Raw genomic sequence first — 72,089 nt, forward strand, 5'->3', positions numbered from 1 at the left:
TATTCATGGAGATCGGCCTCGAGTTAGTGTCACTGAGCTCGGTAAAAGGAGATTCTCAACTAAGTACGACGATCGGTCGAGTATAAAGGCATGGGGATTTCACGACAAGAAGAATGTATGGTCGGTCAAAAGAAACAGTGGCAATATGGAGTACTACGAGCATCAAAATGACTTTAGTTCTTGGACTAAGGTTGATCTTACAAAATTAGCTAGTGATCCCTTCCACAACCCATCGAATGACCCTTGTGGAACTGAATTCAAGCTCTTCTTGGAGAATCAAGTAAAGAGAAAGTTTGATGGGATGAAGACTGCAGATTCTTTCGTGAAGATAGTCAAAGGTGTATTTGATCCCAACACCAACCGAACCGTGAAGAATGTGATGTGGCCTCCCACCAAGCAGATGAAGCAAATTCCTATTATTCAGCAATCACCTTACGCCTCTCTACGTGATATGGAATATTGGGTTTTTTATGAGGCCACAACCATTTCCGTTATCAAGCTTCTGATGGGTGTTATTCATCTTCTTGATGCGAAGGATCTCTTACAGTTCGGTGAGCGTGATATCCGTACCCTGGCAGAGCATCAGATCGTGGTCAAAGATGATATTTTGGAGGTTGCTGCCAAAGAATTCACCGGTATGGTTGCTAAAATTATCAACAACAGGATGTGGACAGGTGCTATGGGGGGCTTAGATGTGTTGATTGTCGACAAGCCTTGAGATCAAGCAATCATCAAACCAAGGGGGAGATTTTTAGGACGTATTTTGTTGGTTTTTGCTAGGCATATATATTTTGTAGGCTTTATTATTCTTTGTTAGGGTTTATTTTGTGTTTTCGGTTGGTTGGACCGAAATCAACCTAGATTTCGGTCCTTTGGTGTTTTCGGTTTTGGGTTGGCTTGTACTAGACGATTTCTTTAATATACAATCGTGTGCATTGGATTGATTTTGCTTCTTCTTCTTGATTTGCTTTACATTGATTCCGCCTTTGTTTAGCTTCTTCGATTGATCACTAGTTGGTTCACGTTGTGGGACTTACAAAATTAATTCTAAATTAATTCTTGACCAATATTAATTAAATAATATGATTTCTCTTTTAATATATTAGTCCAATAATATATTAATAAATCATAATTAACCTCTTTCTCCATAATTCATCCAGTCAAGTTGCTATGGTGAAGGCAACCTAAAAGGAACATGCTACTATCGGTTCAAGTGTATACCAAATATAGTTATGGGATTAGACACCTAATCTAATAGTCTCCCACTTGGATAAGTCTAATAACTATAAATGCAACTACGACTTCAAAAGTTGTTGTCAAACTCTAACATGACATGTAGATAAGGGATCATGTAGTCCTTCGTTCTCAAGATATCATGCAGACAAATACATGGAACATAGTCATACTTATTGTCCAACAATCTGTTTCCCAATTTATGATTTGTCTGACATAGAACTTAATTGAACACAGCAACTTAGTCCTGACCGGACCCGGCACATAAGTCAACACAAAATCATTGAGGGACCCAAGATATCATTTTTAACCTCTTAGGATAAAAGGAACAAATAAAATTTGAGTTATATGCTTGTACTATTTACTCATTGAATCATACACAACAATACGTTTTATAACATCAAGTTACTGATGCGTTTACGTATTATCAATGGACAACCAACTTTTAAACAACAACTCATATATCTCGGTTTAAAGACTATATGATATTATCGTATCACAATCACTCGTGATGAATTCCATGAAGTGATTCATGTGAGCGCATGTTTAAATCAATACTCAAATCTTATTTCAGTGGCACTCATGAACTTTGCAGCAAACCTTTGTTATGTCTAAACGCTTAGACAATCTACAAGCCAACTCATGATAGTCTTGCCTTAATACCTACTTCCAATGTACGATCGACTGTGGATAGTTTGAATAATCTTCTTATTCTGGAAGTCAAAACATGCAAAATAAAACAATAGTAAACAATTTACACATGACAGTATTGTTACTCATAAATAAAACTCATTTATTTAATCATCAAATGTCAGTTACATTTTATCTATTACAAGTTTCTAAAAACTATCTAATCACTAAAACTAATATCGTCATTCAACCCAATACTCATACCATGTTGCAATTGTTTAACCCTACTCAGTCCCTTCGTAAGGGGATCTGTTGGGTTCTCCTCTGACGATACCCTCTTCATTACGAGGAGACCCTCTTCTACTCGATGTCTAATGAAGTGGTATTTTCTGTTGATATGCCTGGATCTGCCATGATCCCTCGGTTCCTATGTTAAGGCGACCGCACCTTTCTTATCACAAAAAATCTCCATAGGCTCCTTTATGATAGGTACAACTCCAAGGTCTCCAATGAAGTTTTTTTGCGATATCGCCTCCTTAGACGTTTCGCTTGTTGTTATGTACTTTGATTCGCATGCTGAATCAGCTATGGTCTCTGGCTTAGCAACCCTCTTATCTTTAAGGTTTATAACATTTTCATGTTATCAAAAATCGGGATCCTACCCCAATAATTACTTAAGGTTTATAACATTTTCATGTTATCAAAAATCGGGATGTTGCCCCAGTAAATACTTAAGTTTTATAACATTTTCATGTTATCAAATATTGGGATCTTGCCCCAGAAATTACATAAGATCTCAAACATCTTCATGTTATCACACGCTGGGAGTTTTCCCTATAAAATACAATCGAATTATAACATTTTCATGTTATTATAAGTAAGGATCTCTCCCATGAGTTATATCACAAATTGGGATCCTTCCCATAATATAACATTAACATGTTATCTATTGAATCTATGTTGTTACACAAGAATTTCGTCAAAGTCCATAACCTAAACAGGTTATCCTAAGGAGAAACTTTCCACATGCGACCTGGGATCCTTATCTTTAAGAATCTCTAAGGATCCTTACCCTCAAGGATCCTCGTTGGCCTTCATTGGTAAAAAGCCTCATTATCGGTAGTGAACCAAAGTTCACTCCTAAACTGAGATTTATCCTTCGCAAATTTCAAAGCTTAAGAAAAAACTTGAAGACAATCATGTTCCATCTTTCCGTGTTCTTAACTTTGAAATTTTAAGTAAAATCAAGGATCCTAAATCAATCACTTACATATGAACTTTCATCTTTTAAATTGATATCTTTAAAGAAGTTTTAAAGATTACGAGTTAATCATCAAACTTCTGAAGAAACTTTCAAACTACTTAAAAAGTCAGTTGTTATCAAACCGTTTTGTCTTAAAAATTATCCACTACTTTTAGGATCCTAATTATGCAAAGATCTTAGTATTCTATTATGCAGGAAACGAAGAAAGAAAAAAGAAAGATTAGCCATTATATTCAAAATAAAAGGCTTACATCCCTACAGGATTAGAATGATTACATCAAAAAAACTACCCGAGTCACCTAAAAAAGGCCTAGACCTTAGCCTGGTCATCATCGGCCTTCTTCTCCCCTCCCTCAGTAAGCTACAGTACAGGATCCTGGTTGGTAGTAGCAGGCTTGCCATTCATCTTGGACATTGCCTCACGCTAACCGTCCGCATCCCAGGAACCTACATTTTTAAGATCCTCCATAAGACGGATCTTGGCCTCCTAAACAGCCACTGCAGCGCTGAATTTTCACGTCGGATATCACCTCCTCAATCTCGTGTACGTGCTCCTCCTCTCTTTCGACCTTCTCCTTGCTGAGCATCTCCACCCTCCTCAGAAGATCCTCGTTGGTCACCTTCCACATCTTCTCCTGGCCCTGGAGGGCTTGTTCAGCCACTCTGCCATAATCCTTAGGTCGGCGGAAACATGATCAAAGACCTATGATAGAGATGTAGTGAATTAGCAAAAAAAACAAAATTAAAATGAAGCGAAAGTAAAATCAAGACTTATAGCTTGGGAGAAAGAGACTAACTTTTGGAGCGCTTCCTCATATCTAAGGCTCTCCAAAGATAAACCTGTGGATTTAGCAGTTTTCCTTTTTGAGGATCCCGGAGTCTTCACTGTCAAGTCCACGGTTGATCATCTAGGAGGAAGAGAGGACAAACTCTTCTCCTTCTTCACCACCAGTCGATCCCCTGACATGGTTGTATCAAGATCAGTAAGAGTGAAGCAAGCACTGGAGCGAGTGACTTTGGATCCTGTACATAGCAAACGATTATTAAGGATCCTCACCACAAACAGGAAAAAATTAAGGATCCTTACCTGTCAACATAAGGTCAGTAGCAGAGGAGCTTTCCTATAGGATGGCTTGATCAAATCGGAAGGATCTCTCGGCTTCAGACAAGGCCAAGAACGTCTCAATCTTCTGTTCAAAATCCTCAGCGACAGGAACAAGTTCCTTGAATTTGAAGGCTACAAAGAAACAGACAAAATAAGAATAAGATTCCAGGATCATAAGGAAAAGCATTGAAATCCTACCCTTCTTAACCCAATCTGTGGGTAAGAGATGCCTATTGGGAATAGAGTCACGTCTCACAAAGAGGTATCTCTCTTCTCAAGATCCATCATTGTGCTTGGTTTTCAAGACTAGAGAAGATCTAAGGGTTTTAACCTTGAGGAGGAAACGAGAATTCCCAAAGGTTGTGAGATTGTATACACAGGCCAATTCAGAAACGCCTATGTTCAGACCTTTTGATTGATTTATCTGGTTGACCCAATAGAGGGTCCTCCAGAAAATTGGCATGGCCTAGATATACGAAATCCCAGTCGCCTTGAAAAATTAGAAGACAATACCGGGGAAAGGATATCTCAAGCCCAAGGAGAAAGCGTACTCAGGAAAGCACACCCAAGTGGGAGAAACGAAATCATGTTGAATTAGAGGATTGAAGGGCCTGAAAACAACTTCGGGAGGAAAGGCTCCATTGATACTCAATGTCATCATCACCAAAAGAACATGTCTCCTCATAAGAGAGGATCCCTTGGTCGGCAAAATCATCGTCAGGAAGGGCCAAAATGCTTTTACAAGAGATAGCCATTTTTCGACCCATGGTAGAAAGAATAAAAGCCTAGAAGAAAAAATTACCTTCTGATCGCAAGATAGCACGAGAAAGCAATGAATAACTGATAGAAGATTATGGAACTAATCGCTCATATTTATACTGGACCGATGAATATGATTTGGCTGTTAACGGCTAGTAAACTATCCGTTGGATTTCAAATAACCTAGTCGTTAAGGGTTAAAACTAAAAATTAATATTCTCTCTCCTTTTATCTATTTACTTTAAGATATTCCTGTAATATTTATGAAACTAACTCCTATATTTTCAGGAATAACTTTGGGGCAATTTTTAGGGCCAGGATCCTTACAATATCCAAGATCCTCGACTACCTCAGGATCCCGGCTAATTACCGTTAATATTTTTGTTAATATTTATACGGTCATATTTTGTCTATAACTATCACGTGTGCAGAAGTAGTCAAGGGAAGATCAATTCTCAATGAAGAATCATCTCAATTATGCTAAAGACCCAGAATACTTGGTCAAATAACGTTCGTGAAGCTGGTCATAGAGGATCCCAGATATATCAGACATCTTGTTAGCTAGCTTAGACTATAAATTTACACTTGTATTCTGCACACAACACACAGTTCTAAAACCTAAGCTTACCGTGTGAAATTTCTTACTTATTTTTACTAAGAACTCCTTGTAATCACCATTTTTATATTGATAAAATCATCTAGGCATGTGATCGTTATCACCTCCCAAAGTTTTGTGTCGTAGATCCTAGCAAGGATCAAGAGATTTCCTTGTAAAACATTGTGTCACTTTCCCTTATCATTTGCAATTACATATTCTAAACATCACAGCCTCTCATTCAATTCACTTAGGCAGTTTTTGACCAAAACACCAGCTTTCAAGAGAGTTCATCCACCACCTTCCCAATGTCTAGTGGTAAGGATCCTTTGTCTGTTTATTATACTTTCAGGGTCTTGAACTTAGGAGGATCCCTAGTAATTTTCAGGATCCAAGGTCACACATTCTAACACTCTTTTCTCCCTCCCTAACCTTGAAGATGCAATGCCCAATGGTCAGCTTGTGGTAAAAAAAAAAAGACTTACTCTTCCCTTCCTCCAAAGAGATATCTGATCAATTTAACTATCAAGACTTCTTGGTCTAGGAAGAGAAAACCATCTGAGATCTTAGATCTTAGCCTTGAAGGCTTAGGAGCGAATGAGGATATGAAGAAGCTTATCTCCTTCTCACAAACCGTAAGCATTCTTGCGTTTTCTCTTGTTTGACTTCATTGTACTAATTATGATCTTTCTTAGGTTTTTGAACATGTTTTCCTATCTACTGAGGGTATAAGGCTCAGGACTGAAGAGGCAGATTGAACCTTGAAGGAGAAGGAGACGGTTTGGAAGATTGGGGAAAATCTTAACTTAGATCATACAAAGGAGGATCCCAACTTAGAATATTAGAGAGGATCCCAAATTAGAATACAAGGGAAAAACCCAATTTATAATACTAGGTAAAATCCTAACTTAGAATAGTGGGGTAAATCCCGACTTAGAATACTAGGGAAAATCCTGACTTAGAATAATGGGGAAAATCTCAAATAGTAAGATAACATGATTATGTTATAAACTATATATTAACACTTAGGATCAAAACATATGTTCAGAGATAAGAGGGTTGTCTAGTCACTAAGGCATGAAATGATCCCATTATCAACATTCCATAGTTAGCTATCGTGCGTCCAAGATGGGTGTGGAAACCCAAACATGGATAAAAGAGGTCATTAAATCTCTAACCCCTAAAGGGGATTAAGTATCCTTGATAGGAGGAGAGATGATCAATCTTTATTCATGGTTTCCAAGATCCTTTACTCTCTACATGTTGAAAACGTTAGCTTGTGGTGGACGTCAGTTTGGCTAACGCCCCTCTGATGCTGAATTCAGTAATGATCTTGAGATAAAAGTGATCAAAGGAAAAAAGTGAAGGTAAGGAGTAGGTGTGTACCTTGAATTTTTGATGAATTTGACATACAAGAAGTATGCTTTGAGGTGTATAAAATTCAATGATCATGCAAGAGGTTTCTTTTTAGAGTAGCCTGCCAATATACCCCCTTTCTTACTTCTGAATCAATTAGATAAGGTCCTTCCCATTAAGGTGGCAGTTTACCATCTCTAGGATCCTTGGTATTTTGAAACGCCTCTCTGAGGACCAATTCACCTACTTGGAATCTTTAGACCTTGATATTTTTATTCTAAGCTTTAGCTATCCTTTATTGGTGGGATGCAATGCGGATCTTGGTAAGAACCCTTAGTTCATCAATCGTGTCAAGATCTTGGGCCAGGATCCTATTGTTGTCATCTTGAGTCTGGATTTGGTATCTTTCCATTGGAATCACCACTTCAGTTGGGATCATGGATTCTGCACCAAATACTAGGGAGTATGGGGTTTGACATGTTGTTGTGTTTGTTGTAGTTCTATCTGCCCATAGAACTAAAGGAAGCCCTTCTTCTCATTTCCACTTCTTTTCATCTAGTCTTCTCTTTAGGTTTTTTATTATGATCTTTTTGTTGGATTTTGAATGTTTGGACCAGGATCTTGAACATTAGGATCCTTGTGAGGGGATCAGAGAATTGGATCTTGTATTGCTACGATGTTAGCTGCTCAATCATGATCATCGATCGTAAGATCTACTGGCATCGTGGTTAGATATTCTATTGTTAGGATCGTAAGAGAATTGGGATAGAGCCAATACTCCAACACCACCTCCACCACCTCCTCCAATTATGGATGTCGCTATGTTCCAAACTACTGTAACCGCAGCGATGGCTCAAATGAGCAACAACGGGTCAGGAGGAGGAACAAACAACTTTACAAATGGCCAAGGTCAAGGCCGTTCAGGGGTATGCACTTACAAAGATTTCACCAACGGAAAACCTATTCCCTTTTATGGGACTGGGGGAGTATTGGCTCTATCCCAATGGATAGAGAAAACGGAAGCTGTATTCGAAATTTGCGCATGCCCTGAAGAAAGCAAAGTAAAATTTGCTGCTTCTACTTTCTCTGAACGCGCCCTGACATGGTGGAACGGCCATGTCAAGACACTAACCTTAGTGGTGGCAAACTCCATGGGTTGGGAAAACCTGAAATGAATGCTCCTTCGAGAGTACTGCCCAAGAGGCGAGATTCAGAAGCTCGAACAGGAATTGTGGGGCCTTTCGATGGCAGGCTCGGACATCGCAGGCTACACCAACAGATTCAGTGATTTGATAACACTTTGCCCAGGGATGTTGATCCTGGAAAGCCAAAAGGTCGAGAGATACATCTGGGGACTATCACCCCAACTTCCAGGAAGTGTGTTAGCTTCCAAACCCATGACCTTCGACAGCGCCAAGGAACTAGCGCAATCTCTCGTTGATCATGGTGTCTGTCAAGGAGTCACGGCTATCATGGCTGAACAAACCAAAGGGAACAACAACAACGATATCAATGCCAACAACAATAGCAAGAAGAAATTCTGGAACAAGAGAAAGGGGCAAACTTCGCAAGAACCTTCAAAGAAACAAATTGTTGTGGTTCATGCTGCTACTGCTCCCACCACAACTCCTGCTACCCCTGCTCCAACAAAACAATATGCGGGGAACCTGCCAAAGTGCAGCAAATGCAACTACCATCACCACAGTAATTGCCGCGAGATGCACTATAAGAACTACGACAGGAAAGGGCACACAACCCGTTTCTGTAAGGCACCAGCGAGACCAGTCACTCAAGTTCCTGGTACTGGGATAAGCCAGACATGTTATGGGTGTGGAGAAACTGGGCACTTCAAGAGGGACTGCCCCAAGACAAGGAACGTTGGCGGTGTTGGGAGAGTGCTGATAATAGGTCAAAATGAAGCAATAGCCGACCCAACGGTGGTTACGGGTACGTTTCTCCTTGACAACATTTATGCATGCATACTCTTTGACTGCGGGGCGGAGAGAAGTTTTGTGAGTCATAAATTCAAACACTTACTTAATCAAAGACCCCAACCACTCAATAAAATATTCACTGTAGAAATGGATAACGGTAAAACGGAAAGCATAAGCGATATGTACGTAGGGTGCACATTAAATTTAAACGAACACTTATTTCAAATCGACCTTATGCCCATTTCGATAAGAAGTTTCGATGTAATCATTGGTATGGACTGGCTAAGTCTTCACCATGTCGATATTCTTTGTCACGAAAAGGCCGTTCGTCTCAACCTGCCCAACGGCGAAACTCTTGACATATATGGAGACAAACCTAGTTCAAATTTACAAATCATCTCCTGTGTTAAAGCACAAAAATATCTTCGCAAGGAATACCATGCCTTTCTAGCCCACGTAGTAGACCAGAAACAAGAACCAAAGAACATTAAAGACATTCCGGAAGTCTGCAACTTCCCAGATATTTTCCCAGAAGATCTTCCAGGAATTCCACCAGAGCGCCAAGTTGAGTTCATAATCGACTTAATCCCCGGAGCTACTCCAGTAGCAAAGTCACCTTACCGTTTAGCCCCAGCCGAGATGCAGGAACTGTCTAGTCAATTAAACGAGCTACTGAGCAAGGGCTTCATTAGACCGAGTTTCTCACCATGGGGAGCACCGGTCCTATTCGTGAAAAAGAATGACAGATCCTTTCGCATGTGCATCGATTATCGGGAGCTGAACAAACTCACGATCAAGAACCGATATCCCCTACCGCGCATAGACGATCTGTTCGACTAACTGCAGGGAGCAAGCTACTTCTCAAAGATCGACCTAAGATCTGGTTATCACCAACTGCGTGTGCTGGAAAGAGACATCCCCAAAACGGCCTTCTAAACACGCTATGGTCACTACGAGTTTGTAGTGATGCCCTTCGGGTTGACAAATGCTCCAGCAGTGTTCATGGACTTGATGAACCGAGTATGCCGTCCCTTCCTGGATAAATTCGTGATCGTGTTCATAGATGATATACTCATCTATTCAAGAAGCCAGGAAGAGCACAACCAACACCTCCGCCAAGTTTTGGAAACATTGAGGGAAGAGAAGCTTTACGCAAAATTTTCAAAGTGCGAATTTTGGATCCGGGAAGTGGATTTCCTAGGACATGTAGTAAGAAAGGAGGGGATACACGTGGATCCTTCTAAGATCAAGGCAATAGAGAGTTGGACGACTCCAAGAACCCCTACAGAAATCTGGCAACTTTTGGGACTCGCCGGGTATTACCGAAGGTTCATACAAAATTTCTCCAAGATTGCCAAGCCACTCACCACCCTAACTCAGAAGAGTGTGACCTTCGACTGGGGAGAAAAACAAGACACCGTGTTTCAAACGCTAAAGCGAGCCTTATGTAGTACGCCCATCCTAACCTTTCCAGAAGGAACGGAGGACTTCGTGGTCTATTGCGATGCATCAAACCAAGGACTCGGGTGTGTCCTGATGCAACGAGGGAAGGTCATCGCCTATGCCTCAAGGCAACTAAAGACGCACGAAGTGAACTACACAACGCACGATCTTGAGCTAGGAGTAGTCGTCTTCGCTCTAAAGATATGGAGGCACTATCTCTATGGCACGAAATGTACGATCTTCACCGACCATAAAAGCCTCCAACATATCCTCAACCAGAAGGAACTCAACATGAGACAAAGACGGTGGGTAGAACTACTAAATGATTATGAATGCGAGATTCGATATCATCCCGCAAAAGGCTAACGTGGTGGCCGATGCACTTAGCAGGAAGGAATACTCAGGCCGCAGAGTGAAGTCTTTAACCATGACAATCCATTCCCACCTGTCCACGCAAATCAAGGAAGCCCAAATAGAAGCCTTAACATCTGAAAATGTGGCAGGGGAAGCCTTAAGGGGAATGGATAAGAAGTTTGAGGTCAAGAATGATGGAGTTCATTACTTCATGGATCGGATCTGGACGCCGAAGTTTGGCGGATTCAGAGATGTCGTCATGAACGAAGCCCATAAAACACGATACTCCATACACCCCGGCTCCGATAAGATGTATTTCGACCTCAAGAAATTGTACTGGTGGCCGAACATGAAAACCAAAATTGCTACCTATGTGAGTAAATGTCTGACGTGCGCCAAGGTCAAGGTAGAATACCAAAAGCCCTCAGGATTGTTGCAACAACCAGAAATACCCGAATAGAAGTGGGAACGTATAACCATGGATTTCATAACCAAACTACCCAGAACGGCAAGCGGACTCGACACTATCTGGGTGATCATCGATACGTTAACTAAATCAGCGCACTTCCTACCGATCAAAGAGACGGATAAATTGGAGAAGCTAACTAGGACATACCTCAGAGAAATTATACGACTACATGATGTGCCCATATCCATTATCTCGGACCGAGATAGTAGATTCACCTCAAGGTTCTGACAGTCACTACAAAAATCTCTAGGAATAAGACTGGACATGAGTACTGCTTATCACCCACAAACTGACGGCCAGAGTGAGAGAACCATACAAACCCTAGAAGATATGCTGAGATCTTGCGTAATCGATTTTGGCAAAGCATGGGATACCCATCTACCCTTGGTCGAGTTCTCGTACAACAATAGCTACCACACTAGTATCAAGGCTGCCCCGTTCGAAGCCCTCTAAGGTCGAAAATGCAGGTCACCTCTATGCTGGGCCGAAGTGGGGGACACTCAACTAGCAAAAGGACAAGCAACAGACAACACACTCACTGGACCAGAAATCATAAGGGAAACTACGGAGAAAATTGTCCGGATCCGGGAACGTCTGAAAGCGTCAAGGGACAGACAAAAGAGTTACGCAGATAAAAGACGGAAACCCTTGGAATTCCAGGTGGGAGATCGAGTCCTACTAAAAGTCTCGCCCTGGAAGGGGTTGATACGTTTCGGAAAGCATGGGAAACTGAACCCAAGATACATCGGACCATTCGAGATCCTTGCCAGGATCGGTCCAGTGGCTTACAAACTTAGATTACCTCAGGAGCTCCACAACGTACACCCTACCTTCCACGTATCAAGCCTAAAGAAGTGCTTGTCCGATGAGACCCTTGTCATCCCTCTAGACGAAATTGCAATAAATGAGAATCTCCAATTCATAGAGGAAACAGTAGAGATCATGGATCGGGAAATAAAAAGGACTAAACAAAGCCGCATACCTATTGTAAAGGTCCGCTGGAACGCCAAGCGAGGACCTAAATACACCTGGGAACGCGAGGATCAGATGAAACAAAGTACCCGCATCTTTTTCCTAACCTGTAAACTCTATCTTAGATTAAATTTCGGGACGAAATTCCCCTAACGGAGGGATGATGTGACAACCCCATATTTTCCAAAAGCGATGTAACACTCAAAAGTCAAATACAACGAAAACTATTTGGAATCAACGAAATTAACCTCAAAAATAAAGTGTTCAAATATCTAAATTGGGATGCATCAAATATTAGATATCGTGCCAAGGTTTCCAAAAACATAAAGAACATTTGAAACCGATTTATATTGTAGAAATTATAACCAGGCGAATATTTACGGCACACCGTTAAAACATTATTTAACGTAAAAAGTGAAATTACAATAAAATGCATTTTAGCCTTAAGTATCTAAACAAAAGTTGTAGAGTTCGTTAAACTGTAAACGTACATAAAAAGATCGCCCAAATTGGACCTCGTATGAAGAAGTTACGAATTTTCTAAGTTTCGTAACAGTAGTAGAGGGCTAAAAACTCGAATTGAAGATCAAGCGTTATTTAGCTATCGCAACCTAAACGAAAGTTTAAGACCTCCACAATAGGAGTAAAGTGATAAAAAGACAAACGAAAACCGACGTCGAATAAAGAAGCTATGAATTTTTAACGAACTTTAGCAGTCCCGGCCTATTAAAAACATATCATTAAAAATAAAGTCAAAACTAGCCGACGGAGTCTAAATGAAAGTTGTAGAGCATAATCTCACCTACGCGTGGATATAAAGAGCGTGAAAAACGGAGCTCGTACGCGAAAGTTACGGAATTTAGAAGACGGAAGCCGGGATTACGCCCAGCGTAATATAGGAGTACGCCCAGCGTACTTAGGATCAGGGTCGAGTCCCATCGGCTGCAGCTCTACGCCTAGCTAGACTCGAGTCGTAAGCCATGACACAAAGTTACGCCCAGCGTACTCTGGTGGTACGCCCAACGTACTCGACTTTCCAACACTATAAATAGAAGGCATGAGCTACGGGTTTTAGCACACCTTCTCTAAACTCTCAATCACCCTCTCATACTTTCAAGCTCCAGAAGCTGTCCCGACGCCCTCAGTTTCCGCACCCGAGCCCCCGACGAAGATTCTACGCTACCGAGATCCCCAAAGAGCTCGAAGATGCAGCTTTCCGCGGTTGAAGTTCTGCTCGACTCTAGCCCCACTCTCTTCAAACCAAACAAGCGGGTTCATACCCCTACCTTTCAAGTCTTTTCATGTTTTAGGGGGGAAATACAAGTACAATACAAGCAAAAGTATCGTTTTATAAACATAAATGTAACATCTATCTTATTGATTATTGATACCAACATCTTTACGTATAAAGGGCTAGTATATTATCAAGTTATTTTCTCTAAATGGAACATACCTTCTGAAAAACTATAATGGGTATAGTTAGCAAGTCATTCGTACATTTTTACATATACATCTTGAAAAACGAAATACTTTCAAATAAAGTAAAGTCTTTCTTATCGTAAATCTATTTATACTAAGCAATGTGAGATATTCAAACTTCAACGTACTCTTATGTATGCATTTCAAGTCCTGTATTATATACCATAATCTCTTGGAGGGAGAGCGTGATACTTGTGTATAGATCTATACGGGATTGACAACCCCGCACATAAACTGTTAGCTACAGTTAGACCGGTAGGTCTGGGATGACAAATGTCATAACACTACAACACCTGAAGAATGTTGCTACAGGCAGTCAATGTCATTAGTATGGTTATAAAACTCACATGAAAGTATAAAAACAAGTTTGATTTACGAGATTCATACATGCATTCAGTATTTACATTATTTTGGAACACAAAGTTTATCTTTATCATTCAAGTACAAAAAATACTAACGCACTCCAAATTTTGGGAACTTTTCAAACTATATATAGAAAATATTGGATTTTCTGAAAACCACGTTCATCGATTTTCTACCAAAAGGACATACTTTTCAATACAAAACACTTATGAACTCACCAACTTAATTGTTGACACTTTTTCGAAACCACTTGTATTTCTCAGGAAATCAGTAATACAGGTAACCACCAGCTTTTGAAGAAGGAACGCTAAGGACGTTTATCATTAAACATTTATATCATCAGATTGTAATATTCTTTTGCAAATATGTATAACGCAACAATATACGTTTTTATTATATATATGATGGTTGTGTTACTTTCTTTACAATATTCAATTGTTGTGATACTACGTGAAGTCATCCACCCCCGAATGTTTCCGTCATTCTGGTTTGGGGGTGTGACATTTCCTTTGCTTAGGAGATAGCTAATTTCCTTATGCGCACCACTTAGATCTATATTCCTTGATTTTTCTCCTTTCTTTGCCACCTTTCTTTTTCGCCAAGATCGTACATAGCAAAGATCAAACCTGAAACATCCATAGAAAAACAATAGTCAGAGATCATGGGGAATTCATGTTCACCCCATTCACTATCAGGGGCATTAAATCTATGATGATCACGTTTGGAGTATGGTGTTGGTTTAAAGGATCTTTAGGCCGAGGACTTGACCTTCCTATTAGGATTTTCATATGAATTTAGGGTGCTAGTCTTTTTCTGAATTTCCTTGTCTTCTTCTAGTCTAATGAATCTCAGCGCTTTACTTCTGACTTCGTCCATTATCTTGCATGGGGTCATTATAAGATCTTCATAAAAATTATCCTTTCTTTAGACCCATCTTAAAATATTCTACGGCAGTGGCCATGTCGATATTAGGAATGTTTAATGCTTCCCTACCAAACCTGATTACAAAATCTCTAAGAGATTCCTTAGGATCCTATACTACTCGATAAAGATCACTAGTGATCCTTTCGAATGTTATAACATCCTAGAAATGAGTTATTTCCAAAATAAACTCTTAAGTATGAATGTTTATGATGTTTATCCCCTTGAATGAGTTTTGTTGGCAAATTGGTCCCATAATGGCATTTTCGTAAATCCAGGGCAAGGCTTAGTATGTTAAGCATACATATGTGGGCATTAGTACATTGGGCATACACCGAATACGTCGGGAATACGTGAAGGTTCCTTAAACCCTAATTTTTAGGGTTTGGTCCATATATAATCATCATTAACTCCTCATTTCTCATTTCCTCTTCAGCCTCCATTTTCCATTTCGTCCATCTAGAACCCTAATCCACATTAAGAGTGTTCTTTAGCTTTTGTGGGTACTTTTGATGATTAAGAAAGAAGGAGAAAAAGAGAGGACCACCTTGGAAGAGTGAAGCACCTTAGATCCAGAATCTCATCACCATTTGGCATCATCTTAAGGTGAAAAAACTTTGAACTTGATGATGATTTGTTTAAGATCTTGTTAGCCTTGAAGTTGTGAACATTTTGGTCCCATTAGCTTGGCACTTTGAGTATAGGTTACTCTAAGTCATTTGATCCGTACTTTTAGAAATTTTAGAGTATTGTTGTGCATGAAAATACGATCTTGAGTGTTGTATGAAACTCGTGCATGTCTTAGATGGTCTGTTTGGGTTAAGAACATAAGGTTTTGGACATTAAGCACTTTATAGCAATGCAATGTCATAAAGTTGGAAACTTTATGACTTAGGACATCATTTGGTACTTGGATCTGAGTTTTGGACGGAATGGCTTAATGGAATAAGCTCTTAATGAGGTTTTGGGACTGGGCAGTGTACGTTGGGTGCACCTGGAGGTACGCTACGTGTATGCGGTCAACGCCCCACTTTTAGTCAACATCAGAGTACATTGTGTGTATTCTCTTGGTACGCATGGCGTACTCCGCTGGGAACGGATATTGACTTTTGGACCTTGACCGTTGACTTTGACTTTGACCAAGGTCGACCAAGTTTGAGTTAAGCGGTATTTTGGGTATTTTGAGCTATAGTTAAGCCTAGGTCTCTATCTGTTGAATAGGTGATCTGTAGAGCCGGTATTCAGAGCAATGTATTATTCAGCTATTCGTCAGACTGTGAGGTGAGTTTCTTTTCACTGTACCGTGGGTCGAAGGCACCAATGTCGGCCCACTAGATTATTTATCCTTGTTAGGATAGTATTATGCTAGTTTGTAGTTGATTAGTAGATCTGCATGATTATCTGTATTTGTTGGTTTTGTGTTTATGTTTATCTATAACATATGTCGACATATTGTGTTGGGTTAAGGTTGTACTGTTTGGTGTTGTAGCCAACAAACCCGGGAGCATTCCGGATATGAGCTGAGGGCCCGATTGGCATGTCAGACTCATACTGAGGGCTCGGGAACATTGCATATATGAGCTAAGGGCCCGATTGGCATGCCAGACTCATAATGTGGGCACGGGGGTAATCCAGTCTTTCTAGTTGTGGACCCAAAATATGTTGTTATATGTATGTGTGCTGGTACTTTGAGGGAACTCACTAAGCTTTGGCTTATAGTTTTTAGTTTATCGTTTCAGGTACTTCATAGGATCGTAGAAGGGCTAAGGCGTGATCGTACACAACTTCCTGTTTTATGTCACTGGGTCTTGGGAAAACTATGATTTGAAATAATGCTTTTGAAACAATGACTATTTTTTTAAACAATGTTGGTTGATGGTTGATTTTGAAAATTTTAAATTTATTGTGATTTTTGAGTGTTACAAATGTGTTGCTACAAGAGAACTGATTATTAAAAAGGTTAACTAAATGAGCAAAAGAAGTAATGGAGTAAGAGGAACATTCAGAAGCCAATTCAAGGCTGATCCTGTAAGGGTTGAACCAAAACCCTTACATAAACAAGCCTCACTTAAGTGTGATGGAATGGGAATGATTTCCATTCTTTCTCTATATTGTGCTATGTGCTCCTCAAGATCTATAGTTCTATCATAGGGTTTCATGTTGGGAGTTTGGAAGCGTTTTGGAACTTCAGTGTTAGGCATTGATGGAGCAAGACTCGAGATCATGTGGCTAGTGGGGATATTTCAGGTATAGGTTGAACTTCAGTGTTAGGCATTGATGGTATGCTCGAGATCATCTGCCTTAGTCATTGAAGTTCTTTGTCCATGACTGGACTTATCGCTGCATCCAGATCCACAGAATTAGTATTAAAGGTTTTAATTTTGAAGAAGTTACCAGTATCTTTGTTCTTAGGAATAATGAAGGTTTCATCAAGATCACGAATCACAGGAGTTTTGTTGTTTCAGATTACACCCCCAGTTCAAATAGCAACAGATGTTGGGGCTCCAGCTTCTCAACGATTACATGAGGATCTTGCGCTGTCAAAGTTTAGCCTCAGGGGTTTTGCGGATCTCTTCCCTTATTCTTTCCATCTCTTTGAGCAGTATCTTTTTGTCCTCCTGTTATTGACTCACTTTCTACCTCAACATCTTCACCATGGAGAAGAGTTCATTATTGGAGATTAAAACGGGAGGATCCTAGAAACCCTCGGATCCAAGATTTCCATAGCTAGTGACCAGATAGGTGTTCTTCTTAGATGTATCAGAAGTTTTCTTCTGATTTGGAGGTCCACTTGGAGGTGGTGTAAGATTTTAAGAAGAAATGAGAGGAATAGAGGAAGAAGATAAAATTGGTTGTGTAGCCATGGTTTTCTAAGAACTATTAACACCACGGCCCCAATGTGGACGCCAAATTGTTTTGGCCGAAAAATGATCAAGGAAATATCAACCAAATTGTATGAGAGGTTGCAGTATTGCAATTGATGTAAATGTGTAAATGAAGTGAAAGTTACACAAGTGATCTTTACAATGAAAGCCCTTGATCCTTGCTAAGATCTCTGAAACAAAACCTCGGGAGGTGATAATGATCATCTGCCTTTTTTAATCTTATTAATTGCAATCCAATTACAGAAATGTGTTTCAAAATATGAGTACAAGTGATTTAGTTGCTCTAGGTGTCCGTTGTGTGATTTATACATGTGTATTTATAGCCTAGGTTCACTAACTAGATCTCTGATATTCTCAGGATCCTCTTGAACAAGCCCTTGCCCATTTCTTTTACTTGGTGATTCGGATTTTAAGCTTTGATTGGAGCGATTCTTTAGTGTAGATGCGACTTGTGTTGACTATTTCTACACATGAGAATAATAAACAAGAAATATATTCGGTAATATTGTTAGTAAATAATATTTTTAATATTCGGAATCTTGAATTGTTACAACATGTGTTTTAGGATCCTCATTCTATTTTAAGATTCAAGATCTCATATATTTTTCTGGATTTTGACCCCAAACAGTCACCTTGACCTAACCACATTAAATATTGTGATCATTTTGATTTCAGTTTTTCATAAGTTTTATTTATGTAAGGTTCACTGAAGTTTGTTTGATGTTTGTCTGAAGTGTTTAACTTGTTTTGTTGTCATCCCAACTAGAGCTGGAAATGGAGGTAGGATATATAGAGGACCCCAATTCCCATCTCCATCCCCAAATTCTTATTCAAATCCCCATCCCCATCGGATAATATAAATAAAACCCCATCCCCACCCCCCACCCCAACAGAATATAAATAAACCCCCATATTGGGATTTGGGATGGCAAAAAACCCCATATCATCATTGCCTGGAAGTTGGTAAAGAGCTATCTAACATGTATAAGAAACCTTCAGCAAATAATAAGGTTCAACTGATTTGACAATTGGTAAATCTGAAGATGAAGGAGGGTGATTCAGTGACTGATCATGTTAATGAATTTAATTCAATCATGTCAAGGTTAATGTCGGTTGAGATTAAATTTAAAGATAAAGTCCAAGCATTACTATGATTATCATCATTGCCCGGAAGTTGGTCTGGAATAATGACAGAAGTTAGCAGCTCAGCTGGAGGTGCTAAGTTAACATTAAAATGCATATGCGGTATAATCCTTGAGGAGGACGTTCCCAAACGAAGTGTTATAGAATCATCTAGTAGTCTTCTTAAGGAAAGAGGAAGGAAGTCCAATAGATGGAGTGGGGGTAGAGGAAGATCAAAGTCGAGGAAAATAGGTGTATCAAAGAACAAGAAGAACATCACCTATTGGAACTGCAAAGAAAATGGTCATTTCAAGAATCAATGTCTGAAGCCTCTTTGAAACATTCCAAAGATATGGTTCAAAATTTTCATTTTAAATCATTAATAGAACCACAGTTAACAATTCATCACATAAAAATCATAAGTCATGTATCTCAAAATATCAAAACATCTATCAAAACATATCAGAGTATAAACATCTCGGGATAAACCATGTTGTGTGCATTATAGTCATCCCGAGCTCTTCCCCTTGCTACCGGAAGTACCTGAAACCAAAACTGAAAAGTGTAAGCACGAAGCTTAGTGAGTCTCCCCAAGCTACCATATACCATACACATAATTACATAGACTGGGCCCCCGCCCGGCATCGGACACCGTCCAACATTAAGCCCCGCCTAGCATCAGGGATCGCCTGGCATCGTTCCCCGCTCGGTATACAGATTTGTTTCTACCAAGCCCCGCTTGTCTCTGGGCCCCACCCGCTATACACATACATACAACAAAATATAATCATACTAGCACATAAAGAATCATACACGGTACTATATATTCTCATCCTAAGGCCTCGCCTATCATGGGCCTCGCCCTTACTCTGCTAATAATAATATATGGAACCACGTCCACACTCAACTAGTGATGAGATACGGGACCCCGCCCACACTCACCTCCCTACCAGGCACATACAAGTATCAAAAAGACAACAAGTATAACTAAACATGCATTCCTTCATTAGGTACCACCCGACATCAAACCATAGTTCGGAAACATACATATAAACATTCCTCGGGCCCTGCCTGACATGGGACCGAAATCCAAAATCATATAAACATTCCTCGGGATTACCCCGATATCGAACCGAAGTCCAGAAACATACTAACATCCATAAACGGGCCGGAAATGGTGCCTTCGACCCACTCCTATAGGAGAAAACATACCTCGCAAAGCTGACTGCAAAATCCTACGAATAAACCTCTAGCTGCTAGCTAGCAGATCCCCGAACTACTGATCTCTTAACTCCCCGAGCTACTGATCATCATACAAATTAGTCCAAACCAATAATTCTCCTTAGGGTAAAATGACCATTTTACACCTAGTCTAACTTGGTCCATACCTAAGGCCCAAAACCATAATATGAAAGGCCCAACAGTAGGTAGGCTTCCTAAGCCCACTAGTGGCCCACAAATGGCCCAATTTGCTAAATTGGGCCCAAAACCTTTAATGGGCCTTGCCCTAAAGCCCAAACACATCCTTGGCCCAAAATATCTGACTTCTGGTGGCCCACTAAGATCCTAAGAAACAAAGTCCAATGTATGGCCAAACCCAAGGCCCAAGACACGTAAAGCCCACATCTGATGAGTACGCAGGGCGTACTCCTCTGTACGCTAAGCGTACAGGCTGTATGGCTTGTACGTTAGGCGTACATGCATGTACGCCCAACGTACTACTCTGTTAAGCCACTTCTCCCATTAAGCACTTAATTCTCTATTCCAAAGGCTATAATCACAGATCCAAGTCCTCTTCAACGTCTTAATCAATAACGTCAATGACTTGGTGACTTTACATGACCCAAATAAGCCCAAACTCCATAAATAGTAGGAATAATGTCATAAAAAGCCTTAAGTTTGACAGAAAATATCGTTTTACCCTTCGACAGATTTTTGGTTTGTTTATGCCGCAAACTTGTCATTTTTTGTCGGTTTTGCCCTTTTTACCTATAATAGCAGGTTTCTAGGTTATCATAAATTATTTTTTGTGAAAAACCCTTAAGTTTATAAATATTATGCAAAAAAAAAACCTTAAGATTATAAAAGTATAAAATATAAATATATATTCAAAATTTGATAAAACTAAATGGTTTTTAAAAATTTAATTGTCAAAAGTTTATATCAAACTAATATAAGTTTTATTGTACTTATATTATAAAACCAAAACTGAAAATATTTTTAGCTTTACGTACATTAAATTTTATATTAGTTCGATATAAACATTTTATATTTAAATTTTAAAAAAGTGACCTAGTTTTATCAAAATTTGAATATATTCCTTAATTTAAAACTTAAATTTCTCAAAAGTAAATTAAAAAACGTCTATTAGCTAATAAGTAACTATGATAAAATCGTTAAACATATGAATAATATGATAATTAAATTCAATTAATTTTTTAAAAGGAAAATAAAAATATTTCTATGTTTCAAAGGTTTGTATTGCAGAAATAATAATGTATCATATTTTTTGGATTCGTTGTATATACCCATGGCTCGTAAAGCAATTTTGGAGGTGATCATAGTCACTATATGGTGACATTATTTCCATGCAATTATTTTTTTTAAAGAATAGTGAAAGTATTGTATATGTTTAAAAGTTTTGTATTTCATAAATAAAAATATTAAAATATTATTTTTTATAAAAATAAGTATAGTTGTATAAGTTATTATTTCTAAAACACAAACATAAACATTTTAAACATATAAAATATAAATATATCTATCTAATTTATTATATAAATATATTTTGTTTTTATGAAAAATATGATACACTATTAATTCTGATATACAAACATTTTAAACATATAAAATATTTTTATTTTCCTTTTAAAAAAATTAATTGACTTTAATTAATTTCAGATTATTCATATGTTTAGCTATTTTAGCATAGTTAATTATTAGCTAACAAACATTTTTTAATTTTGCTTTGAAATGTTAAGTATTAATTAAGGAATATATTCAAATTTTGATAAAACTAGGTAATTTTTTTTTAAATTTAAATATAAAATGTTTATATTGAACCAATATAAAATTTAATGTACGTAAAGCTAAAAATATTTTCAGTTTTGGTTTCATAATATAAGTACACTAAAACTTATATTAGTTTGATATAAACTTTTGACAATTAAATTTTTTAAAACCATTTAGTTGTATCAAATTTTGAATATATATTTATATTTTACACTTTTATAATCTTAAGGGTTTTTTTGCAAATTATTTGTAAACTTAAGGGTTTTTTCACAAAAAACAATTTATGGTAACCTGGAAACCTATTACAGGTAAAAAGGGCAAAACCGACAAAAAATGACAAGTTTGCGGCATAAACGACCCAAAAATCTGTCGAAGGGTAAAATCGACATTTTCTGCCAAACTTAAGACTTTTTATGAATTTATCCCTAAATAGTCTTCTACTTCCATGAAAGTGATATTAATTCATGCATGAACGCATTAAGACATTCAAGAGGGCAACTTTCTGCCTTAGGGACTCATTTAGCACTGAGAGTGGCAACTCTAAGCCTTGGAATTGGATTTGAACCATAAAACTCCATCCTTGGGACCAAAAAGTCCAAAAACTCAACATAATAGATCTAAGCATTCAAGAGGCAAGTTTAACACTTTATACCTCAATATGATCTGAAATGAAACAACAATCTCGGATCTACAACTTTCCCTTTGAACCACCACCTTACTTTGCTCTTTACTTGCTTGGAAAATGGATCCACAACACCAAAATGCTCTCTAATAGCCTTCTAAGCTCCAAGAACACTCAAATAAGGATTAGAGTTTAGTGGTGGCTGTCTAAGGGTGAAATGGAGGTTGACCATTGAGACATATTATTCCTTTTATAGTGGCATACCTTAAAATTTAGGGTTTTAGTTTGAATGGAGTACGGCATGCGTACCTCTATGTGCGCCCAACGTACTCACAAACCACCCGTGTCTATTTTACTCCTCTATGTTGCACGTACTTTTGCACCTATCACCTTGCATGCATGGTACCTTATTGCCACTTTTCTCCATTAGGGACCAATATTGCCAATAACTTCAAAAGTGCTATAACTTCTTCGTTTTAAGTCCATTTCCAACAAACTTTATATCCACGAAAAGGTGGCGAGAAGCCCTACGCTTCTAACAACTCCTTGTTACCTAAAAACTTCCCGAACAAGAACCCAAACTCCCTAAAAGACCGAGATGTCAAATTACGTGTATGCCCTTGGCCTCCGAAGACACAATCGTATACTTTCAAAACCGGGTGTTACACTCTTGAAGACAAAGGGAAGAATAAGATTAACATTGCATCAAATTATGAAGAAGGTTCTCTTCTTTGTTTAGTTGAAAGCCCTGGTTGGGATGTAGCTTTTGGTCAAATCTTTTTCAATATCTTGGTAGACTAGATATCCCAAGTAATTGGCAAGCCAAGCTTTTTGGGAAGACAGTAGTGCTTTTAAATTGGGCTAGTCGTGTGGCCATGGTTGATATGTTATTTTGACCACAATCTTTAAGTAGTTGAATGTATGTGTTACTTGTAAGGATAATTATTTCATATTAGACTAATCGAGTAGTCTTGATCAATATGTTTCCTTTGACCAATATTTTTAGTAATTAGCTGCCCAAATTACTTTTAAGAATAAATGTTGCATATTTGGCTAACCGGGTAGCCATTATGGATATTGTTTCTTTGGCCAAGATTTTTTAGTAGTCGGCTGACCAAGCTATTTTCAAGGGTGATTGTTGCATATTTGGCTAATTAGGTAGCCATATTCGATATGTTGCCTCGGCCAAGATTTTTAGTAGTCGAATGACCATGCTACAATCAAGAATAATTGTAGCATATTTTGCTAATCGGGAGCCATGAGCTATATGTTGCCTCGACCAAAATTGTTAGTAGTCAGCTAACCGAGCTACTATCAAAAATAATTTTTGCATATTTGACTAATCGGGTAGCCATAATCAATATGTTGCCTCGACCAAAAAATTTAGTAGTCTGCTAATCGAGCTACTTTTAAGGATAGTTGTTTGTACACGTCATTTAACTTTCATTGCATTGATTATGGATATAGTCACTTGTGTCTCAATTATACATGCTTGCACAAGTAATATTTGTGACTCTACTTTTGACTAAGTGTGCTTGCCTTAACAAACTGCATATAATGGAGAGTTGTTGCCCTTAGACCGCCTTGCTTTACTTCCTGATCCCGTGTATTCACATCTGCCTCGACCCCTCAAACCTATCAGTACGCCTCTTCTTCTTTCCCCATGAGACGAGAACAACTAGGTTGGTGCTTCCTAGTTTCTACTTTGCACGTGTGGTGTCTTGTTTTGTGTTTTGCTTAACTTTTCTTTTGTAAAAATAAATCCCAAGCTTTTTGTTGTCGGCTTGTGTTCCGTTGGTTTCTCCTGACCTTAGTTGACACCGTATTTTCATGCTTTGTTATCAGTGTGGTGGCTTGTCCCACTTCTTTTTCATCAATGGTGGTTCGCAACGCTCCACCTTTGGTTCAAATGCATGCTATCCCCAAATGCTTTAATTTTAATGTTTTTTAAGCTTTGTTCTTGTTGTTGGTGCTTATTTTCATTGCCTACATAAACTCTCCTATGGTGACCGATACTTCCTGCTCTTGAATCAGGAAAGGCATTGTTTTTTTCCAACATTTCAATTGCTTCCAGTAGGTTACTGTTTTTGTATGGTCTTGTTGCTTCGCTTTCCAATTGCAAAGCATCTCGTGTCAGAAATATGAACTTTGGTAAGAAAGTCAATAAAGTATTGATTTTTAGAAGTCCAACTGATTTCTGGATTCATGTCACGGCTAGTGGGAGCATAAATGTTATGCAAGTAACAAAATAGTTGTTATGCTAGTGGGAGCATAATTATTATGGTAAGTGTTGCAAGTTAGAAATATTAATTATAGAAAACAAAGTTTTCAATTCGCAAAGTTACAGGGTTGAAAAGTTGTTTTGCTATAATTAAGGGAGAGGAACTTATACTTCATTTTAATTCTAAAAGTTTAGATTGAGATTTTAATCAAATTTATTCAAGGATTTATATGAATACCATGTTGAAATGCTTCAACATTGGAAATTCTATATATGGAAATATTATAGCAAAAGACTGGTCAAGTATCATGTCTTTATGTAAGACATTATGAATCGTATCCCATATGCTTAGGGTATAGGATCGATTACATATGTTATAATATTCATGTGTTCTAATTTTCCAAATGTCTAGGGCATTAAGAGGGAAAAATGACTAGAAGTGGATATGACTAAAGTTATTAAACAACTGCTAAGAACAATCCAAGGTTCGCCAATGATTCGTTGCTTATGGATAGTTGGAAGTATAGTAATGGATGGACCATATTGACATTATTATGAATAGACATGATTCTATTAACAATGAGTTGTCATATGGAAAATATGGAAATGTTTCCATAATGGGAGTTGGATATCAAGAATCTATGAGAAAGTTAGAAACTTTTATTCAAGAAGGATGTTCAAAGGAATGTGTTTTGAATATGAGACTTCGGATCTATGGAATTGTCTTGCAACAATATCCAATGGAAAGTTTTGTAATTGACAAAGTCTCTGTGACTTGTGTACATAGTCATTACAAAAGGATCACTGCATATAAGTTTAGAATCTAACAAATTACAGTAAGTGTCAAGAACTTGGTATTCTTACACTTATGATAAGGATTTGTAATTGTAAAATGAGTATCTTTGGAAATTTTTACAATTGATCTATTTCACAAATTAAGGATCGTAGGTAAACATAGTGTGCATGCTTGGAACATGGGATAGCTATTTTCTTAATTCAAGTATTAGTTGATAAATCAAAACAATATACAATGAATAATATGTAATCAATATGGTGATTAAATAAAAGGTGTTTTATTTACACTCAAAAGTTTTGGGGCCATATAGGATTAATATTATTCTTGTGTTTCACTTTGCATGTTTTGACTTTCCGAATACTAAGATTATTCAAACTATCCACAGTCGATCATACGTTGGAAGTAAGTATGAAAGAAGATTTTCATGAGTTGGCTTGTACATTGTCTAAGGTGTTAGACATGGCAACAGTTTGCTACACCATTCATGAGTGCTCCTGAAATAAGATTTGAGTATTGGATTCAACCCGTGCTCCCCTGAATTACTTCATGGAATTTATCACGAGTAATTATGAGACAATAATATCATAATCTTCAAACTAAGATATATGAGTTGTTGACTACAATTTGGTTATGCATTGATGATACGAAAACACATCAGTAACTTGATGTTATAAAACTTATCGTTGTGCATGACTTAATGAGTAGTTAGTACAAGCATATAATGTCGAAGTTTATATGTTCCTTTTATCCTAATAGGATTAAAAGCAATATCTTGGGCCCCTTGATGATTCTGTTTTGACTATGTGTTGGGCCCAGTCATAACTAAATTGATGTGGTCAGTTATGTTCTATGTCAGACGAATCGGAAATCGGGAAACAAATTGCAGGAAAATAAGTATGATTATGTTGCATGTGTTTGACCACATAGATATCTTAAGAACGGAGGAATATATGATCCCTTATCTGAAGGACGCGTCACTAAAGTCACATTGTCAGTTATAGTTATTAAACTTATCCGAGTGGGAGATTGTTGGATTTGGTGTCTAAGCCATAACTATAACTGGGATGTACTTGACCCGATTGTAGCATGGTCCTTTTGGGTTGACTTCACTAGTGCCATTTGATAGGATGGACTTTTGAGAATAAGGTTATTTATGATTTATTATATATTACAAGTACAATATATTAATATGAAATCATATTATTTAATTACTATTGATCAAGAGTTAATTTGGAACTAATTTTGTGGTCAAAAGAGACTAATTAAATATATAGGGATTAATTATGTAAATCGATGATTCTTATAGTGTGGGCCAATGATCCATGATTATTTAGATGGGCTAAAACCAATTAGATAATACATGGATAGTCCATGGAGGTTAAACCCATGGAGCATAAGAATGTGGAAGGTCATGGAGCATTAGGGTTTACAAAGTGTGACCCTAGCATTTGCTACACTATAAATAAACCCCCTAGTGCCAAAATCGTTACTCTATTTATTATAAGAGAGTGAAGTTGATTTTTTTTCTAAGTAACCTATTCTCTCAAGCCTCCTCTTGCATATTTGTGTTTGTGAACCATTAGAGGCATCACACTTGAGGTGCTCAAGCTTTCAAAGGTCAACAACTACAATTCCTTCTAAAAGGTAAGTCATCTAACTAGTTGTATTGTTTATTTGACAATTTGTATGCTAGTTAGGAAAATGCTTTGGAAAATTGTAAATATGCATGTATAATTATAGAAAACATAGATCCAAAGCATTTGGGGTTGCATGTGCACCATAAGAGTGTTATAGTGCTCAAAACCCAACAATTATGTCCCCGGTTGACGCAATGGGGTTGAGACTTGCGTTGGGAGTCACCACTGATCTCATTTGAAGAATTTAACAGTGATGAATGGTTGGTTATGTTATCATTGGTTGGATTAGGAGGGATGTTAGAGCCATTATGACATGCAAGCTAGGGAAACTCTTTCCAGATAGACACTCATTCAGGAGTCATGTGGTGCAACCGTGTGAGGTTATCAGCCTCATCAACCAGTTGGAAATCCAGGATATATGTTATTTGGTAGGTAAGTACGAGACCAGGGAGGGCTCGGTTGCATCAGAATTATAAATATGGGACAACAATATGAGCCCCAGATGATACTAGCATTGGGGACTCATATAAGGAGTCGTCTAGTTATCGAGCAAAGGTTTTGGCAGTAATGAAATTGTGGGTCAACAAGATAATCCAAGGTTTTAAGGGTTTATGCTCAGTTTGGATTGTGAAGTGGAGTCGAATTGGAAGTGATTCAGAATGGTCTGTCTGTCAAGGAGTCAGACAAGGTCTTAGGATTTAGGATTTCGGGCAAAGTGATGATGCTTAGTTATTCTTTAGTAGTTCACACATGTGGGGAAAGGATTTATTCATCATAATCATTTGAGAGCCCTGCTAAGGTTGGGTTTGGTGATAATCTTAGAATACTGTTGTATGTGTAAGTCGACTCCTCAGTTCATATCGGGGTTGTGGGAGTGTGCCCAGGATGTCTGGAATTTATGGATGGTAGGAAGGAGTGATTTCGAGGACGAAATATAATTTAAGTGGGGGAGAGTTGTAACACCCATTTTCCAGGATGAATTGATTTAGGGTTTCGAGGAATCAAAAGGTTGGATTTTTGGAAGAAAAAAAGCCTCACGACCTAAGATGGGTTGCATGAAAACTTTTGTTCGAGACTGATCTCACGACGTAAGACATGGAGCTCACGCTGTGAGAGCTAATGCAGCCCAAGCCCATGATCATTTTAGGGTTTCCTTCGTATTTAAGCATCTCTAAACTCATTTTAGGGTTTCTTATCAGCCCCAAACCCTCTTTCACCTCAGAAAAAACCTTAGTCTTCATCCTTGCTTGATCTTGGTCATTTTGGAGCTTCTCTTGACTTAGGAGAAGGAGAAAAGAAGAAGAAGAAAAAGAAGGTGATCTTGAGTTAAGGCTTGCATGGAATATTCATCATCGCCATCTCACATTATTTTCGGGTCATTGTAAGTATCAAAGATTCATCCTTTATTGTCACGACGTGAGGATGGATGGTTGAAATTTTAGGCTTTTTGTTGGGCCTTAATGGAATTGGGCCAATATTGGGCCTTGGGTGTCTTTTGGATTAGGGTCAGTTATTGGGCTTTTAGTGCCATTGAGTTTAGGCCTTGGTCTTTGGGCCAGTTGAGGGGAAGGGTAAAACAGTATTTTACCCTAGGATTCAGGATTAGTAAATTAAGTCTTGATTATGGTTATGACATGATTATTGATCATGATTATATTTGATTGGTTAGTGCAGAGATTCTCTAGTCCAGTAGCTCAAGTATCTGTTGGATTTTCAACAGACTGAGGTGAGTTTCCTTCGCTATATATGTAGGTCGAATGCACCAATGTCGGCTCACTAGATTATGTTTGTAAAATGATGATTGTCTTCGTGACAATTACCTATTATGCCTGTATATGCCTGATGTCTCTATAACTCTTACTGTTATGATTATATGCTAGTTGTAGGGGTGAAATAAACCTGATACCGGTTGAAAGAGACCGAGGGGGTTAAAATATACCTAGTACCGGTTGAAAGAGACCGAAGGGATTGAAATAGACATAGTACCTGTTGAAAGAGACCAAATGGGTTGAACTACACCCAGTTATGCTTTCACTATTATATATATATATATATATATATATATATATATATATATATATATATATATATATATATGGTATGGGGTATTTTGGGGGAGCCCACTAAACTTTGTGCTTACGGTTTTCAGTTTATGTTTCAGGTTCTTTCAACTCAAAAGGTAAGGGCCCGACTTGATCGTACCGTCTCCGCCCATGTTTTCCACATTATGTGATTTTGGGATTTTGTACTCTGGTAATTGTTTTACCTTGATATACTTTTGAATGATTGAAATGATTAAATGGTGTTTATGGTTGAACTAAAAATGAAAATTTTACATTATAATTTTTGGGACATTACAATAGTCATATTTAGTATAAGTTTACTAGTTTATAATTGACGTTGTTTAGTATTAGATAAATTATTTGTTTCACCATATAAATAAGCCTTAAGACTCAACTATTGTTTTAGACTTAGGACCCAACTTTGTTTTTCACAGCTCAAATTGTTGGCAAATAAACCCTTCAATGGACTGTACAAGAAGAAATCGCACCCGTACGTCCTTGAATTTTCATTAAGGATAACATTATCGTCATCGGTCTCCCAAATTGATAGTAGGATCTCTTTAGGTCTGCTTGACAAATATATTTCATTGTCAATTAGGTTGTAAAGCATATCAAATAAAAAAAATTGAACTCTAAGTTTAAGGATTTAGCAAGATATGTGAAGATTTTCAACAAAATTTATCATAATATCATCAATGAACTGTTGAGTGAAGATGAATATGATATTTTGAAAGCGACTATGGGCAATACAAATGTAAAATGATAGGACTAGCAATACAAAATGCAAAATGATAGGACTTACTTTGCACACGAAGATGCTTTGAATATTTTTCTAAGATCTCCTATCTCTAATTTTTATATGTTTCTTTGCTAGTTGTCCAATGTAATTAGAAGTAATTATAATAATTGTTTGCTTATCTAATTATGTATATATGGTTTTAGTAGTAGTCTTTTAATTATGTGTTTCTATAATCCTGTTGGTGTTTAATTTAATTTCTCTTATTCTTATCAGTGTTTGAAATATTTATATTAATGTTTTATTTATATATCTTTGTTATATTATTTTTTTAATAGAAATATAATTGGAAAAAATATCCAGTAGAATCTAATAAAACTCATACTAATTTAGGAAAAATATATAATTTGAAAAAATATCGAGAAATCTCCAGAAAAATCCCAAAGTTTTGGACCAATTTATAATATAGTCTTAAACTAAATTTCATTAACGAAAAGGACAAATTTGGATCAATTTATAATATAGTCTTAAACTAAATTTCATTAACAAAAAGGACAGGAAATCGGGTAATGTAATCACTTTAACCATTTTTACCTTTTCAGCAGGTTACCCCTTTAACCCTTTTTCTTCCCTCAGGTTACCTTTTCACATGGAAGTAAGATCAGAGCAAGAATTTTTTGCTTCCTGTGGTAATCTCCTATTCCCTCTTCTACAAACACATATATTCAATACATCTCTTATCTCTATCTTTATTGATAATATATGTGTTAAATATGTAGGAAACAACAGGAGAGAAAACATGCTCTTAAAAAGACTCATGGAGCAAACATTACAGCGATAGGTCGATCCATGACTCAAATTGCAGCTTCTGTAAAAAGATGCTCAACAATCAAAGAAATTATTAGGTCAATCACAGGTCTATTCAAGAACCCACAAATTGAAAATGAAAGTGATCAAACGGTGGATTCTTTAGAGAAATTGTTGGTGATTTATAAAAGTATGATTGTAGGTGGATGAGATTGGAGCGTGTCTTTATCCCCCTCAAGAAGTTTCTACCATTAGAGGTGCTTCTGAGAAAATGATGAGATTTGTTGGTGAACTTTAAGTTGTACCTACATCTGTTGTAACTGAAGGGCCATTGGAACCAGGTTTGACCAACTCCCAGTGAATAAATGTACCTGAGGATTCTTCAATTCCATTCCGACTTAACACAACTCAACACCAATTCCATAACATCTGTGACAACCCTTCCCCCATCCTAATGTCATTCTGACTTCACCTTCACATTGACCATTGATGAGACAATCTTCTTCATCTCTCCTTGTTTCCACCCTTCAACCACGCATCGATGTACAAAGAAACGTTGGAATCCTATTGCTTCAACTCTTTTCCACTTCCCACTCCACCGCCATCACTAACTCCGACTTCCAATTCCCCCCCCCCCCCCCCCATTTTATGGGCCATTGACTGGGGAAAAAGTTCGACCAAATGAGTGTTGAGAAGCTTGTAGAACACCACAATGGAGGGGTTTTTACAGAGGATTAGATGACGGGGAAGGTTAATAGAGGGTAACCTAAACTCCTAATTTTGAATCAGAATTTATTAAATTAAAAAAAAAAAAAAGGAAATTAGACATTAGGAAGATGATGGATTGTTTTGAAGACGAAGAGGATTGAGTGTATGTATGGGTTGATTTCAATCACCCAATCGGCACATTTGAGCAGATCAGTGTTGAGAAGCTTGTAGAACACCATCTCCATATCTCTTCCCGTACAACACCACCATCTCACATGTTACCGACCTGCAAATCAAATGAGAGGAACTCCACGTGGCCTTCGTGAACAAACGAGAAAAATAGAGGTGTATTCTTGTTCATCTTCACAATTTCGGTTAACCACCGGCAAATAAAACAAGAGAAAGAGAGGAGGGAGAAGGAGAAACGCATAAGAGATATTTTAAAGCTTGGGTAACTGACTAATCAAAAGTTTACCGGTTCAAAGGATTAAAGTGAGTGTAATAGCCGGTAACATGTCCTTTTTCATTAACGAAATTTAATTTATGACTAAATCATAAACTGAGATAAAAGTTTGAGATTTTTCCGTAGATTTTCCAAAAATATCAAAAAACATTGATAGTTTGATTTTATGATTAGTTAAACATATATGAAAATCATAGGCAAAGTAACAAGAGATATATCAAAAAAAAAATCACATGTGGCTCTTCGCCGTATTGTGATTAATAAAATAAATAAAAAAAATTAAAAAAAGAAACATATCTTAACTTTTTATATCTACAAGCAATTGTGTTGGATGTGAACCGAAAATGGATCCAATTCTTTGGTGAGAATGATTTCAAAGCTAGTCAAATCCACCTATAAAAATGCTGGCTATTTTAAGAAAATCTTATTTTTTATTATTTTTTTGCTAAATCATTAAGAATTTTGTCTATTTGTAATTTACTCCTTAATTTATGCAACAAAGTAACCAATCACCAATCAATGCAATCATGTTTATTTTGTTACCAACTTTTATTAATTTATGCATCAAACTAAATTTCTTATCCATGTATACAAGAAAAATCAACTTCGATACATGTTCTAACAAATACATATAACTTAGCTGCGTAAGTGAATAATTAAACCCTTATCTATAACATTTTATATACAATAATAACCTTTATAAGTTTTCTTTATACACCCAATACGCATTCAAAAACACAAAAATATAACTTACTTTTGTAACAAAATATTCCTTGAAACATAGTCATAGAATTAAAATAGGCATCCAAATTTTTTTGGGTCAACGTCCTTAACAACAAGTCTTTGTGGTACATACTTTAACATAACCTATAAGAAACGATCAACTAAAAACTAATCTCAACATCAAGAAAGCACTTAAGATATTGCAAGTTGTTGAGGCTCAAAGATCGGTTTTCTGACTTGAAGAAATACCAAGAAGCTCAGCTAGTTCTCCACTTTCATAAGCTTCAATAGTATCTGTAGTAACCAAAATGACAAACATTTATTAGACCACATTCTATAGGGGCATTACAGACATTTCCATTTTCCACCAACAGGTCCCACAGCCAACATGAGAAGTATATATATATATATATATATATATATATATATATATATATATATATATATATTGTTCTATAGATATGTAAATGTTTTTTAAAATTTCAAATATAATATTAATTAATATGAATTTACCATCTGAACCTCCAAGATGTTTCCCGTTAATGAACACTTGTGGAACAGTACGCCTCCCAACAAGCTCACCCAGAGCATTCTGAATTTTCCCTCCATCCTCTGCAAAACAAGAAAGGATCTTGTTGAAAAAGTTCTATAAATCGCATAAAGTTTCTCATGTTTGATTTGGTATAATAGTTTAAACAGAAAAAATATATGAACTTGTAGACCAAATCAATGTCTGCATGTAACTTGCAAAGATAATAACAGGAAAAAAGGGTAACTTTTCAACTTGGAAGTTGGAAGTTTTTCAAGAAACATAAATGTTGCAAAGAATGTAAAAGATTAAAGAGCACAAACAGTTGCCATAATTATAAGATTCATGATGATGGTCTAATTTGTAGGTTAAAGAAGTCAATCTATGGGATTAAACAAATTTAATAGTTAGTGGTTTGGTAAGGTTACAATTGTCAAATATATTAGCCTAGCCTATTAGTTGATTGGATTTTCTTTTACTATTAATGTCTAATAAAGATTGATTTGCTGCATGAAATCTGAGAATCTAATAAGCTGATAAGTGATAATCACTTGGACAACAATACCATTTTGATTTTTGACATATTACCTACCCATTTCAAGACTCAAGTATTATGCAAACTGGCATTATTTAAAGTTTTGAAATGTAGAATCATATGAAATACAGACCTCTTTCATCCAGCTCAATGACATAAGGTTTCTTATTCAACTCCTTGAATACACCTTTAGCCCTTTTACAGTATCTGTTGAAAACAAGAAATAGCAAATGGTTAGTAGAAATGGATAAATGGAAATGGTTTTGTTTTAATACATCAACTATGTACAGTGAAGAGTTCATATTATGTTCACAAGAAGATGAAGATATCTAGCTATTGAAACACCTGCAATCACCTAAATTCCCACAAGATCGTGAAATTCTATCAATTAAAAGTGGTATGTATGCCAAATGATAAAATAATGACACAAAATTAGTTGATACGAGCAATGAGGATGTTATAACATGTTCGTATAAGAAATTTATAGCCAAACAATTTCGATGAAAGTAAGTTCAACTACAGAGAATAATCTCGATGAAAGTGGTTGGTTAAAGTACGCTATGAACCTCAAACTACCAAACAGTTTATACAAATTATCGACAGAATAGGGGGTTCGATGTTTTCAAAATAAAGTTGCTAGTTGAGAGATTAACAGTGGATTTCCGAAACTCAGGAATAGAAATACGAAGATTCAGGTAAAAGATCGAGGTACATGAAATATACATACGGGCAGTACGATTTGGAGAAGATGACTATGGGGTGAGAAGAGACGGTCTTCTTGACGAAATCGACGGATGATTCTTCTGCATTACACATATAGAAGGCGGTGATCGTTAACAGGATTATGCAAATGAAAGGTATGGTGGCGGATCTGGCCATTTTCGGCACCGGTTTTGCAGCGATTCCGATTGTTTGTTGAACTTCGGCCGTCAAATCGAGATCTGTTTGAATTTGGGCAAGAAAAAATGGACCGACTATTTTAGGATTTCTATCTTTGTGTTTATTTTATGATAAAAGCCATTATATTTTAATTATATATTTTAACCATTATATTTTATTTCAGTCAATTAAAATCGTCTAATTTTGATAAGAAATTTTCAATAGTGAAGCTATTGTAATCCTTTATTTACGACTTAGCTCATACGATTAAACATTGGCATAGTTTATCGATTAAAATGGTTATTAGTTAATGCCTTGAGAAGGGAATGTTTGATGTTTTGGTTCGTACTATTTGGTTGGCAGAATTTGAATTTTTAAAATGTTTGAATTTCTAAAAGTGTCTGAATTTTTAAAATCTGAATTTTAAACATTTTATTTTGTTAGATCTTCTAAATTGTTGTATTGAATTATAAAAATGATTATTTTACACTTTTGTTTTAACTTTTACTAAATAATTATAAAAACCATACAAAATCCAAATTAACATACATCAAAATTTATCTTCAACGATTTATAATGATTTTTTGACATATATTTATAAAAATAACATCGTTTTTTATATCCTGAGGATTTCAAAGTTAAAAAATAACATATTTGACATTGAATGTTGAGACATAAATGACAACGAACTTACAACGAACTGACCATTTGATGATAAATAACATATTTGACATTGAATGTTGAGACATAAATGACAACGAACTGACCATTTGATGATAGATTTGTACTCCTTTCCTTCCCCCTCGTTACATCAAACATGAAAGCCCCTTAAAATTTTCTTTCAAACAATTCAACCTGTAAATCCAAATTCAACAAAGAAACAAATAAGCTTAATGGAAAGTTATATAATCATTAACGTAAAGTTGAATGAATGATCTTTACATTAGTAGGCTTGGGTTGAAATTCAAGCTTTTCCAAAAATCACTCCAATTGTTATAACTTGTATAAACTATTTTCAGTTTACACAGAGTTCATGCATAATTGCTAAGTTCATGCATAATTGCTAAATAATGATGCACCATCACTTATGAATCAAACTCCATATGATATGAATAATTATCCTTAGCTCAAAGATTGAAAAAATCCCTTAAATAACAACATTTTTTTCAAAATCGGTTTTTTAAAGTTCAGAGTTCCTATATATAGTTTCATTCACCAAACATTTGTATATGTGTGGTTTATTTCAGATCCACCTAACAATTGGTTGTTTTATCATCTTCTATATTAAGATTTCAATCAATATTCATATTTTTGTAGAACCTTGATACTATTAATTACAGGTTCTATCAAAATTTATCATCTTTTATCTTAATATAAACAATTTGAGACACAAATGCATGTATCATATAACGACTCCGTACAGGATCGGGCATGAAAATACAAAGAAAATCAAAATCGAGGACTGATAATCGAGTTCTAGGGCCAAAAAAAAGAAAAAGAAGAAATCCATGTATTTCTAAAAATTAGTTTTTAGGGGTAAAAAATAAGAACAAGCGATCTATTTACAGAGAATCTATTTTCAGGAGAAAAAACTTACCTGCAACATGAGGTCTTCGATTTTACGGTGCTAGTGGAGGCTAGCGGAGGCGGCAAAGCTTTTGGTGGCGAAGTCAATTCCGAAGGGAGTAGACGACTGCAGATAAGAGAGGTGGGGAAAATGGTGTGGTAGAGGAGAAGGGGTAATGTTGTCGGAGCCTAGCGTTGGAAGTCGCGGTGGGAGTCGATTTCAGGGAGGTCGACGACGAGAGGTGGTGATTGGCGCTCGGCATGGTCAGAGGTGGGAAGAGACGGAAGTGATGATCTCAAGGTGGGTGTGTTGTTTTGGAGGCAGGCATATCAGCAACGCATGAGGGTAAAAGAGGGAAGGACGGGTGATTTTTATTTTTTAGATACAAGCTCAAGTCTGAAACTTTAAGAGGCTCTTACAAAATTAAGAGGCTTTTATTCCTATGCTACCAAACACTCTTAATCTGAAAAATTAAGAGTTTGCCTCTTAATTTGCCAATTAAGAGACTACCAATCAGCCCCTAGGATTAGTTTGATTCCTTTAGATGTTTAGTTGGACACGCCTTCGGTCAAGGCATCGTAATAAATGTTTTAAAAACTTGTTCGAACCAGTTAGACCGAAAACTAGGGATGAGAGCGGTTCAACAACAACCGATTTTACGTCAATTTCTAAACTAGATCGAACCAGACGGTTTCTTCAAACTTGGATTGAACCTATGTGTGAAAGGACCGATAAAAAATCATTTGAACCAGTTTATTGAACTTATATAGTTGAATTTCCTTAGACTGTTAAAAAAACATCGCATTTCCAAAGAAAATTGAATATTTTCGAAGTGTACATGACTCGAAGGTCGACGCACGCCACCGCCAGACTTGGGAAAATCCTTGGTTGAACATGCGATGGAACCGGTTGAACCAGACATCGGTCACAAGACCAGTTCAACTAAAAAACTGGTTTTTGAAACATTGCATCGTATCATTCTTGTTCTTCATCTAATTTCCTTACGAGCTTTAGTTGATTTAATATCTTCATCCTTAATTGGTTGTGTTTCTGTTGTTCGTATGAATAGTCAAACATCCTAATTGACATGTATAAACATCCATAACCTCATTAGTTTTCCAACATTTTTTTTTTTGACATCTTAAGAATTGGTATTGGTGACACATTGTTTGGCTGATAGTGGGCCAAGAAATATTGAATGGTGATGTGGGCGCGGGCTTCCAAAGAATACAAATAACCTTTGGATTTTTTTCAGATTTGGTGAGCATCTGGAATAACTAGCAAATTACATCTCTATTGTACCGCAATTGGTGGATTGGCCTTTGCGACGTTAATGCTTTTTGCTGGTTGGTTTCGTTATCATAAAGCTGCTCCAAAATTGGCTTGGTTTCAAGATGAAGAATCTATGTTGAATCACCATTTAACGGGGCTACTAGAACTTGTGTCTTTCTCTTGGGCGGGGCATTAAGTACATGTATCTTTACCGATTAACCAATTTCTAAATGCTGGAGTAGATCTTAAAGAAATACCACTTCCTCATGAATTTATCTTGAATTGGGATCTTTTGGCTCAACTTTATCCCAAATTTGTTGTAGGAGCAACCCTATTTTCACCTTGAATTGGTGAAAATATGCGGACTTTCTTATTTTTCGTGGAGGATTAGACCTAACAATTGGAGGTCTATGGTTAACTGATACGGCACACCATCGTTTAGCTATTACAATTCTTTGTCTGATAGCGGGTCACATGTACAGGACCAACAGAGGCATTGGTCATGATCTAAAAGATATTTTAGAAGCTCATAAATGTTCATTTACAGGTTAGGGTCATAAAGGCCTATATGGATCCTAACAACGTTCTTTTATAAGAATTTGTTTTTGAACCAATTTGTTAACATTGTTAATCCATATATTTATCTTTAAAATATAATTTGTCAAGAATTGTATCATTTTGTAAAGTCCAAATCTTACAAATCTAAAATTCCAACTTTGATATTGTTGTTTTTATGAGTTTTATTAAGTGATATTCAAAACATTATAATTGTTTGAACGTGTGTAGTTGATCAACCATCTCTAGTACCAATTAGTATTGAGACTATGATAATGAATCATGTGATTGTAAAACCTCTCAGTTTCAGCTTTAAACTTTTGTTTTTTTAACTTCCAAGACATTTTTTTTATGAAATATCTAAAAGTCCCCAGGTTGCACATATATATGTTCCTAAATTTTTTATAAATACATGTTATTGAAAAATAGTATGACATTAACATCAATTATAAAATAATAATTTTTATACTAAACTGATACCTAAAATTATAAATTTGTACTATATTATGAAATAAACATCTATTATATTCATAAAACTCAATAACTTCTATTCATGAGTTACGAATAAATAAAACTATATATAACTTTTAATTTAGTTTTACATTTTAGCTGTTCTTAATTTCTTATGATTAAATAACTTAAAATTTATTTATTTGATCATTTCTGAATCAAATTACTCATCACCAATTAATGTGCACTTGAAAGAATATCGAAATCAACTTTATAGCAATCAATGAAAAAAATCTAATATTGAAGACTAATTTTTTTTTATTAAGTTATCAATCAACCATAAAAAAAAAATTATCCTGGTCACCGTCATCTTCAACGTCAATATGAATTATTCATACCTTCAACTTCGTCAACTAAGATAAACACACAACCGTAACTGATGACATATGTTAACCGAAAACTACATAATATGAACAATTTCAAGAAAAAAAAAAAAAAAAAAAAAAAAACTTACTGTAATGTTAATGATTAAGATGAACGTGATTTTGTGTCCAAAAAAATAATTATGGTAAAAAAAAAAAAAAAAAAAAAAAAGTAAAAATATGATTAAAAAAACCCTTTGATTTGGTTGTTTTTGACTTGTGTACGCTCCATTATATTCATAAAAAATGGACGTGATTCATACCTGAAAAATACTCTCTTTCGTCAAATCCAATTAAAGCACACGGGTTTATCACGCAATCTTCCGTTCGTTTCCCGTGCTCTAACCCAAACCCCCAAATTTGAAGAACGCCCACCCGCCTTCTTCCTTCCTGAAGCTGCACTACCGCCTGAAGCCTAATCAATTCAAGATTTTTCACCATTAATCACCAATTTCAATGGCCTATGTAGATCATGCCTTTTCTATATCAGATGAAGACATCATGATGGACTCTGATTCTGCTTACACCGTACACAACCGACCTCCTGTCAAGGAGATCGCTCTCGCCATCTCGCTTCTTGTCTTCGGCATCGTCGGCATCATCTCCGGCATCTTCATGGCTATCAATCATGTTGGCGGCGACACGGGCCACGGTAACTCTCACTACCCATAAATGTTTTTTATTTTGTTAATTGTTTGTGATTTCATCTTAAAAAAGTGTGTATGTGCTACGATTAGGGCTGTTTTTTGCGATATTGGGGGCGGTGTTGTTCATACCTGGGTTCTACTACACACGGATTGCTTACTACGCTTACAAGGGTTACAAAGGTTTTTCTTTTTCCAATATACCTCCTGTTTAGATCTTAATCATATTGTACCTCTTTCAAATTTCAGTATGTAAATTTCGTGTTCTCTCTTGTTTTTACACTTATTTGATGTTCTTTTTTTGTATGAAATAAGAACATGGTTGTAATGGAAGCTATAGAGTTCTTTAATAGGAATGGTAAGTTTGATACTTGTGTATGTATTATCAGCTGCCATATCTGTGAAACTGGTCCTAAACTTATAAAAGATTGTGTCTTGCATAGTATTTTGTATGCATTGAAGGTTTTCATTTTTTTTCCTGTGGCTCTTGCTGGTGGAAGATTCATCATTTTGATGTATAACAGGTGATTATGCAATAACATTTGTCCTGGTAGGTAGTTATTCAGTTTTTATGTGGTTTACTCAACTGGGATTCTTATTTTACCCTTTTGTCTAAGACTCTAAGTTTACTGAAAATAATTCAAGATCTCAAAGCAATATCCTTAAAACCTGATGCTTTTAAGGATATTGATTGATTTGCCTACTTGCTTTTATGAGGCATAGGAGTATGTAACATGATTTATATTTGGTTTGATTCTGAATTATAGTTTATTAAATATAACACTTGCTATTTGTTTCCATCTTTTAGCTGTATCTCAATACTTCCAGTTGAGTTTAAATATTGATGCATTTTATCGTGTGATCTTATTTGTTTCTTTATTTTGCTTTTAGTTGTCTTGATATTTGATTTTAAGGTTAATGTCAAAAACGAGTAACGAACAATTATGTAAACGAAAAGTTTCAGTTGATTATCTTCTTCTAATTTGTTTTCTAAAATAACAAATAGTTGGTTACCTATATGTGACATTAACCCTTGATTTTACCTTGACACAAGTGGCTTAGAAAATATATGCATAGAATCCTATCCTTAGAGTAAAAGATTATGTATTAAATTTCATTTACTTGGTTTGGAAAAGTAAAATTAACATAAGATTGAAAAGGGAAGTGAATAAAAACTTATCATAATTCAAACATGACAAGTCATCTGAATGATCCATTCCAGTTTTGTTTGTTTTGTCTGATTGAATACAACAGATAATTTTTGTAATCTCTTCTCTCTCTTTACAATAAATATTTCCAAAGTATCCTACTAAAGAGCTAAAAGTACAATCTGAAGTAGAATGCTAAGTTGCTAACTGTGGACATATGACAAACTGCAACCAAAGGCTCGGTGGCCTATCTGTTATCAAGTGTGTTAGAATTTAGAAATGTGTTTCCTAACCAATTGGTTATGTATACACTCAGTCATTTATGTTTTTTTTGTACATATATTACATATGACTATAAATCTTAATGGTCATATGTGTATAAAAACCAATAACTCATGTGTATAAAAAATATATTAGTAGTCATATCATAACTTGTATGGGTATAAAAAAAAAACTTAAATGACTAAATATGTACATGAGATAAAGTTTATTATTCTTATAAACCATTAACCCGTTTTAAAGTGTGTATTCACAAAATCGGTGGATATTTGTTGACCAAATTTTGGTGAGTTTGTGTCTAGGAGTGCAAAAGAGTTGTGCTGAGCTCGAGCCTGACCAAGCTCGTCTCAAGTTCGTTTAAGTTAAAAGGGGTTTGAGCTTGAGCTCGGCTCGAGCTGATGAAAAACTATACAAGTTCGGCTCGTTTTTTGTCTGCCGAGCCTAAATAAGCTTAAGCTTGGTCCGAGCTCGTTAAAAAACTCAATTACTAATACCCTAAATCCCTAATTCTTTAGATATGTTTTTTTATTTTAACATATAAAAATAATAATAATTTATATTATATATAGGCTTGTTTAAACTTGCGAGCCTAATCGAGCTTACTGACACAAGCTCGAGCTCGTTTAGTAAACGAGCCTAATATTAGGCTTGAGCTCGGATCAAACTCATTTAAAATCAGTCTAGAGTTGAGCTTTTAACGAGTCGATTTCGAATATCTCACGAATAGTTTGGCTCGTCTGCATTCTTACTTGTGTCCATGCAACTTGGTACATTTTTCTCACTTATGTAAAATTGTGTCTTTAAAGGTGTATAAAAATAATTTGAAAGATGGTGATTTATTCAACCTTAGATAGCATATATTCATATAAAAAGCATGAGTATGTTATCTTTTTAAAATATGAAATTGGTTATTTGGCAAATTTAAAACATTATAAAAAGTTAGTTTTATATATAAAAAAAATAGTAATAACAGAATAGATACTCATATACTATTCCTAAATTGAACAAATTACACGAATGGTCCTTTAGCTTCACAGTTTTTCCCTGAGTTGGTCCTTACGAAACTTTTTTCCCTGAAATGGTCCTCAAGGAGCAAACCTTGAACACGAAAGGCCCCTATGACTAACTATGTTAACAGATTCAGTTAAGTTTTGTTAAATGACACAAATACCCTTTATTTTATGCACACAAATGGTCCTTACGACTCTCTCTCTCTCTCTCCATGATTCATCACACACACACTTAGACATAAACTAGATGAAGATTTTGGGATGAACTAAATGACGATCTTGGGTTCCGATTCAACACAAAAGAACACCTCTCTCTCTCTCTCTTGTACGTCTCTTTCCCCCTCTTCCTGATGGTGAAGATCTAGGTTCAAATTCAACACATATGAACCAACACACACACTCTATAATCGACAGGACACACAAAATCCAGAGATCAAGGGGAAAAGTCCCTCTTGTGTTCAACAACTATTCTTCTTCAGGCATAAGATTGAACTGCATTGCAATTGCGAAAAATTGAAAGCCATAAAGTGCCAATTGCTGCACCTGCGAATGAAGAGTAGATTGAGTACCTGATTTGTGGACAGATTAATACAACTAGAAGCCATAAAAGGCCTACTGCAAACCTGTTGTTGTTAGCAAAGAATTGGTGTCATTCATATGTGACATCTGTGAGGTCTAGAAGATCTTAAGTGGGTTATATCATTGGTGTTATTTGCAAGAATTAAATGAATCATGAAGAGAGAGAAAGAGACGTATACGAGATGTACAAGAGAGAGGGAGAGAGGGGTGTCTTTGTTCTTTAATTCCTTATGTGGAGGATGGTTTGGATCCCTCCAAGCAACGATGATGATAACTTATAGAAACAAACACAACATAGTCCAGAGCTTATCGAAGAAATTGATCCCTACCTACTTCCCTTTGCTTGTTGTTACGAAGAAATTGCTCTCAATGTCTATAGGCCACTTTAATTTCTCGAAGCACCTTCTCCTCCAGAAGTAATCGTTGATATCATCGTAATTCTGCAAATTTGAATATGGTGATGTTCCGTTCTTAATGTTCACTACCTCGGCCTTGACAGTATCGTAAATTGGTTTAAAAACGTGATTCAAAAAATCATTTTCCCCAAAATTGCAGCGGCGGTGGTTGTTGGTTGTTGCAACGGTGGTGGTCGTTGGTGATTGCAGTGGCAGAGTACTGGAACTAGATGGCAGCGACGACTTCCTTGGCCGATTCCAACAATGGGTGTGGTCGTCTGTTGAAGGAGATTTAAGGGAAGAGAAACATTTGTGGATCCAATTTTGACTTTATCAGTCAAACATTGTTCATTTATCCATACATGTGAGAGAGAGAGAGAGAAAGAGAGAGAGAGTTGTAAGGATCATTTTGTGTGCATAAAATTAAGGGTATTTTTGTCATTTAATAAAACTTAACTGAATCTGTTAACAGAGTTAGTCATAGGGGCCTTTCGTGTGCAAGGTTTGCTCCTTGAGGACTATCTCAGGGAAAAAACTTTCGTAAGGACCAACTCAGGAAAAAACTGTAAAGCTAAAGGACCATTCGTGTAATTTGTTCTTCTAAATTTCATCAATATCCCAATTTATTTTCTTGATTAGATGTGAGACCCATGTATCACATGAGTTTATTTAAAAAAAAATCAAATATGAAATTTTAACAATTTGAAATTTTTGAATTTATAAGAAAAATGAGAAAAATTTTGAATTATTAAAATTAATGAGGCTTTAATGTATTGAATACATTACATATATAAACTCTTTCTAATAAATACCTTACATATATATTATTTTACATATTAAATGTGAAATTTTAATTTAATAAAATAAAAAATACAATTAAATAACAAGTGGAAAATAAAAAATTTAAAAATTCTAAAAAATGTCATGTGTCCAAATGAAGGAGAAGAGAACATTTGGCAAAAAGATTTTTATTTATTAAGAAAGATTATCCCGTTACATTCTAAATTTCATCTATATCCCAATTTATTTTCTTGATTATCCCGTTACAAAGTACTAATAGTGTAATTTAATCAAATCATAAAATATAATATTTTTAATAGATGTTCATGAATTACTCTTAAATTTCATCTATTCTATATATGCCTAATATATCTCACAATATGTTAGGCATAAGGCCTATTGGTGTATGCTACAAGCTAAATGAAAATGAAAATAATAATAATAACTAGAAGCTTTCCCGTGCGTTGCGCGGTACGGAAGGTGTCGGTTTTCTGTTATAACATTATACTTTCGATGTACATTGCTATAATTAGGATAACTTTTGGTTATTTCAAAAATTATTTCATATTTACAAAATCTTGAAATGGCCTGCTTTAAAAAAAAAAAAACATCAGAAATGATTCCTCCCTAAAAAATACATAAATGACAACAATTTCAAAAAATTGCATAATTAAGATTAGTCTTATCTATTTCGAAACTTAATTGTACATAAATCAACAATATTTATATTTAAACCAATCTGATGTATGGTGATTCCAACTCCAAAAGTAATAGTACAACAAAAAAACATATGTGCCCATTCTTGCATTATAATTTTTTAAAATTTGAATTTCTTCTGGTTTCCATCTTATTGAAATAAGGGAGTGAGCTTGATATCGAATTGTGAAATGCAAAAGCCAAGTAACAAATTTGAATGTATCAATATCAATAAATGTCAACAAAAAATGGCAAATTTTGTTGGTTGTTAAACCAACAGTGAGCATGAAAAGACTAAAATTACTCATAACAGTAAAAATTATATATTTGGTCAATGCATTTACATGTTTGGTGCATTTAAATAGTAATGATATTTTTGATCAATGTTTTTGGTACATTTAAATCATCTACACTTGATGTATGTATCTGATAACAACCACCAACACTGCATTTAAAAAAGCTTGATGATTGGCGGTTCCATGAAATTGTAAATGAAGCATGTTAAAAAATAGCACTATGTATTTTGTGTTACCTAGTATGTTGGTGTTGATGAAAAAGACAACATAATGTTATTTTTGTCATTTGGTACAGTGAAAGGACAATGGACTTTCATTTTGATAACCATAAACGGTAGGAAGATGATTCACTATGACAAAACCTTCGAAAAAAAGCATGGATTTGTCTATTTTTTTAGAATAAGCTTCAATAAACAAAAAAAGAAGGATCCAAGTAAAATTCAATATATTTATTTGTAACGACAATGGGTGAATAGGTAAGCTTAACACAAAAATGAAACATCCGTGCATGAATATTAGAATGTTAGTGAGAGGTAAGAATGATTTTTAACATATGAAGGAATATTTTGCATAAATCGAAAGTGGCTTTCATAGTGATCATGAAAAATTACCCTCTCTGGGCATGCGTAAGTTTTACGGAAAATTTTTTCAATAAAAACAGGAATTTTTTTGTAAATTGAAAGAACAAAGCTATTTACTACATTTATAAGCTAAAAAAAATGGAAAAGTAAACAAATTGGAATGTAAAAAATAGGAAAAAAAATAGTTACAACTTCAAAGTACATTGTTATTTTGGGCATTTTAGTATAAAAAATAGAAAATGCACCTAATGGCAATAGTACTTTATGAATCGGAACTCAATTCTAACATACCTTAAGAGCATTCAAAGTAATTTTGATTTTGCATTCTATGTTTGACTTTGATAGAAACTCAAAGCTGTCAAAATGAACTAATTTGGCCTTTCACTTAATTCTTCATAGGTTATAAACATTTTCCAACTATTATTTTTTTTAAACCAAAATTCATTCATTAATGTCATATTTTTCATTCAAGACTTGAACTTAATTTCAGAAATTACATTTTTTTTTGTCATGGAAGAGGATTGGAAATTACTATTTCTTTCCTTTGGGATACTCGTCCTGTGGCTCCTGGGTTTTCGAATATGTTTGTTCTTGGTTTTTTTAAAGATGTTGGCGACCAACGAGTTCTTTTTCTGCAAATTGTACTAAAATTGATAAAGAAGTCAAACAATTTTGAAGTTGAAAACTCAAAATGAGCACCTCTAGTCATGGACCAAGCTCATAATTCCCACAGTAAAGATGATACCTGAATAAAGTAGATAGTCAACATACAAAGTAGATAAAGAAACAGGAAATTGAGTCTTCAATAAGAATCCTTCAAGAAAAAAAATCCCGGATTCCCAGACGTCGCTATCACCTGCTTCAGAGACGCCACCCCATAAAAAACAAACGAACGTAGCTTTGGTGGTGTAGGCAACATGCGACGGAGATGAAAGAGGATTAAAGGGTCTTCTGTAATCTGCAAAAAGAACCTCACATTAGGTTTATTTCATATATTTACACAATTAAAATTAAAAATACATTCTTAAATAGCTTCATTGTTTGAATTCCTCAACAATAGTTTGAAAGACGTCCAACTGCAGCATCAGTCGATCTATTTTTCAAATCAATTGAACTTTCCACAATGATTTATCTGTCAATTCACTAACGAATTTCAAAAAAAGAAATAAAAAACAATGCCTTTAAACATTTAAAATTACAAAACAAAGCACAAAAGAAAACTCACACGAAGCAAGTGATTGTTTCTTTAACCAACGAAATCCCGGGAGCATACAAATCCATCATTTCTTGTGGGTGGACCATCTTTCATACTTTAACTGCCTCTAGGTAATCCAACAACCCCATAGTTTTGTCAAGCTCCTAAGACCTGTTGCTGCTGTGATGCCAAATAAAACTGATTTTGGTTTTGCATGTTGGGCCTTTATACCTGCAAACCCATAGTAGGGCATAAAATGCCAATTCCCTGAAAACCAGGTTGATACCAATTGTCAAATTGACCTTTCAAACTAAATAATAACATAAATGCAAGAAAGAAAAAGGCATGATAACTTACAGAGGCCAACCCTTTAATGGAAGACAAGTAACACGTTCATTCAACCTTGAATGGATGGAAATGGAATATAAATGAAAATTCACCCAATATAAATAAGTAAAATCAAAGAAATATGTCTTACCCACACCACCTAGTCTACACCTTGACTATAAAATTATATGTCCATGAATTGATGAATGATCTGTAGGAAAGGATTTTTGTGTATTACCCAAGTAAACTTCTTGTTTGATTTCCTAGTATTTGTAGAAACTTATGAGCCAAACATGGAAGAGAGAGAATACGAAAAAAAATAAAAAAGGTGATTTTATAGAATGTTAGGAATATCCTGTATTCAATTGACGTCTTCCTTCAATTTGCTACAAAGTGGAAGATACATTTGGAGAATTGCAAGGTATTAACAGGTTGAATCAACATAAAGACAAAACATAAAGACCCGTCCAATCTATGGAGAAAGAAAAAAAGAACATCTTTATTGATGAAAATATTGATTTACCATTGATGACTTGTGGATGATTTCATAAGGTTCATCCCGTTGGCATCAAGAAGAGCTGGAGAAGTTTCTGAAACCATAGAATGAGAATGTTTCACGGGTTCCTCTTGAAACTTCACACCAAGCGAAACCTACAGAGAAGAGACATATATATATGATGCAGCATCCTCAAAATATTTCTTATTGTCCTTGCAATAAATATATCCCAAAAGATAGACCACCATTCCAAAAGAAATCCATTAGGAGCATCAATAGTTGAAAACACAAAAAGACTGAATTTCATATTGCATGCATCGTGTGACATCCCCATTTTTCACGGCCAGAAAAGACCGATTTTTGTTTATGCTTTATAAAAATCAAAGTACTTCTTTTCATAAAAATCTTGCAGAATTTGTTCCCAGAAAAACACGATAAATACGTTATCAAAACATTTTCGAAGAAACGTATTTTATTCATTTTAAAACGTTTGGGATGTCATCGTCAATACAGAAACATAAGCATAAACAGAACTTACATTTATTTACATTAGTGATCTACATATCTTTAATCTCTCAGTGTAATGTGACTTCATATCAACACTTGTGATATAAATAAACTAAGTGGGTCAGGTTGGGAAACCTGGTGAGTACATAGGGTTTTCAACCCACAATAATATAATTATTATTTTTAAACAATCAAACAATCAACCCAATTACCCATCCCCATTATCTTCTTTACTTTTAAGGATCTATCCTAAGAGTCATCTATCCTGCATTCGTTTATTCCGAAGTCCCTTGTTTCCAGGGTTATAGTACTGGAACTAAATCCATAGCTGCCAATGCTTATTCGTAAAACACTAATTCCATAGCTGTTATAGTTTATTCATCGGGTACTAAATCCATAGCTACCAGTGTTTAAATAATAGGTACTAAGTCCATAGCTACCAATTCCTAACAGGTACTAAGTCCATAGCTACTAGTGTTTAACTAATAGGTACTAAGTCCATAGCTACCAATTCCTAACAGATACTAAATCCATAGCTACCGGTGTTTGTCCAATAGGCACTAAGTCCATAGCTGCCGATGTTATTTATTAGGCACTAAGTCTGTAGCTGCCTATATTTACTCACATCATCTTTTATCTCCCATCATTCATCTACCCATGTCATACCCAACATATTTGTATATATAAAATATGTATACAGTTTAAATCATTTAAAACATGTATAAAAACGTTCATCCAGCATAGACAACGAGTATTCAGATAATATGCACATATAGCACATAGTTTATATAAAATACTTCATATCTACGTGTAAGATGAAAGTAACTATGCACTCACATGGTAAGGTGGTGACTCGGTACTCGGACAGCACTTCGTTACTCTTAAAATAATTTTCCTCGGATAAAACCTAGTATCATTATCACTAGAGTTTAGTCTAATATTCACCGAGACTAATTAATAGTCTAGCTATTATTACTATTATATAAGCGTTAAGCGATACTTATATAGCTCATAATAATAGCCGAAGTACTTATTATAAGGTCCTAATAACATTACTATAACTAATTAGAAGCTATATTAAAAATAGCGTAGGCGTAACTCACTTACAGCGGGTTTTTCGCAAAACCGGGCTTCACTGGAGCAGCGTTCCTGAGCCGAAAGGCTCTTTTCTCGGATCCATCAGGCGCTCCAGGGCTTTCGCCTCGTGCTAGGGAGTTACCCTAGGCTTTGGGGGGTTAGGGAGGCTTAGAGAGAGAGAGAGAGAGAGAGAGAGAGAGAGAGTTTAGAGAGAGAAAGAAGTGGGGAAAGGTGTGGGAAATAAAGGAACCCGACACCTCTATTTATAGGTTGAATTCCTGATGGACTCGCCGAGTAGGAGGACCTACTCGCCGAGTTGGGGCATGTGGCACTGGCAACCTTCTGATGGTGCCACGTGTCCAATTTTGATGGTGCCACGTCACCCCTATCGCGTATCAGCCTTCAAACTTAGAAAAATCATAATTCTCGCATACGAGCTCCGTTTTTTACGTTCTTTTTTTTCAACGCGTAGGTAAAATCAAGATCTACAACTTTCATTTAGACTCCGTCGGCTAATTCTTGACCGATATCATATTTAACAGTAGGAGGAGTTTAGACTGCTAAATGACCGCGAAGAATTCGTAACTCCTTCATAAAGAATCCGTTTTTGTCTATCTTTTTACCGTTGAGTTCCTATTAATGAGATCTTCAACTATCATTTAGATCACGTAAGCCAAAAACCGCTCGAACTAAAATTCAAGTTTCGGGCCGTGCACTGCTAAACCAAATCTTAGAAAAATCATAACTTCCTTATACGAAGTCAGATTTGGGCGTTCTTTTTATGGATGTTCTCGGTTTAACGTATACTACAACTTTGGTTTAGATCACTAAGGCTAAAAATCAGTCCATCGTAAATTTACTATTTACGTTTCCCGGTGTCATGCCGGTTTTGCCGTACAACTTCGACGAGCCATAACTTCTTCGTTATAACTAGGATTTCGGCGTTCTTTATATGTACGGAAACCTTGAGACATATTCTACAACTTGGTTAAGAATATTTATTATAAATAATTTTTTGCCGAAAAGTCGTTTTCGACACTTATTGCCTCTAAATTGACTAGCCCGGATCTGCGGGCGTTACACATCGTGTTTATAACATGTATATATATGTTGGTGCGTCGTCATGCATAAGACTGATTGTTTAATATCATTTGATGTTTCTATTACCCTTTACAGCTCGAATGATAATGTAATAGAAATAGAAATAAAGCAATTACTGGAGTATCAAAAGCCTTTTCATAATGTAGATCATAAAGGATGCCTGAATTCTACACATGAGAACAACTCAACAACATACCTACAAAATCTGTAGCAAGCTTCCTTTCTGTCATGACAGCTTTTACAAATGTGTTCATCTTCCGTTGCAACAAATAGTCATAGATGTAAGCATCAAGCCTAGCAAAAAATAATTTGATATAAGTTAAATCTACAAACTTGGTCTACACCTGAAATTAAGGAAAAAAGCCTAAAATGTATGTATGAAATTCAAAAGATAAATAGAAACATACACCTTTCTACTGGCCCCAACTTACCATTGCAAATGAATAAACGAATGTTTATCTATTTTAAATCCACGTCGATGTAAATCCTTTAATAATGAATAAGATTTTTTTTTCAAATATAAAACCAAAAACTATATAGATTCCTAACTTAATCTTCCAATTCCTAAATTCAATTAATTTTTTTTTTTCATTCAGACATTTTATCGAACACGACATATGCATGTAAATTTACATTTCTTTTCAAAAAAGAAAAGCATGGTTAATGATATAAAATTAACTGGAGTTTGGAAATTGACAGAGTAAGAAGATGAGTAGTACAAAGGTTCATAGACTTGAAATCAGATTACCAGAAATCATATAATTATACACTTATTATAAGCCTGGGAGACATAAGAACATGTGTTATAGAAGTGAAAATTGAGATTCGGAAACAAAAATTTGAGAACCATTCGTTTGAATTAGGAAGTACCTTCATAGAAAGAGGCCAGACTGTCAGTCATCGATAATGGTCAAGTAGAAGGCGATGTAGCCACAGAAGGACCACAGTAGAGTGGCTGTGGTTGACTGACGTGTGGGCCTAGTGATGAAATTGTTGGTGATTAATAGACTTCTACCGAGAAGTGGAGATCGATCCTAATGGAAATTGAAGTAGAAGGAGAAGAAGCAGTCGATAGGTGGAGCGGCGAGGAAAGCCGTCTGGAGGTTTTCAGATCATATGGATTTGTTCTCTCAACAGAATTGAGTCTGTGATGGAAGGTAGATTATTTGAGGCGGAGCAAGCGGGAAACTGATTTGATGATGGTGGAGGGGGCAGAGGGCATAAGAAGCTTCGAGGTCTTCATCTGAGGCGGTGGATAATTGAGTTAACCCAGATAATGAAGATAGAGGAGAGACAGAACATAGGTATACCAATCAACCCTGGAAAGAGAATAGAAAGAGATTTGGTCGGAGAGGCGGAAGAAATTTCCAGAAAGAGAACACATGTCGAACGTCTGTCCAACACACCGACCTAGATATAAGATTTTCACAGAAACCTAGAGGGAGCAAATTGTAATTTGAAGAAAGAAGTGGGGCATTTTTGACGAACATGAAAGCCCAAACACAATTGACAATAGACAAATAAACGGAGACTACTTTTGCCAACCCATTAGTCAGTTTACTGTTGCTAACTTTCAGAACTTTAATATAATAATAATAATAATAATAATAATAATAATAATGACCATTATAATATAAATTGTTTTCTAACCTTTTGCTATTTTGTAGTTTACTTTTTTTAATTAATAAGCTTTGAAAACCGTGTGTCCTATTTTTGGGAGCTTATTTTTTTTTGTTTTTTTAACAACAAATCTAATTTAATCATAACCTATTTTTGAATTCATCTTTTTTTTTCATAGATGAGACTTAAATCCTCAACTTCAAAAAATGAAGACAACACCTGATATCTGTTGGTGATTTTGTATCATCAATGTGTATTTAAGTGTAATGGATCGACTTGTTGACCAAAATCAATCTTGATGATGGATGATATTGTGTTAATATATGGATGATATTGTGTTAATATATGTTTTCTATCTCGCATCAAATTGTTTTAGTGTAATGTTACTATATTTTTTATGTCTAACAGACGATATGATATTACTCTAATTTACTGTATTTTCTATGTCTGAGAGTATTATGTTACTATAAATTTATTTTATTCTCTATGTTTTAAATATAGAATGTATTATTTTTATCATATTATTTTAGCATAACATATTCATCTTAATGTATTCTATTTATGTGGCATCAAATATTACATTAGTATATAACCATATTATTATTATTATTATTATTATTACTAGAAGCGTTCCCCCACGCTGTGGGGGTTGGAAAGTGTTGCTTTTGTTTGCAACTATAGTATATTGCTTTAATTGGTAGCCACAATAAATTATGTTGCTATTCTCTGCAACTTGCCCATTTGCAAACACTGTAAAAAATGAATGTACATTGGTATTTTGATGATCCAAGTTACAGAAATACAAACATTAAAATGAAAGTACATTGCCCTATTGTGGTGTAAGCATATGCTCCACTTGTTCTTTAAGTGGATATGTGTTATCCCATCCAGGTGGAAGTCCTTCATCTTCATAATTTTTTTGCTCCATGTTTAAATCTGCGGTGTGACACATTAGTTTTTCCAAACCACAAACATTATGTGGTCATAACTTACTACAAAAATGATGGAAAAATAAAGGATGGAAGGGGGTGTTTGATCTTTGAATAGTGAAACTACATATAATCAATTTTTCTCTAGTATTCTAATTTATTTTTTGTTGATTGAAACATTGCCAACGGAGCAGTTCTAGTTCTAGAGACATCAATACCAGACAATAGTTTTGGCATAGAAAAATAGCAACTTACTTTGTGATAAACATTTTCATGAAGAATTTTTTATAAAGATATTGAATTCAACTGGAACAAAACCTCTCTAGACAACTTCATGCATGGGTAATGGAAATTGAGGCAAATTTTGTTGGATAAATAGTCATTAGATAAAAAAAACATAACGGAATGGAATGGAATGACCATGGAATTGGAATGAGTCATTACATTCCAATATCAATGAGGCATTAAAAAATATGTCCAATTGCAAAAATAAATGACATTAGATTGATAAATAAATAAAATCATATTTTATATTTCACATCACGTATCTCAAATAGTTCATTCTTTATTCATTAAAGTTTACCTGAATAATAACAAAATGATAAGGTGCTGCTAGTAAGTATTTCTTGTGTTTGGAAAAGAGTCACCATTGATATCTGGCCGCTTTCCTTCTTCAAGAGAACCAAATGATGAATCAGTAAGAAAGCACAACTATAGAAGCATAAGCAAGGGTAAAACATTTGTATTTTAGTATAGTAATCATATATGGCAATATGTTTCAGTTTTTATCCATAATAACAATGTACATCCGATCTTTTGTTCATATGATCTTCCCAAAGGTGATTAGTGAAAGTCATACTCCTTGAAAAACTACAAACACAAGGCATTTTACGCAGTCCATCAAATTAAGCTTTTCAACTATGCATTCCAATGCCAAGTTTCAGAATGGAATGAGATACTTAGGTGATGATTTTCCAGGTGTATTAAACTCCTTTTGCAAATTAAATATAGGGCAAGGATCCTCTCACAGCATCTCCATTTATTGTTCCTTTAGTGAGGGTATCTCTAGTACACCTCCATTTGTAGTATATCTGTAAAAATCAAGAAAAATGGTGGTATTGCTTATTAAACTAAAAAATCAAAATATCTTCCTACCCCTCAAAGTTTATAAATGTTAAGTGATGAATAAAGTTTGATGCAAAGAAATAAAAGATCATTTGTTACCATATTACGTCAAACTTACAATATTAGGTCATCCCCGAGTTGTCATCGTGCTAAGTTGACCAGATGATGCAGATAGTCTTTGTCAATACCTTCCAATAAATATTGAAAATATGGTCCTTTTTCTTAATAACACCCTCTGATTTATGTCATTTTGTGAATATATGTTTTTGGTTAATCACTAAAATGACCAAAAAGTTTGGGTCTTATAATAAAATGGTTATTTTTGAACATTTATCACATAATCACCACTGATTTTGCAAAATACTGATGTCATTTGTGGTAAAAATGTCAATTTGCAAAAGAAAAAAATTCCATTAAAACCATTTTGTGGAATTGATGATTATTTGTGATAAATGTTCAAAAGATTTTCATGTCCCAATAGAACCCACCATTTAAAAAAAATTACGATCCACCTTTTTTTAATGATAATCATCATATCTTAAATTAAATCCATAATGTTGAAGTCCAATGTCACATACATTTACGTTTTCTTACCACTGATTATCTAACTCTGATTAATTTACATGAAATAATCACTTTAAGATTTATGCAATAAAGACATAAATGTAATGTAAGCAGGAGTACCTCATCAATATCATGGATCCAAAATTTCAATTCATGGCACAAAAATTCCCATCTTTCATGCTACCATTGTTGGCCAATAGTCACAATACCCATCAGTGCAGCCACAACAAATATAGACCAAAATGTATTCTTCTCTTTTGTATGTGCATACAAATCTCCATAAGACACACCACATCCAGATCCATCAGAAGAGTGTATCCACTCATCTAATTCTCTCATTAGAAAAGGGGATTTTGTAATAATCATGTAACTCGGTTAACTTCTTGGGATCATAAATTTCTTTTTCTTTAATGGATTCAAAATCATCATGCTGATCAAGGACCTTTGTGTCTTCTTTAGGTGGGAAAACAAAATGAGTAGACATGAACAATGCGTTGAAAAATGATACTCTTTTGTCGACTACTTCACCCTTTTCCTCATGTTTAAGCTCTGGGGTATTCCCACCAGGGCAGCAGCGTATGCTGATTCAGTGAGTGATATTACTTCCCAGTAGGCTCCTTTAGGAGCAGCTGCACGTCCTTCCTCTTTATCTGCCATCTGTATTTTCATGAATTCGTGTATGCATGATTTCGCATTAGTATAGGATTAAGACAATCTAGTGTAGGAATTTGGAAAATTGTAGAGATAAGAAGGTAAGATTAAACTAATATGCTTCTATAATAATTATATAATTATAATATTTTGCACGCTCAAGATAGGATTAGAAGAGTCAAAGATAAGCCCTAAAATTGTTAAGCTCAAGATACAATTAGGTCAACACCCACCAACATGTCGCATGTAAACACCGAGTTAATACCATTATTTGAACACCAAAAACAACAAATAACTAAAAGTCAAACCGATAATTGCTTCCAAGTATGAAAAATATAGCTTAGAAAGGTACAAACCACATCTGTAATTGAAAATTTGGTATTGGCCAAAATGCTTCAATCAGACGAAGATTTGAAGACCGTGAAGATATAGAAGCACAAATCTTTCAAAAAAATATCAAATAAAAAAATGAAAAGAACTAAAATATAGTAGCAGACGATAGATTTTGATAGCCCTAACCTCAGCGGCGACAATCGACAATCAGCAAGCTAACTGGTGACTGTGGTGCAAAAAAGTTGAAGCTTTCGAGGTCTTCTTACGTTGGACCGCCTAAAGTACTATCGGAGGCTTCATGATCGGGTGAGAGTCTGAGAGAGGATAAAGCCCTAGATATGGCGTGTAGACCCGGAAGTGTGTAGGGTTAAGGGAAACCCAGAAGAGAAGGCGAGCGGTGGAGAAGGTGGAGTAGACATCGAGAATTGTTAGTGTGAGGTTTAGAAGCTGATGATGGAGGCGATGGATCGGTGGATAATAGAATGGGAGTCGGTTGAACGGTGCTCTATAAACCAAGGACGATTTTTGCAAAAAAAAACCATCAAATTAACTGGGCAAAAAAAGAAGCAAGAACGAAATTGAACAGCGGTGGACAAAGAAGAAAGAGGGAGAAAGAAGAGAGTAGCACGTGGAAAGTAAACCACAGGGCAAAAGACACGTATAAAATAGAAAGGTGTGTCTGAGCAGAAGAAGAAATATATAAAAAGGAATTAAAAACAAACAAACGGAAATAGAAGGGAAATAATCGACAACTCAGAATGAAGCAAGCAAACACAACATCAGCAAAATAGAAGGGGAACATCAGGTAGCTAAGCAAAGAGAATTTTAATATATATATATATATATATATATATATATATATATATATATATATATATATATATATATATATATATATATATATATATATATATATATATATATATATATTAAAATATATATACTAGGCGAATCTCCGCGCGTTGCGCAGAAACACCTATATAGTTGAAGTATTTACAAATATATGATTTTTTAAATATAACAATAACGTTGTTGTTAAATTTGATATAGTAATTTGTATATACTAAATTGATATAATATATTGATTATTTTGAATTATATAATAATATATACATTTATTATAACTTTTTAATCTCAATCGTTTGAATGACTTCTACCTGTGAGTTACATATGAATAAAATTAAATATAATATATGATTTGATGTTATTTATAGTTGTTTTTATTGTTATTTAATTTTTTAAAATTTATTTGTTTAATGTTTTAATTTCTATCATTATAATTATTTAAAACATCAAACATTGTTTTTTTATTTTAAAGCTAACAATATAATCATTTATATAGAGTTGTTTTTAACTATTGTTATTGTAAGTTATTTTAAGCTACTTATTTGGAAACTTTTAACGATTATAAAAATATATTTAAGAAATATTTTAGTTAAATTGAAATTACAATTTAGTTTTTGCTTTTATCACTACAATTTATCACTTTTAACTATTTATAAAATATTCTTTAGTTTTTTTAAATGGAACTGAAATTTATATTTGACTTGACATTGTAATGCGCAGAAACACCTATATAGTTGAAGTCTTTACAAATATATATTTTTTAAAATATAACACTAACGTTGTTGTTAAATTTGATATAATAACCCGTATATTAATTTGATATAATATATTGATTATTTTGAATTATATGATAATATATAAATCTATTATAACGTCATAATCTCAATAGTTTGAATGACTTTTACTCGCGAGTTACACATCAATAAAATTAAATATTATATATGGTTTAATATTATTTATAGTTGTTATTTTTAACTAATTTTTTAAAATATATTTGCTTAATGTTTTAATTTCTATCATTATAATTATTTAAAACATCAAACATTATTTTTTTATTTTAAAGGTAACAATATAACCATTTATATAGAGTTAATTTTAACTATTGTTATTATAAGTTATTTTAAGCTACTTATTTGAAAATTTTTAACGATTATATAAATATATTTAGGAAATATTTTAGTTAAACTAATATTACAATTTAGTTTTTGCATTTATCACTATAATTTATCACTTTTTAACTATTTACAAAATATTATTTGGTTTTTTTAGTGGAACTGAAATTTATATTTAAGTTGACACTATAATATTATATTTAAATTAACAATTGAAGTATTTTGTCCAAACTGTTCAAAAATTATAGCTTTAAACTGATAATGGTTTACATACAACAACATTTTAAATCTAATAAATTAAGTATAATATGTTAAAATTTAAAGACATAACTTTATAAATAGAAGTAAAGATATTATTTTAAAATTGAAATTTAGTCTATTTATGATTACACTTTAGGTTTTATATTTATTTAACCTTATTAACCAACTTACAATCATTATTAGAAAGACACTACAATTTATCACTTTTAATTATTTATAAAATAATCTTTGGGTTGTTTAAGTTAAATAAAATTTATATTTAATTTAAGCCTATAATATTATATTTTAATTAATAATTTAAGTATTTTATACAAATTGTTCAAAAATTATACCCTTAAAATTATAATGGTTTACATTCAACAATATATTAAAACTAATAAATTAAGTATGATATGTTAAAAGTTAAAAAAACATAATTTTATAAGTAGAATTAAAGATATTATTTTAATATTGAAATTTAGTTTATATATGAATACACTTTAGATTTGATATTTATTTAACCTAATTACCAAATTATAATTATTATTATAAAGAAATTGAAAAGTCATGGGAGTTTCAAATGAATGTGGTGAAAGGAAAAAAGAATGGGGGTTTCAAATGCATGATATTTAAGAAAAAATGCTAGCTTTATAAGTATGTATGATATATATTAAAATTCTCTTTGCTTAGCTACAGTATAATGGGTTATTTTTTGCATATATATATGTAAAGGTTCAAATGAGAACCAAAAAAGGTTAAGAACCATAAGAATCTCTAATTTAAGATGTTTATAAAGGGTTTAGGGTTTAGGGTGTTTACAAAGGGTTTAGGGTTTAGGGTTTATGAGTTAGGGTTTAGGGTTTAGGGTTACCTTAAACCCTTTATAAACATCTAAAGTTAGAGGTTCTTACGGTTTTTAACCTTTTTTGGTTCTTATTTGAACCACTCCCTATATATATATATATATATATATATATATATATATATATATATATATATATATATATTTCAAAAAGCATGATTTTATCATTAATTTATCAAGATTATAAAGACTTTTTAAATTACTTGCTAAACTCTCCTTTTTTTTTTGTTAAAAAATAGAACTTTATGTTTTTCAAAAACGCCGATCGTTAACAATTTCTAATTTTTTATTTGAAAAATCAAGATCTTTATTTTTTTTTCATAAATAAGATTAACTTTTTTAGAATTTAAGATTGTTTTAATGCTTAATATTTAATGACAACCAAGTGTTTGTTTTTTTGAAGTGAAAACGTCTGAAGTCTGTGACCACATTTGCAACCCTCTGTAGCAGAAGAGATGGACCAAACGGTAACAATCTGTAATAAAAAGTCTGATTGTTTTTAACATCTGCAGGTTGTTGCAATAAACTAAAATTTAAATGAATTCATTCATTCATATGAATATATAGTTCAATACATATCGATTGAAGGCAAACGGGCAACAAGCTGCACCGCTAGCCCTTTTTGGATAGCAAAATCAATTCTTTTGAAAACTACATTTGTGGATCTAGGAGATATGACATTAGAGTGCATGACCCGTTGGACTCTATTGAGGAGCTCCACCGCATCTGGTGCGAGAAAACCAAATGTATCGAACGCAAAAGGAACAAATACATGTTGATTTGCTATACATGCATTTTGGTGCTTTACCACCTTGCACGCAGCGGCTTTCAAAGCGGCATGCCCAGCTGTGAAACCCCCGCTCCCCAAACCAACGAGAGGAGAGACCCCAATAAGATCCACGCACGCATGCTTCCCTCCTATCCATCCAAAGACCAAAATGTCAGTCGGTCTAAGTGTGGACCTTCCATCCTGCGGGTCCGTCAAAAAGTTCACAGGCGCTTCTTTCTTCACCGAAATACCAGCACGCCGACAAGCATCAAAGAGAACATCCCGAACTACATCATGTCTATACTTGAAACCAGGGAGCTCTCTACAATGAACCGCGTGTTCCCCAAAGGTATCCAAACATGCCTTGCGACAAACTGGACATATCTCGTCAATTGGGAATATGGGAATCATGAGGCGGTAACGAAGGATAGTTCGGTACTCCACAGGAGACATATGTTGGCCAAGACCATCAATAGGGATAGTTAGCAGGAAATCCTGAGCATGAGGCGCCCGCAGACACTTAAAGACTGCTTTCTGTCTAACAGTCATGTCAAAGTCGACTTCCATATCTTGGACGATTTTGCTAAAAAGGGCACACGCCAAAGCTTTTTGGGATTTAGGGGGGCGGTGTCCTTATTAGTGAAACCGCTACAGTCAAATCCCGAAATCGTATTGCAAAGACGAGTTATAGCACATAGGTAATCCGAGTCCATACCACATACGCCACTGTCACATAAGATGTGGTCTTGTAATGCCCAAGATTGGGCCCTCGAGGCTAGAAATGCGTAGGAGGAAACCTCGTAGGCCGAGTACAAACCCAAACCACCGAAACGAATAGGTAAGGAAGCCAGGCGCCACTGAATGTCTCCAAAGAAGGGGCCTCCACAAACCACCATATCCTCGACAGACCGGCGCAATCCTTTGTCAAAGAATAACGCTGCCTCTTCTATGTGTATCGGCTGACATGTCCTTAAACCAAAGAAAAGTTTTGCAATGCCCATACATGATCAAAGCAAAAAGGAGCTCACTCTGCGGGTCACATAGTTATGGAAGAAGGCCCATCAAATCAACAACATTGACCGCTCTCTTCATGGCCAACCCGCTAATAAACCATGTGTCTCTGCTAACAGCCCCCCCCCCCCCCCCCCCCCAAGGAGCTTCACCCACAAAGAAGGTCTCCCTATATCCGTTGGGAATAAATCGGCACGAAGCTTCCTATCATCACAGGAGGGCCAAAAAATCTCCGTTTTCTTGATGTTCAACTCCAAACCCAAACCTGGACCATGCAACCGAATTATGTTCAACACTCAAGCCACCTCCTCTGAATCCCCAATGACAGTCCCATCATCTAGATACTAAGCATGGAGGAGGAGCTTACAATTGTCTCTAATCTTGTGCACAAGCGGATGCAAAACAAGGGCAAAAAGAAGAGGGCCCAAGGGGTCACCTTGTTGCACCCCAGTAATTGTTCTAAGAATACACGTCCTAGACCATATATTACAAATGAAATCTTTTTTTTAAACATGTTATATTTATTCATTTAAATTATATTTAATTTTGTGGTTGTTTAACATATAAGATATGTCACGTATTTAGAACAAATACAAAAATTATTTTACTGACACTATTTATGTACACCACATCGCATAAAACCGATTTAAAACGTTTATATAAAATAATTAAACATAATAATTACTAAATAACAATAAATAAAATTGTTAATTTAGCAAACAACATGCGTATTTTCTTAAATTTTCTAAGACAATGGTTATTTATTCGGTTAGCTTTAATAGATTTAGTAATTTTTATGATTATCTTTATAATTTATTAATATTTGGTTATAGACTTAACATAAAAAAATATTTATATGAAATTTATCAAAAAGTTTTAAAATCATCTAAAGTATACATGAATTGTTTATAATATATTCATAATATTATGTAAATAATAAAATGTTAAAAAAAGTAAAACAATTCTATGAATAATATAACATAAAGTAAGATGATAAGATGTTTAAAAATGATTGTCCAGTGTTGCGTTGCACAGCACATGCACAACAATTTTTAAGCCAAAAGTCTTTTAGAAAAACAAACAACTACAAAAAACCAAACGCTACGTTTGGATTGCGCGACCCAGTAAAATAAAGATCAAAAATAAGTTCTTAAGAAAAACAAACAAGGCCTGAATGGTATATTTAATGGTCAACTGAACTCAAAGACTAAAAATAGAAAGACTAAAAGTAAGTTGAAATGTTTATTCAAATTGAAATGGTCACACGAGGAGAAGAAGATGTTGAATTTGAAGAAGTCAAAGTTACTTAGTTACCTCTAATATATTCCAGTCAAGGGTCCACGTAAATTTTTTATTATAATTTAGAAAAATCATATTTTTGGTTCATATGGTTATCTAGTTTATTTTTGTTTTTTTGTTTATTTTTGTTTTTATTTTAAAAAGTTTGTTTCTTTCATTTAAACAATGATCATATTTTTTTTTTACTGTTTTGCTTTTTGTCTGACATAAAATAATTATTTGCCCTTAATGATTTTAAACTACGATTTCAGAAAATATAATTGTGCGACTTGATTTTTGTTAGTAAAATACTTTAAAAATTACAAATTTTCAACCTTCTCAAAAAGTTACAGCAAAAAATAATTCAAAAATAAAACATAAGTTAGAGAATCCAAATTTTGGAAAAATGTCTGAATATTTTTTTTATATAAAAAAAGATAAAATTATATAAATGATCCTTATGGTTTACCAAATATACAAGTTATAACTGTAGTCTTTATTAAGTTATTTTACAAACATGGTCTCTATTGTTTCTAAAATTTGTATGGTTGATCTTTATGGTTTCTTTTTGTTACAAATTTAATTTGAAACTAAAAAGTGACCCCGCTATGCGGGGGTTTGATTTTTTAGGATGAACGACAGAAAGAGATGGACTGGTTTTATCTTTAAGGTGGATGTATGAGATATGTCACAAAATATATAGGGATCGAATTTTTTTCATTACATAGTCATTACATCATTTTAGATTACATAAGTAGATGCAAAAGATGTCTTCATTACAACGTTATTACATGGTTTTACTTCCTAGAAGTAGATGCAAAAGAGGTTGATGTTGCAGAAGAGACCGGCACTGCCATGTCATGGTGCCTGATGGTCGTGCTGGATTTTGCTGCACACATCGATTGCTTCCGACATGTTTTCCTACATCATCCCGAACATATCGAGCATCAGGACGGTAATGTTGTCAAGGTCAGCAATGACTTGGGTTGCGATTGTGAGCTCTTTGTATGGCAGTTCTTCTGGAGCGTCGTGTAGTAGTGTCTGCATTTCTGTGTTGACAGTTGTGTACGTTTGTTGGAGGTTGGTTAAGGAGGTCTTCATCATCTGGAGGTAGCCGATGAGTTTCTGCATGATGGTTTCCATGGTGGTTGTGTGGTTTTGGTTTAATGCTGATTGATATTGGATTTGTTTTATAGGGGCAAGAGGTGGTAGTTGTGTTGCAGTTAATACAGAACATTTAAGTTTCACCTGGGAAGTGATGGAAGTGGGATGGCTGCGGCGGATGTAATGAAGGCTGACTTCTTTTTTAATTTTTTTGGTAGCTTTAGGATATAGGGTTAGATATTCTATTTAATGTTGGTATTAAATGTATCTATAAGTTGTAATGTGAAGACTTCGTCCGGATCAAGTATAATGAAATCAATCATGGCAATAAGGAATTCATCATTCTTTGAAATTCCATTATGATTCAATTCAGCATGCGACCCCACTTTGGAAATCAATCAAAAGGAATACACGATTCCATTCAATCATTTCCAAATACCAAAGATACCAATAAATGTAATATTTTGAATAAGCCTGAACTCTAAAATTGGAAGAATGTAAAAGTGAAAAAATGTTTCTTTTTGACCTCTTCTCTGTCGACCTTTTTGTCTTAGGATTTTCGTCTGATGCTTTTCCCACTTTACCCTTTACCCTCACCATCCAAATTATTTCTATTTTCCATTGATAATTTTACCAATTTAACAAACAATAATTTTTTAATATTAGTCTGTGTATATTTTGAGTGTTCATTGGTTAGACAAAGTTTGAAGGTAAAATATAAGGTATATAATGATAAACTGATTATTTGGATTGTTTTGTGTCAGTATTATTTTATAAATTTATCAATCGACGACTCTGTGTGTAGTTGTTTATAATGTATGTTTGTGACCCTTGCGAAATTGAATGGGTTAGACAACTGGTATGCAAACTAAGAATATGAGACGAAAACAGTGTTGCGATAGCATCATTCATATCCAACAGAGGAGGTTGTCATGATGTTATTGCTATAACACTAAACATACAGACATTAGTAAAGATGGAAGACGCCGATTATATTGAGCATCCATCTTGGTTGTTATTTGTCTGACTGATTTCGGATATTTTCTGATGTAGAACCTGTTTTGTGTTCACTAAGTGTTAGTATATTCTTTAAACATATGAATGTAAATTTTTTTTTATGTCAATATGTATGTACCTGAACGGTCATACGATAAGGACCGTGCGGCTTTTGGAACTGCTGTAGATGGTTCCGGTGAGGTGTCGTTGTGTCGCTTTCTTGCTATTTGGATTGGGGCTGGTGTTGTCGGGATAGACGACTCGCCTGTCATTGTTAATGTCTCATGGTCTATTATTATGAAACGTATGTTTTGTGGAGATGATCCTCTCAGCATTTGGATGGACATTTTCTTTGGTTCTTCTTTGTGATTTGTAATGGCGTGAGGTAGAGAATGGCCATCTGTCCGTGGGTTGTTCGATAGGAAGTTGTCAGGGGTTGAGTTTAGGAGTTTCCGACATGAGGTCTCCGACATGGCTGCGGTGATTGTGTCGGCCGCATCAGCAACGATTACAGACAGTTTGTACCTATTTACGTCCCACATTCGTTAATATTTTGTATGTAGGGTAATGAAGTATATTATGTTAATTGAATGATGATTACGTGTAGTTTGGTTTGTTAATATGTCCATGAGCGCTGCAGAACCAATTTTCGCCTCTTCTAAAGATGGGATCTTTGCAATTTGGACAGGTGGCTTGATACTAAGTGTTTTGGTAGACAAAGTCTTTAATGGATGCACGCACAAGGAAGGTTTTGTCCTGTAGGTTCATGGATACGGGTTACTTGATCAGTGTATGTCTATACAATGGCAGTTGTTTGATATTACCAGGAGTTCTGATTTGTTTTTTGACTTCATCTCGTAAAGAGTAGTGGGCGTTCCCGGTACTGGTGGTAGCGGTTGTGAAGGTCCTGTAAAGCTGATGAGAGACAGTAGTTATTATAGAGTATTGAATGTTATATATGTAATTTGTGTGTATAATATGTATGTGTTACAGGTTTGTAAGCGATATTGTTTCTAGTATATCGGGGTTGACATAGACGTGCGTTGCGTGTGATGACCCGTGACGTAGTGCTCCTGTACATAAATCATTTGAACATCACATATATGACCGGGGACAATATGGTTGTTGGTGACGGTATGTGTGTGATGGTATGTATGGTATAATACCGTTTGAGATGGACGGTTTTAGGTTCGTGACTGCAACAACAGTTGTTGCGGGTGGTGGATGTAGGGAGGCACGATCGAACTTTTGTGGATTTCCTATACAGTCTTTCCATAGGTTGATTGCGATTTCGGCACCACTGATACATTGAAATCATTTTTTTATTAGTTGCATATGAGAGTAATGGATATTAAAGTTTGATGTTTGTTATACATACGTTTCATCTGTTAGTATAAGCAGGACGAATGATTCTCCACCAATTTTTGTGCAGTCCCTGATTTTCGATAGGACACCAATGTAGTCTGAAAAAAAGTAAAACGGAAGTGTATGTGAGAAAGATATTGAACGGTGTGGAGGGTTTAGAGAAGTACCTGGGTAGTAAGGCGGCGTTTCTCCGAGTTCAATAAGGTTTGTTTTTGTGAGGAAACGGAACCAACTTTTGGGTATAGTTTCTGTTTCTAGAATGCGTTGAATTACAGACATGAGTCCAACGTCAATATAGAAGTCGTTTTCAAGGAACTTTTGATACTTGTCTAGCTTTGGACAGATGTAATATGATATTGTGTAACATTCAAGGATGTTTAGTACAGATTCGATATAACTCTGGTTGGTTCGTTGGCCAAGAATCTGTATAGCATCGCCCTATAAAAACAAAAAGTGAATGAAGTATAAGTTGGTGTATGAAAGCAAAAAAAAATTCCATAGATTTATTTGAAAATAACTTACAAATTTGTCGACACCTAGATACCAGGTTTCATAGCGTCGGACATCATGTCTCCATTTCCGTAGTATCCTTACTTGTAAGGGACCCCCAATCCCGTCTGTCTTAAGGTCAGAGATGTTGGTCATCGGTGATGTCAAGTGTCTACTTTGAAGAAATGTACGGGAATTAGTGATATCGACATATGTGAATAAGATGCAGTATGTAAAAAAAACATTGGAATGTGTGACATCTAATTGATGGGAAATAATAATAATAACAATAGTAATAATAATAAGTGTCGTTCGAAAGATGGGAAAAAATAATAGGAATGATAATGAGTTAGAGAACGAAAAATTTGATCATGTTGGAGGAACGGTATGCGAATATGGGAAAGATGGTTGGCAGTGATACGATAGACCTCGGTTGTAGCAACTTTCTGCAATAAATCTTTGAAAACGACGTTTTTTGTGTGATTCTCTTGTGTTGGGCTGTTATTTTGAATTAGTATTTTTATCGAATCTGGTGACGTTGCTCGTGAAAGGGCAACATAAAGTTGACCGTGTGAAAAGACGGGCTGTGGTAAGTAGACTCCAATTCTATGCAAAGATTGCCCCTGGCTCTTATTGATGGTCATTGCATAGCAGACTTTCAATGGGAATTGTTTTCGTGAGAAAGTGAAGGGAGTGTCTGGTGACTTATGTATAAACTTTATACGTGGTATGTATACACGTTTTCCAATGCAAGTTCCAGTCATGATAGTTGCTTCAATTATGTTTGGTAGCAACTGGGTAACTATCAAATGTGTGCCATTACATAGCCCTTCTTTTTGGTTGATGTTTCGTAAGAGCATTATTGGACAATGTATTTTGAGTTTTAGCTCATGCGGGGGTATTCCTGGAAAGGTTAGATGGTTTAGGTATTCAATTGGATATAGGCCTTCGAAATCTGACGTATATTTTCCATTAGGTTGGATTGTATCTAAACTGTTATACGTTCTTCCGTCCGATGTAACCATCTTTAGGATGAGTTCGTTAATGTCATCAGTTGTATCATTCGTAGGTGAGACAATTGCTTTCACTGAAAGGTCAGCCGCAGTTGGGGTTGTAAGTGTGGTATCTCCATAAACAAACTGTATTAGGGTTTTCAGAGACTCAGAAGTGGGTTTTATCAGGAATGAATCTGGAATTTCGATGAAGCTCGAGTCTTGTGGGTCATCCTTGTCTGGTACACCAATAGTCCCGTCGCCGATGCGCAGCAACCATGTTGAAAAAGTCGATGCAGACATCGAACCGTTAGCGGTTATTTTGGATGAGTTAACACACATGTTTCTATGTAGTACACAGATTCTGAAGTACCGCCATAGGTATGAACTTGGTAAAGTTAAGCTAATGGTCTCTGTTCGTGTAGCTTTTGGGAGAACAGGAAGGGTTTGTCGGAAGTCACCACCAAGAAGAACAGATATGCCACCAAACAGCTGGTCATCATGATCTAATACATCTCTGAGGGAACGGTCTAGAAATTCAAAACATCTTCTGTCACTCATAGGTGCTTCATCCCAAACAATGAGTGATGTGCGATGTAAAAGATCGGCTAGAAATGTCTTTTTCTTTATATTACAGGATTTTTTTTTCTGTCAGGTCAATTGGGATCTTGAACCTTGAATGTGCCGTTGTTCTAGAAGGAAGCAAAAGAGATGCGATCCCGGAAGCTGCTACCGCCAATACAATTTTTCCTTTAGACCTTAGGTAGGAGATAATAGTTGTCCATAGGAATGTCTTTCCAGTACCTCCATGTCCATAGACGAACATCAGTATCTGCTTTCTATTTTCAATTGACTGCGTGACAGCATTATAGACTGAAAGCTGATCGATATTTAGCTGTGGCAGGAGGGTCTGATGTTCTCTTTTCAGGGCTTCTTTGTCATAGCTCATCTCTTCAAGCAGCAGGCGGTTTTGCAAAACACCATTCATTTGATTCGTGGGAATTGGCAGACCAAAATCAGCCATTGATTTAGATGGGACAGAAGAACGGAGGGTGTTATCAAGATCGTTTAATAGCTGCTGCTGGATGATGTCCATAAAAGAGGCGACATCCTTCTCTGGCATTTCCCTTTTCATTGCGTGTAAGTAGTCGTCCTTCATTTTTTCACACGCAAATTCCCACAGTATCTGCGGGTTGCTAACTTCGCAGAAAAGCAAAAGCTGACAGAAAAGTGAGCGAAGTTGCCCAAACTGATGCTTCAGTGAATGCGGTGAGCCATTCGGTGTCGTTCCCTATTAGATTAAGTGCGTTGCAAGCGGCTCTGAAGGTTGGGTAAACGGTACCGGAGACAGTCCGTAAGTCTTCAAATGACATACAACCTTTTTGGTGACAAAGTAACATACGAAGATAAAATAATTCGCCAGACGTAGGATGGACGAACACAAGCCGTCCAATCATCTTTGATGACTCATCGACCCTAGGGCTCCACGATTTGAAAGATCTTCCCATTTATAAGATTTTGGGTATTCTAGATAGGTAAGGTTACGCCCTGCTGGATCTATTGTATTGCTGCGAAACCACCCTGTAAGAGTTGTGATGGTGCTGTATGGGTTTGAGAGAATTTCTGGTATTGTGGACTCTTCTTTAAAAAGAAGCTGTGGCATGTTTTCCTCGTGTTCAGACAGAACCTGAACAGGCGGATGCCGAAGGTGTATGTGAAAGTTTAGAATGCGCCATGCTGCTTCGTGTGGACATATGTAACGGCCATCTAGGAAATTCTTCACCTCGTCGACAGATATAACCTGAGGATTCTGTGGTACGTCCGGATTACCACTGGTTATGACAGGGGTGGACTCATCGGGCTGTTCTGCTTTTTGGATTGTGTATCTAACACGATCTGCTCCTTTCGAGATGTATTTGAATAGGTATTTTATCATCATGTTCCATCCGCAATATTCGACGTTGATGTGTCCGTGGAAGCGTGAGGAAAGTCTTCTATTGTAAGGCACAATGTAATCGTTGTCTATAAGTTGTCCATGTTGATTTATATGGTGCGCAGATGCGTTACGTTTGTAACGAACGTAGCCTTCTGTGTCAAACAATGTGGCATCAAGAAAGGGCTTAGGGAAATGCTTGCTGCATTTACCATCTTTCATACATGGAGCTTTTGGGTTGATCAGTCCACAGGGGCCGTGTATCATGCACGTAGTTATTGTCTCATATAGTTCCGAATCTGTGATAGGATCTGGCAGCTCTGCTGTGATATATGTGTCAACATCAGCTGCTGTTCTTATTCTGTCAGCTGCCTTTACCCAAAGTAGAGTATGGCAATGGGGAAGGCCTCTCTTTTGGAATTCAATGGTGTACAAATTTGCATTGTCAAAAGGTAAACTATGAAGAATATACATAGATAATTTAAAAAAAGAACATAAATAAGGTGTATGTTAAACAGATACTGAACGTTAAAGATGACTGTAGAATTTTTTATCAGTAGAATAAAGCGGGCATATTTGAGATTTTTTGATAAGCAGAAACACTTTTAGGGGTACATGTTTGGTGGGAACGCATATACAGTTAAATATTTGCCGTTTTAATAGAGGTTTCGGTCAACAGTTTTGAGATGACAGATCAGACAAAAAAACAGATAAGTGACAAAATAAAAAATTATTATCCAATTTATACAGGTAAATGCTGTCAGAATCTATAATTTTATTAGAAAGAAAGTTAGTATGAAAGCCTAAATTTGTGTAACTTTTATGTATGTAGGGAATGGTTTAAAGGAAAGGTACAGATGGGAAGAGCCGAAATGAAAAAAAAATAAAAATAAAAAACTGTTGAGGGGTAATGTAGGAAAGTTTTGAAAGTGTAATTGAAAAGGAGGTTTGGGTATGTCAACAGAATAGTAGATAGCTAGTACCGTTTCCAAATGAGATAAAGAAGTAATAGGGAAAAAATTGTTGGGGGTTAAAAATGGGAAACTATTGAAAAGTTTCATTAGTAGATGATGGAAATGTGAGAATGTTTAAAAGGACCCAACAACGAAGAGGGGTAATATGGGAAACCTTTAAAAACTGAAGTAAACTATTATAAGAAATATGACAATGGATAGAAAAAACAGCAGTCAAGCATTGTCAAACAAAATGGTCATAAAAAATACAAATGAAAAGAAGTCGTACTTACAGCCACATATGAGACACAGTCAAAACTGTGGCGAGAAGGCATATTTAGTAAGAAAGTACGCGTTTATGTGTTTTTTTTATTAATTAGGCAGAAAACGTCAAAAGATAAGGCTTATGATATAAGTTTTTCTTTTGAAAACCTAACAGGAAGGGCATACGCCACTAATAAATGAAATTTTTTATATTAACTTTTTGTTTTAAAGAGGTAACAACATTCCTTAACTGATTCTGCCACCTGTGGAGAGAGAGAGAGAGAGAGGGGGGGGGGGGGGGGGGGAGAGGTAAATGCAAATATAGCAATGTACTTCAACTTGTGTTTGTATTACTTCCATTCACTTATATTACAAATATTGTACTCTGAATTTCAGAATATCCACCAAATTATATCATTATGTTTTCAATTTTATCTTATTAGGGCATCGTACTTTGAAAAAAGTGGGTTTGGAAATAAAAAGAAAAAGAAAACATAAATGTGTTTCACTTACTGGTTAAACATATTCAGCCCAAATTTTGTTGGAAATAATATATAAGGAAAATTGTGAAAATTTTCTAAATTTTTCATTTTAGAAAAAGTAATTAAAAACTTTCTAAGATATTATCATGCTTATCTAATGAAAGCAACATAAATCGGACCAATAGAGAATATATTTACAGACTATCAAGCAATTGATGTAGGTTCTGCTTCTGGAAGTCAAGCATAAGTTCTTCAAGGGCAGATATGTCCCCCTAAAAGCATTCCCAGCAGATTAATTTATTGATGAATAGTTACCCCGATACCTATTGATTTTTCAAAGCACTGATAAATACATTTGACAATCTACACAGATGAATCATCAACATCAATATTAGGAACAAAACGATTTTCATTGAGCTGATCAAAATTTAAAAAAAAAATAGAAAAAGCAAACAATATTGTCAAATGTATACATAAGTATTTTGAGAATGGAATAAGATAATACTCCTTAACATGAACTTCTATATAATAAACAGTTACACTGAACAGCATAAAAAAAATCATTAATATAAAGGAACTTGAAAACCACAATAGTAAAGGGAACATCGGGATGATCCATATCCACAGACACCAGCCACGAATTCCAATATTGCCCTTGAGGAACTTATAGGTGATATCAGCTACAAAAGGTAAAAAAAAAAAGTTTTTTTAGGACATAAGTAATAGAAGGGCAAAATGGTCGATAATAGATTACATAGATTGAAACGAAAACCTCAAATTATGAAAACTCAAAATTTTTTCTACCAACCTCAGAATATGAAAATTGGCACTACCATTGCGTACATATACTTGAGGAAGGTCAACATTTTAAACGAAAACCTCAAATAATGAAAACTCAAAATTTTTTCTACCAACCTTAGAATATGAAAATTGGCACTACCATTGCGTACATATACCTGAGGAAGGTCAACATACAATTCACTTATTCTCTTGATTTGTAATACCATTCATTTTGTTCGGTCTAATCATGTAATAAAATTCTTAAAATGTAGGAAAAGAAGGTGTTAAATGTTAAGAAAAGAATCCTGAAAGATGGTAGTCATTAAAACTACCGAAAAACCAAAAAGGGTAACATGGGAAACTTGTAAAAGCAGAAGCAACTGTAATGCCAAACATAAGAATGGTAAACAAAAGCCACAAGAAAGGGTTCTAAAGAAAGAAGGCATATAGAAGACAAATAAAAAAGAAGACATACATGCATCTACAGCTCCAAAGGGTTTGTCTGCCTTAAGGAAGCCTATGAATTCATGGACCTTTATGTGGAAGATTCTAGCAATGATATCTGCCCGACTATGAACATCTCTTTGGCGATGTGTTTCCATATAACGGGTAATTTCCGGCCATTTTACATTACAGGTAAATGTAATGAAGTACTGTGGATTCCCATACACCCTGCAAATGGAAAGTGCGTCCTGATAGTGACTATACATAAACCGAGGTCCACCGGTAAAGGATGCAGGTAAGAAAACTCGTTTCCCAACAGTACGCGCCTCTCTATCCCCTTTTGATAGAGCGTCATACAGGCCACTAACATAATCGCTCTGAAGATTAGGCTGATGTTTGCTTATGTACTCAAGACGGCTCTCTTCAATACAGGTGTACGCATCTACTAAATACTGTTGGAACAATCTAGACGTGTTGTCTATGGGTGACCAGATATGGCGTCTAGCATGAATATAATAAGCGTAATACATGTTAACTGTAAGGTTTTTGGCAGTAGGTCCTCTCCGATTACCCATCTTCAACCGAGGAGACCACCCTTCCTCACCATATTGAAACAATAGCGGGTATTGCAAGGGCATATAATTTGGATGCAGCTTACTAATCCGTTTAGGTCGACCCGAGTGGGAAAACACAACAATGTCATAGGTGGTGCAGGTTACATCATCTCCATTTACTATACAACCTAAAGATCCAGGAGAGGGCAACCCGTACGTATGGTCAGGCACATTGTTAAATAGACGGACTGCATACAGTTATAAATTAGACTCATCAGCCACATTCTTAGCAGTTTTAAATGTCCGTACGTATTCATTATTAGCCCCCAAGAAGCCTACAAGAAAATGGACAATATTACCATCTAAATCCCTCTTCCTTGGACCATCAATCGCCTTCAGTC

General features: G+C 35.3%; 2 protein-coding genes, 1 long non-coding RNA gene and 1 pseudogene across 5 annotated transcripts; 2 read left to right on the plus strand and 2 right to left on the minus strand.

Moving 5' to 3' along the window:
- Nucleotides 1–32,683: 32,683 nt before the first annotated feature.
- Nucleotides 32,684–34,724, minus strand: LOC111888640 (glutaredoxin-C4). Its single transcript, XM_023884765.3, has 4 exons — nt 34,464–34,724; nt 33,870–33,943; nt 33,186–33,284; nt 32,684–32,966 (listed from the first exon to the last, which is right to left on the minus strand). Exons 1-4 carry the CDS (start codon nt 34,613–34,615, stop codon nt 32,890–32,892), a joined length of 402 nt encoding a protein of 133 aa, XP_023740533.1. The 5' UTR covers nt 34,616–34,724; the 3' UTR covers nt 32,684–32,889.
- A 2,357-nt stretch (nt 34,725–37,081) lies between these two features.
- On the plus strand, nt 37,082–38,033 carry LOC122195392 (photosystem I P700 chlorophyll a apoprotein A1-like; annotated as a pseudogene).
- Nucleotides 38,034–39,143: 1,110 nt separating this feature from the next.
- LOC111888641 (uncharacterized) lies at nt 39,144–39,970 on the plus strand. Its single transcript, XM_023884766.3, has 2 exons — nt 39,144–39,533; nt 39,619–39,970. The coding sequence occupies exons 1-2, from the start codon at nt 39,338–39,340 to the stop codon at nt 39,738–39,740; spliced, it is 318 nt and encodes a 105-aa protein (XP_023740534.1). The 5' UTR covers nt 39,144–39,337; the 3' UTR covers nt 39,741–39,970.
- A 12,342-nt stretch (nt 39,971–52,312) lies between these two features.
- Nucleotides 52,313–55,951, minus strand: LOC111888638 (uncharacterized). 3 transcript variants are annotated; one of them, XR_006185950.2, is made up of 4 exons: nt 55,401–55,950; nt 54,351–54,887; nt 53,125–53,854; nt 52,313–52,548 (listed from the first exon to the last, which is right to left on the minus strand). It is a non-coding gene; the product is annotated as an uncharacterized LOC111888638 (long non-coding RNA). The 3 variants fall into 3 exon arrangements; XR_002849276.3 differs by having other exon boundaries at nt 53,125–53,632; nt 53,785–54,887; XR_002849275.3 differs by having other exon boundaries at nt 53,125–54,887; nt 55,401–55,951.
- Nucleotides 55,952–72,089: the final 16,138 nt, after the last annotated feature.

Source organism: Lactuca sativa, chromosome 8 (assembly GCF_002870075.4).
Source record: "Lactuca sativa cultivar Salinas chromosome 8, Lsat_Salinas_v11, whole genome shotgun sequence".
Classification (NCBI taxonomy): domain Eukaryota; kingdom Viridiplantae; phylum Streptophyta; class Magnoliopsida; order Asterales; family Asteraceae; genus Lactuca; species Lactuca sativa.

What these genes read in the sequence shown, in the direction of transcription:
- LOC111888640 (XM_023884765.3), bottom strand. Translation starts at nt 34,615, where the DNA reads ATGGCCAGATCCGCCACCATACCTTTCATTTGCATAATCCTGTTAACG. An exon ending in TTCTCCAAATCGTACTGCCC is followed by an intron (nt 33,944 to 34,463) that starts GTATGTATATTT and finishes TGTTTTCAACAG; the next exon opens with ATACTGTAAAAGGGCTAAAG. An exon ending in ACATCTTGGAGGTTCAGATG is followed by an intron (nt 32,967 to 33,185) that starts GTAAATTCATAT and finishes TGGTTACTACAG; the next exon opens with ATACTATTGAAGCTTATGAA.
- LOC111888641 (XM_023884766.3), top strand. Translation starts at nt 39,338, where the DNA reads ATGGCCTATGTAGATCATGCCTTTTCTATATCAGATGAAGACATCATG. An exon ending in TGGCGGCGACACGGGCCACG is followed by an intron (nt 39,534 to 39,618) that starts GTAACTCTCACT and finishes TGCTACGATTAG; the next exon opens with GGCTGTTTTTTGCGATATTG.